The 72089-nt window shown below is 36.7% G+C and overlaps 1 long non-coding RNA gene across 1 annotated transcript; it reads right to left on the reverse strand.

The window, feature by feature from the left end:
* Nucleotides 1–8371: 8371 nt before the first annotated feature.
* On the reverse strand, nt 8372–54157 carry LOC127528406 (uncharacterized). The gene is made up of 3 exons (XR_007935295.1): nt 53784–54157; nt 8821–8886; nt 8372–8680 (listed from the first exon to the last, which is right to left on the reverse strand). It is a non-coding gene; the product is annotated as an uncharacterized LOC127528406 (long non-coding RNA).
* Between the last annotated feature and the right edge of the window lie 17932 nt (nt 54158–72089).

The following is a 72089-nucleotide window of genomic DNA, read 5'->3' on the forward strand; positions in this document are numbered from 1 at the left end:
TTTATCTTCCATGATAATTCAGTTATTTTTCATAGCTTGAGTATGAGAGTTTTGTTCTGTTATTTATATCTCAAATTAGAAATATGGTAGTTATTGTTTGAAGACACTATGTAGTTTTTTACTGTTATGCTTGTGACATTCAGATATCTGTAAATTTTAATGTTGATATATCTGTTCTAGTTGTCTGACTGAGAATTTATTATATTCTCATCTGGAAGACAGTATTCGTAATATATTATTCTAAAATGAAAGAGTTGTTTGAGCTAGAGAAGAGTGAGCACAGATTACAATAAATAAATAAATAGAAAGTTGCAATCGGTTTTGATATTGGTAAATGCAGACTAAGAAAGTATGAGTGCCACATTATCATTACAGTGCAGTTCACAACATTACTTGATTCATAACATAAGGGAGAAAAGAGTTTTGTTTTATTTTTATTTTTCAGCACTGCAGTAATGCTCCCTTATGAATCATCTACACCACATTCTTCTTATCTGTTATGAAGGCTTTAAAGAATGCTCTATACAATAATTTGGCAAGCCGCTTCCTTAATTAAGTGCTGCACTGGAAATATACAGTACATTTTGAAATGCCTCACAGTTTCAGCATTCTGTGTTCAAATCTCACGTATGAGTGAAATTCTCTCTATTGCTGTTGCTTTTCTTCACACTTACGAATGACTTACACATTAAGTTGATTAGTAAGTCTAGACTGCCCCAATGTGAATAAGTGTGAGTATGTACATCAGTGTGTCCTGCGATGGACGGTCATTCCATGCAGGTTTGGTTCTTCTTAATCAAATGCTACTGGAATAATAATAATCTGTCTGCTGTCCTAAAAGCATCATTGTGACAGACTGATCACCAGATATTACTATTATTCTCTGAACAACAAATTAATTAGTTAAAGCACAGGGATAGTTATTTTTGAGATTGATTATTTTTTATCAATGATGGCCATTTATTCATTGATTGCAGAAACCTGTTATTTAACTTGTTTTTAAAAGAACCATTATTTACGCATTTAAAAGAGTGTGCCCCCATCGACTTACAATGGAGGTCTATAGAACACCAGAGAAAACATTCAACGAAAGCCTTGAAACTTACCAAAGCCAAAAATGCTTCCAATTATTGACCCACAACTTCAGATTGTACAATGAGTGGAAAAGTGCATATTGATATTGTTTTTGTAAAATATATTTTTGAGACACCATTTTTAAAGAGCTCCATCTGTCCTTTTCACATTATTTTTCTTATTATGTGGCCACTTTTCAACCCCTGGATGTGGTTTCTTATGACTTCTTTTATGAAGGATACAGTCAGCATTATTAGAGATTCAAGTGCTTGTAGTTTTTTGTAGTGAAATTATATTTACGTTTTTAGACAAATAAGCTCTCATTTTATACCCTTGATATGTTTGACTATGTCCAGGAGGAAATGTTACTGGGCCTTATTTCCATAAACATGAATATACTGACGAGAATATGCAACAGGCTAAACCTGCTGAGAAAAAAGAGACACAATTGGAGAGACAGAAGGGCAATTTACAGGCTGCAGCTATAGCAAGATCCAATGGATGAGACCTATTTTTCCACCATTGTAAAACCTTTATTTTCACATCCCAGGTAAAGCTATTTTTATTTTTTATTTGGAATTGAATGTTGTGTTAAAAGTTGCAGATGCCTGATTTACTGTATGATATTCTATGCCAGTGCTTTCAATTTGCACTTTGGGTTCAATCATACTTCCTGTTACCAAGAAAACTCCACTCACGTGCAGAAAAGATAGTGGCACAAATCTGTGGCAAATAAAATGAATTCCAAATTTGTTCTGTTGTCATAAAATACATTTCAGAAACATAAAAGGCATGCTCACAGAATCTTTGCCTCTTCTCAGTAGGCATATTCAGTAAATTTTAAGGCTGTTAGTTTACAATTGCTGCGGAGTACTATAGGCTGCCATGGCAAGCCACTTGTTGGAGGATGTTTAATTATATACTCCATTATTGTAATCATCTGAAGAGTCAACCTCGAGATTTTGATGAATTTTGACGTTTTAGACCTCCCTGAGTCCAATTTACTTTCTCATAGGGAAAGTATCGTAATCATCTAAAAATTTGATTTCGAGATTTTATTAAATCTCGATGTTTTAGACCTTCCTGAGTCTGAAAATACCAGTTTTTGGAATTATGTGTGTCTGTCTGTCTGTGTGTGTGTGTGTGTGTGTGCGTGTGTGTGTGCGTGTGTTTGTGCGTGTGCGTGTGTGTGTGTAAACACGATAACTTGACAACGCTGTCAGTTAGGTCAACCAAATTTTGGATCCAAGTATTAGATTAGTATTAGATTTCTTTCAACTTTTGAGCTATTTCTGCTAACTGGAAGTGGTACTTTATTTATGCAGCTACAGAGTCCAATTTATTCAACTTTACTTTTATAATAATTGTTCAATATATTATTCATTTGATTTGATTTGTTGTTAATGGTTCTTTAATGTACATAATATAAAAATATAATCATTGTCTTGTGGTTAATCTTCAAATATCCATCCCCATATCTGAGTATAGAAGAAAGTCAATGGGAAGACCACGCCTAATTTTTTTAATTTCTAAAATTCACTTAACAGTGCACGTTTCTGGTTCAAATTAATATTTGCAGTCAATGTGAAAATATGTTTGACTTATAGAATGAATCCTTTAATTACAGTGTCCATCCATCCATTTTCCAACCCGCTGAATCCGAACACAGGGTCACGGGGGTCTGCTGGAGCCAATCCCGGCCAACATAGGGCACAAGGCAGGAACCAATCCCGGGCAGGGTGCCAACCCACCGTAGGACACACACAAACACCAATTTAGAATCGCCAATCCACCTAACCTGCATGTCTTTGGACTGTGGGAGGAAACTGCAGTACACGATTGAGTACACGATTCACCTCTAAGCCAAAAGAATGTTTCTGGATCTACTTTATCAATGCCTTTGAGGATTTTAAATACCTGGATTAAGTCCCCACGCAGTCTCCTCTTTAAAAGTCAAGGCAGAGGTAAATAATTTTGACGTTATAATGGATTCTGACCTAAACTTTAAATCACACATTAACCAGATTAGTAGGAGTGCATTTGTTCAGTTAAGTAACATTACAAAAGTTACAGTAGACCTCTTATAACACTGCAAGATGCTGAAAAATTAAATCACACTTCTGTTTTTAGTTGGCTAGATTACTTTAATGCACTCCTAACAGAACTACTTAAAAAAAGACAACAACCGGTGGCAATTAGTTCAAAATGCAGATGCAAGAATCTTAACTAGAAAAAGAAAGTTGAATCAAATCTTACCAGTTTTAGCATCATTACACTGGTTACCCATGTCATTTAGAATTGACTTTAAAATACTAATGAAGTATTAACCCCTTAAGTAATCTTGCCCCTTCCTATATTTTGGAGCGCTTGTCTTCCTTGTTGAAACTTTAGATCTTCTAATGGTGGTCTGCTTATAATCCCAAGACTCAAGTTTAAAAGAAAGTTAAGTGGCCTTTTGCTGTTATGCGGCAAAAATCTGGAATACTTCACCAATAGAGATTTACCAGGCTAATACTGCGGAATATTTTAAAGACCTGCTAAAAACATTTTTTTAATTTGGCTTTTTCTTAGCTACATTTTAGTTGTACTCTTAATAGTCTATATAGGCATATAATTATCTTATTGTTCAGGGATTTCCAATCTTTACTAATTTCTACTTTTCTTTACTTTCTTTTTCTTCTGTGGTAGCGTTTTGTGCCACCACCACCTGACTAAGGCACCTTGCAGCCACTGCTGATGCTGGAATGAAAGCGGGTGCCCCAGCTTTCCAGAAGATCAACTGCAATGAATCCTCTGAAACAAAGCCTGGAAACAAAGAGGAATGACTTAAGAACATTTATCTTAGGTAGAGTGCCCAATGGGGGCTAGGTGTTCTGTTGGCCTTGGAACCCCTGCAGATTTTGTTTTTTCTCCAGCGTAACTGGAGTTTTTTTCTCTTTTCTCTGTACCATCTGATCTTGTGTGACGGACGGCCGGCAGCCCATCCCGGCCGACACATCCAGGCCGATAGATGGCGTCTTCCCTGCAGCATGGAGGTGCCCCGGATTCCCACAGAGTATCATGGGAGATGGAGTTCGACTTCACAGCCTTGCTAGGTGCTGTGAGCGCCATCGTGTGATGCTGCAGGAAGACGCAGGGATTTTTATTTTCCCTATAGCCCGGAAGTACTCCCAAGTCACGGGGATGGAAGAACTGAAGTACTTCCGGGCTGAAGAAAAATATAAGTCTTTATCCGACTCGGAAATGCTATTGAATCACATGGACAGAAGGACAGGAACACTTCCGGGTCAAGAACTATATGAAGGACAATGCGAGACCCAGCAAGCTGAGCCGGAATTAAAAGGGTGTGTAACGGAGCTGCTGGGAGTGGAGGATTGTATTATTGTATTTGATTATTGATTTATTGTGTTGTTAGTGGTGTCTACTGTGGCACAATATCGAAATGAAGAAATTAAAATATTTCTAAGTGCTTTTACTTGGTGTCTTGGACGTTTGTCTGCGGGGTTTGAGGAACAACAGCACCCTCTAGTGTCACACTTATTACTGGACTCGTCTTCGGAAACTTACATCATGATATTGTATATAAGAAGACTATCTTTCTACTATACTGCATGGGTTTCCTGTGGGTGCTCCTCCCACAGTCCAAAAACATGCAAGTTTGGTGGATTGGCGATATTGAATTGTCCCTAATGTGTGGTTGGGGTGTGTGTGTATGCATATGTGTGTTCATCAAGTGATGGACTGGCACCCTGTCCAGGGTTTGTTCCTGCCTAGCGCCCTATGCTAGCTAGGATAGGCTCCGGCAACCTCAGCAACCCTGTTCAGGATGAAGAGGTTTAAAAAATGACTGATTGAGTCATCTACTAATTATTTATCTATGTTTTATAAGATCATATGAATTTAATTATTCTTTGTTAATTCATTAAATTTCTTACTTAATCTTATATGTTTTTTCTTTTTTTTCCAACTTTCACTTTGGCATCATGTAAAGCACTTTGAGCTACATTCTTTGTATGAAAATGTGCTAATAAATAAATGTTGTTGTTGCAATCAAGAGTAAAATATCAGCTAAGTATTTTCTATGTTTCTTTTGATTAATATAGGTGTAAAACAAGATGGTAAAAATCCCTGTCACACTACACAACGCTTGAAAGTGTAAACTTAGATACCCAGTGACTCAGTCCAACCCGTTTCTGTCAGACAGATCTGATTTTGGCTTAAGTTGTAGGAGCAAAACCTATGTGTATAAGAGCTAAGAACCAATGAGTGTTTAGCCAAAAAGTACACAGCATGTAATAATGTAGCTATGAGGAATAAGAAATGCAGGTGTTTGCATCTCACAAACAGAAAAGGTCTTATTTGTATGATGTCTCCTGCTTAAGAAAAACAATGAGCTGAAATTGTGAATGAACTCACCACACCTGGAAAGCATTCAAATAGCACTGGCTCTTTCAGGCAGGACGTTATTTGCTGGGTGGGCTCATGATACTTTGGGAATTGTAACTGTGCTGGAAAATCATCCAATTTGTCGTTCCTTATGATTTCTAGATCCGGCATCTGCAATTGTTAAGTATGGCATCTTCTCCCACAGGATGTCACTTAGTATGCCTATCAATATCTTAAGGTTTTTAACAACAAACAACTAAAAGAACGTAATCAACAAACAAACATGGCTGCACAAACCTTGAATTAACTAAACAATCAGAAGGCCAGAATCTAATAATCTATTGAATCATTTCTATATATTTAAATGAAGATCAGAAACCAAAAAACAGTTGTCTAGGCCTTAAATAAGACGATTATATTGATGTCACACAGTATGCCAGCCATGACCAACATGTTTAGTAACTTGATAGTGGTTGTAATGTCACAAAAAAGAACAGTAAAAATAAACAAGAATAAAAACAATGCAAAAAAAGAAAAGTTTTATTTCCTGAATCTTGAGAGTGGAAGAATGTAATGCTCCCTTAGTCTACTAGAGAGCAGGTGACAGACCAGGTATATAAAAAAGTGAAGCCAAAGAGGGCAGCAGAGAGCAGTATGTGCAGTAAGTAGTAGCAGTAAGTCACTAGAGGGAATTCTAGCCATAATTAATGTGGCCCAAGTGTGGGTTCTGGGGTTTGGCATAACATGGCCCTGGCTGAGGATGTAAAGTCACCCAGGATTAACCTTAGACAGGATGCCTTATTTTTAGATAATGTTTATTCACGCAGCAACATTCAAACTAGACAAGTTTAGATTCTTTAATTAAATTAGGCTGCACATCATTAAGATGTTGAAGTAAAACTGGATTTCTCAGAGGAAAATCAATGATGACTCCACACGGGCAATTGTCAAAGTAGGACTGGAAAGATGTCTCCTGGAGCTTTGAAGCAGCGACAGTAACCAGTGAGTCGCTATGATTTTAACACGCCATTCAATTGTTATTTTCCAGACCTCATATGCTACTAACTGTGTTTGCGCCACTGAGCATTGAATCAATCTTGATGCAAATTGATTTTTGGATTAGATTTTGAAAAGACTACTTTATACATAATATGACACAAATTTACTTTATGTTGTTTTCATTGTGAGAGTGTCTTAACTGTATTTTTTAAAAATTTGGATATTAATGTATGGACAACTAAGAGAACAATGAAGTTGTAGCTCATTACCACATAGAGTATTCTGTCCATCCATACCAGACCAGAAGAGTGTGACACAGTCTGTGAATGGCTTGAGGTTGAAAAGATATTATTTTTATTCTACTTTAGAACACATTTTGACATAGCCGCACTGTAATGTAAAAGTTTTCATTTTTGTGAATTTCCCCTTGGGATTAATAAAGTATCTATCTATCTATCTATCTATCTATCTATCTATCTATCTATCTATCTATCTATCTATCTATCTATCTATCTATCTATCTATCTATCTGATGTTAATAAAAAATCACAGATTACCAAGCTTCATGCTTCCAGTTTAAAGCTGACTGCAACTTTTCTAGATTATTTTCATTGTAGGTTTCAAGGAAACTGAGCTCATTTTTACTGCTGTATGAGTGAAATATTTTTAACCTTTAAATAATATCTGATGCCTATTTGTCTTGATGACAATTGGATTAATTTATAAACAATCAAAATGTTTATGAAAACTTAGTTAAAGGAAAAAAGTCATTTAAATGAGTTTGAAAAGAAATATAATATGTATAAATATAATATATAAATAAAATTAGTTTCTTCATTTATTCTTTTACTAACTAATAACTAGCCTTATATTACTTTAATGCTTTTTGGTATGTTACTTCTGGTTGTGCAGTTACTCAGCCACAAAATGTGCTATAAGCAGCAGCAGCTGCTGGTAACATTCAAACTGTACATACTATATTTGTCACGGGAAGCAGAGGAGGATGTCAATCGGCAGCCTGCTTTTTTAATAAAAGTCATGGCCTAATTAAAGATGTAAATTGCCATGTGCTAAAGGCACTTTTGCAATGAGATCTAATTAACCCTATGAGTGAGCTTCGATTGAAGTGCTGCCCAGTAAAAGGAGAGCCAAGAAAGCCAATACGGCAGCAAAAGTGAAAGAAGAAACCTGAGTAGAACAGAAAGATAAGCTGTTGTTGCAGGGTCCAAAAAAAAAGGTGTAAAGCCATGTATTGATCCCCCTAGACAAAGCAGGGATCTAATAATGAAAATCTAGAGGATAGTGTCAGTCTACTAAAGCAGGCATCTCTGCTTACACATAGAGTTGAAAAAATGAAGTACCAATGAGCCTTGGTGCCAGGCAAAAGAGGAATATATATATATATATATATATATATATATATATTTCTTTATATGGAAAAAGACATGCAGACCATGATTATTACAATATAATATAATACTAATATAATTTATTAACTCAAAAGCTTTATTAACTTTATTAGCTCAAAGGCAATGTCACAATGGTATGGTGCACTGAGGTACTCATATGTGAACAAATTGCTGGCCTTGTGTACTCACAACTGCAAACTGCAGACAGGCTTTTTTCAGGAAAAAAGTAATGGGTTAACAACTTAGCTTTTGTGCAGGATGGAAGTTAAACCTTAAATGTTGATGCAAACAATTCCTACAGGTGTTCCACCTTTTGATGATTACTTACAAACCTTCTGTATGTATAAAAACAATGTTGTAACAAACTGTGTTGGTACACCCTCTGAAGCATTATTTGGAAAATATTAAAAAATACTGCTATATTGCTAAAGGTGGAAAAAAGCAATTAACAATGGAAGACGGACAGACCATTATAACTTTTAAAAGTGTAGGTCTTGATAATAGATAAAATAAGACCAAAGACAGCCCATCCTCCCAGACATTCTGCAGTACTTAAATGTAACAAAGTTATCTACTAATATCTAGATAGTATGATACAACATTGCTAAAGATTTGATGCAGTAGATATCCCCATCACACTATATTACTTTTACAATTAGTTTCAGTCATAGCCTTCATTTACTTAAACTTAGCAAATTCAAGGGCAGTCGTGTAGTTGGACATCTCCAGTGATTCAGTGAGACGGGTCTGCAACTTTCAGTCTTAAGCTGCAGAGGCAACATTTTGAAATCTGGCAGCCAATGATTGTTTACCTGAAATAACAATGCATACAATTCAACCAAAAGAAAAAAGGAATGTGTTTATTTTAGACCATGCAAACAGAAAAGATGCTCATTTGTCTGATGGAAAAGGGGGGGAAAAAGGCCCAAGATTGTGGCTGAACTTGCCGTACCTGGAAAGCATTCATAACGGCACAGGCACTACCAGCCAGCATAATGGAGGGCACCACTGCACATTACTAGAAGGAGAGAAAGATGGAAATAGTGATTAGTAACAGAACAATTAAATATAAATCATTAGAATCCTCTAATACTGTAGCTGTACTCTTTAAAAACAGGCATGTCCACCACTATTTATAAATTCAAACTGTAGCAGTGCTACTTAAGAACTGCATCTCCCAGCAGTCCCTGCTGGGGCTGCTGGGGTCAAAGGTAGCCACAGGCAGTTAAAAGGAGGGCAGAGGGCAAAAAGAAAGAAAAAAAGGAAAAGTTTGTTTTGTTTTGGTGCTGTGTGTGTTGCGGTTATTTGTCGTCTCTGCCTGCTGTTATTGGAACTCTAATCATTTTGTCTTGGACTGTATTCATTTGTTGGGGTCTGGATTGTCTGTACACTGTACACTGAGAACTGTGTTGGATTATTTGGTTTTCCGGAAGATTGGAGCGCTCCTGAATCAACCATCAACATCATCAGTAACTACCGGTAGGACTGTATTTTTCCTTCTCCATTTCAACATACAGATCGCTGGACTTAACTTGGTCACTTTTCGTCTTCATCCTGTTTGGTATATATGGACTTTGCTGTGTGGTGTTTGTGTTTATTGTGTTTATATGTAATATCGCCGAAGGGGTCAGGGGTGGTATTACTGTTTCATTAATTATTTCAGGTCATTATATTGGTAATTGTTTGCCTTTCCCAGCGTGCTTTATTGTCTCTGTTGTGAGTGTTTGTGGGTCGATCCAAGGCTGGGGACGTTCCTGGGATCTCTTCAATTAAAATAAATAAATCACCGTCATCTTTGACGGTGTGAATCTTAGCGGCCCCTGACCGCTACAAAACTGTAAAAAAAAGATGATGCAGGATTGATATTAGTCTTATATAACTGATATTTTATAAATAAATGATAAAATGCCAAACGTTTTCAACAGTTCCAAGTGTTTAACAGTATCAGTCTAACATATCTCTATCAGTAAATAACCTGGATTTTCAGTGGATAAAAACAAAAGGCTGTCTTACCAGTTCATTCATATCTCCCACTCAGAACATTAAAAATCTGAGATTACAAATAGGAATGGCAGAGGACAGGAATTTGAAAAGTTGCAAGACTGTTTAGAGACTTATAGACAATTAATGGAATTTTCCACCCAAAAATATTTTATTAAGCATTAATCACCCTAAGGGCTCGTTTATACTTCATGCTCAGAACGCGTATGCGCCCGCATCATGGCTGCCATGCATTTCCAGCGTTTATTTGATGCGTCCTCTGAGCAGATCCTCAGAAATTAACGTGATGCATGCGCGAGTTGCAGTACCAGCAAAAGTTGGGGGCCGCAGTGTGCTAAAAGTTGGAATGTGACGTCAGAGTCTCTGTTTACTATCTACATGTGACAGAAAGCCGCTTTGCGGATCCTACGAGATTGGTGTACGCGCTTCGATGTTTGATGAATGGTTCGAAGTGGTGAAGTAAAATGCCGACATACAGATGCATTCGTGGTACTTTTATATTCAAGATTTGCATATTCCCGATCGTAGTAACACAATACGTTTTAAAAGTCTCACATACCGTCTTCTGTGCCATATTTTTTTCTAGGGCTTCCTCCGGTACTGACAGCAGCGGCAAACAGCAATAGATCGCCACACTGAGCACATTAAATGCATGATATTCCAACTTTCTGCACATTTAGAATCCTCAGATTTATACTTGATATCACTTTCATGATGAAATGCATTGAAGTATGTATGTTACATTTTACCGATAAATAATTTTTTTAAATAATGAATACCGTTAATTACACACAAGGGGGTGGCGGAGCGTTAGCGCTGCTGTCTTGCAGGGAGTCACATCACTGATATTCCCTGCCTGGAGTTTACATGTTTTCCTGCTGGGTTTCCACAGTGTGCTCCGGTTTCCTTCCAAAGATGTGCAGATTTGGTTACACTAAAATGACGCCAGCGTGTATGTGTGTGCTTGTATTCACCTTGCGATGAGCTGATGCCTCGTCCAGGGATTGTTTCAGCCTTGTGCCCAGTGCTTGCTGAAATGGACAAATCCCTGGACTGATGGATTTAATCATTAAACATCCTCCAGAGCTATTGCTTTAAGGTGTCATCGGAATTTAATGGGTGTTCCAGGCAATTCACAACACAGTGAAGCCAAACCTGTTCTCACCGTGATAATATCTCGCACTGCCACCTAGTGGATTCCTCCAGATTTACGTAAAGTAGATACGCGAGTATAAACAGTACGACGCTTGCGTAGCAGGAGCGTCCGCTGCAGCATGCGTCGCGTGAAGTATAAATCCGGCCTAAGTGGTTTGTAGAATGATTTTTTCATGGAGAATGGAGAAAATAATGTTTCTGACAGATTGGGAGCCTATGATATCAAATGTGGTACAAAAAGAAAGTCTGTTCACATGAAATCACTTGTTTTGAATTAAACACATGCTTATGCCCCTCATTCACCTGGACAGGAGGCCAGTCTTTACTTTAAAAGTGTAGCCCACTAGAACGTACTTTCCTGTTTATGAACTACTGTCATTTTCCAGAGATATTAATTTTACAATATTTTAGCAATAAATCCATGTATTTTGCAGGTTGTCACCAAACAACTGGATGAGTTGAACTGTGGATTAAACAACACAAAGAACATGAAATATTTTCATTTTGTTTTTGATATTGTCTCCTGTTGTCCAGCATTGGTCACCATAGATTTCCATTCTAACACAAACATTGTTATATCCATTCTTCTTGAAAACATGAGATCAAAATTATTTCTTGACCAACAAAGCAAATCACATTGGGCAAGTAACTCATACAAAAATATAATTTTTGAGTGAAGTATTCCATTAGGATTATATAAAAATCAATCCTAAAAGACACACATCCAATGTAAAGATGCCAATACAGGTGAAATGTATTGTTTTTTTCTTTCTAAAAACACTGCAACCAATGTATATCTTTTCCTAGTTTTCCTGACAGGAAAGCATTAAAATAATGTAGTTGGCTAAAAAGAAAAGAAGAGTAGTTTACAATCATGCAATTACATTAAAATTAAATTTGTGTTAAGTTTCATTACTTTTGTCTTAATTTGAAAATATGCAGTAGATAATCCATTTTTTCTGTAACAACTTTTATTTTTTACTCCTACCAATAATTACAATTTTAGTTTCCCTGGCTTTCCTGACAGGAATGCCTTAAAGCAATCTAGCTGGCTAAAAACGAAAAGCAGAATATTGTACAATCGTTTAATTATATTAAGATTAAAGACGTGTTAACTTTCTTAAATGAAAGTAGATTCTTTACTTCTGGCTTAATTTGAAAGTATACAATATATAATCCAATTTTTATCATCCTTACTTTTTTTACTCCTACCAGTAACTAAAGTTTCAGTTTTTTTTTACTTAATTTAAGAAAGTGTCTGTGCATTCAATCTGTAATGTTAGTAAAACACTCAGATGGTTGAGGGCCTTGGGGTCTACTGGAACTATAGACAGGTATAGCTGTTTGTCATCTGCATAGTTACGATACTTTATCTTATGCTTAGAAGATATCTGACCTAACAGGATTATTTAAAATGAAAATAATAAAGGACCAAGTACTGATCCCTGAGGCACACCTAGCCTTACAAAGAATTTTCTCTCTATTGTTAAAACTGAGTCTCGTTTCAAACTACCAAAAGGGTCAACCTGCTTTGGTTAATAAGAATGTTGAGATTTATAGTATCAAATTCAGCATTCCAAATATAATCTACATATTTTGAAATATAAGACAACTTGTTTTGAGATAGATCACATAAGTTTCCGACGTCTGAATAGCTGAACTGCATTACGAAATCTGAAATTAGTTTGGAAATATTTATAAATGTTCATTTGGCCTCCCATGAGGTGGAGATGTCTTTAAAGTCACAGCTGTGACTGGTTTGCTATGTATTTATGTCAGCATGTGATGCATTTTTTATAAACAACAATGAACAGAAAGCAGTCTCGATAACTTTGGCAGAGTCTATTAGATGATTACTTACTGTAGGTGTTCACCATCTAAGAGAGACTAAGCAAAGAGGGGGGCAAAGTGATTTCAGAATTGCCATAGCATCTTTGATGGACTCCTGTATCTTCTTAAAAGATCCACTATGATAAGGGAGACCCATAGGGAAAAATCTGATGCTGGAATGGATGCCAAAGCTGTTGATAAGGATGTCTTAGTGCAATCGACACATTAATTGGGTATTCAAAGGGGATTAAATGTAAAGTAATCTCCATATAAGGTTGGAACCACAAGTAAAAAAAACAGACATCAGCAAAGGCTAAAATTTAAGTAATGGGGCATAGACATTGATATTCACCAAACATGTGGAGACATGGCCAGGTACTACCATAATCCTACCATAACTACTAATTAGGTTCATTCTTGTTTAGCACCATTTTCTGTCTATGCCAGTGAGTGTTCATACCAACTTAACCCCTGCGTCTAAACCGAGAGATGCGGTATATGGTCCTTTATAAATAGATTTTAAGCACTTTCCTCTCTAAAAAAATTGAAGATTTTGACATATTGTTTGAATATCGTACATTCCATCTTTTAAAAATGAGGGTTCTATCTTTCTTTCTGCTTCCTCTTCTTTATTTTTTCTTCAAATTAGGTCAGGTCATGTGGAGTGAATTTATCATCCTCTATCCTCCTTCATCCTCTCCTAGTTTAGAAAAAACAGTGGCCTTCTTTATAGTGAACTTTGCTGAGCCTTCTTTACAGCCATTTCGTTAAACCCCATGTGGCAAAGAGACCTTTCTGCCAATATCACGCTAAAAGGAAACACTATTTTCAAAAACACAACACATTTATCTAAAAATCCAAATTATTAACAATTTAAAAATGTAAAATTATGCATTGACTGTTGTTGTGGATTTCTTTCTCAATAAATGTTCTGAAGTCATTCTGAAAAAGACTCAGTGTTTATAAATATGTTCATTTTAATTCTATAGATCAGTGTTTTTTTGTGTCTTCGAGACTGCTAATGTCCATCAACGGTCAGTGGGGTGGTCTCAATTGGAGAATGGCTTGTGCTGGTCGTAGTGGACCAATGTCGATTACTTAAAATGCTAGTGACAACCCATCGCAAATCAATGGATCTAAAACAAATATTAAGAATTGCTCCTCTGCTGTAATTAATGTTAGAAATTGGATGTCTTTACTTTGTTAACTATTTTCTTCCAGCTTAGTGCTTCCTGAATGTTTACGTTTTATATTTAATAATTTCTTTATATAACATTGTTTGCCAAAAATATTGTTCTTTTCATTTCTGTAATAAAAACTTTATTACAAAAAAACAAAACAACCATGATGTCTTTCAGGTGTCAGCCCATTCTCACTCTTATACACTTTATAAATATCAGGTACTCTCAGTATATAAAGACACTTATAGCTATCTATACTTTGAGGGGTTTATTACCCTTTTCACTCAGATTTGATTTTGGAAATATATTGATGCCATAAGAATGCATTATGTTCATTCTCATCTTTGACAGAACCCCTGTTTCCATGCTTTCTAGAATTCCCAGAGTTACTAAGTAGTAAAACCACTCTGTTACTATTATGCCATAATAACATGTCATTAATTGAGTGACTTTTTTGCATATATGATTGTGTTTCCTAAGCAGCAGCCTTAACATCTGACAGACATGACATTATCTGACTGACCAACACAACAGGTGAATAACAGTGTAATTCAGTTCTGACATCTGTTGTCATTGGTTTATATTTAGTTGGAGATAAAATAGTCCGGTCAATCTTTGATAAATCAAATGACAAAGAAAGTCGTTGAGTGTCTAGATGAATTGCTGGCATCTGTGCAGCACAAATATGATGCAAATGAATTCTCCCATATGTGCCAGGAGAATTTACTTGTTTTAAAATTCATTACAATGTGATGCCTATGGTAACATTAATTATAATTGCATGGATGTAAAATTGGGCCTAAATACATTCTTGTTTATTATATATTAGCTTATTGCATATATGGCATATATATTGCTTCAGCCACCTTCCTAAAATCGGAACAATTTAAGAAAAAAACTTTGTAGGATATATCAATTTAATGCTTAGACTGTGTAACTTCATAACTTCGGACAGTGATTAACATTTTTTATACCATTGCAAAATGACAAAGCACGAATCCCAAACATTGCTCTCCAAGACCTTCCTCATTTTGCTTTGCCTGTACAGTATATACTCAATAATTTGTTTGAAGTTTAGCAAAGTATATTGTGATTAAGTTCATTTTGAAAGGTACAAAAAATAGATAAATACATAATCATCTGTCTGCTAGAAAAGCAGCATCACCCACAGAAATGTTAGATTTGAGTGCATTTTGGTGATAACTGTCTTCAGTGACTGATTAACAAGCAGTTCCTGACCACATAACCTGGACAATAACAGCGGTGGAACTGAGCTATTTTACTCTTTACCTAGAGACTTGGCCTTTGACACCTGAAAAAACAACTTGGCACATATCACCTGTCTTTTTCCCCCCATGTGTTCTGCTCACACCAAATAAATCCCTAATGCCACCTTCTAGCATTGGCATTATGTCTGAACAGCCTTCTGTTCTGGAAAAGTCATTCTTTGATGCTAAAGTTTTTAGTAGTCATAATACAATATTAAATACAAAATAACTGCCTGAATTTTATTCCATCCTTTGAATTTCAATGATGAATTGCTTTTTTACTCTATATGTAAGGCTAAAAGAAAAGTGTTTTCTTAATGGATGACAAATTAATATTGACTTTTTTTGGTATCCTCAATTGCTTTTTGTCTAGCTGAAAACAGATGACATAAATTCAGTGAAAATAAATATGCTTTTAAAGCAGACATTAATTATTGGTTCACTTGGCTTTATTTTTTTTTTTGGTATGGTTTATACAAATACAGCTTATAAAAGGGAAATCTATCAGTGCAAACGAAAAAAAGAGAAAGTTCATACTACACTGGGTTTTTAGTTAAAAATGTATGCATCTCTGGCCAGTCAATCAAAATGACTTTTGTATATGATGTGTGACCGTAGATGATTGAGTCTTATCCTTTAGACAAAGAACTTAAGTGAGTGAGCATAGAAGGTTCTGTCTGGGAGCAGATCCTCCTATTCTAGTTTCTCCATCCTCACCTTTTGTTAGTGTCTTTAGTCCATCTTATCAAAGAGGTGATTGGCCTCACAATCAAACACTGCTTGATGATTGCAGCAGCCCTAGAGAAGGAATTCCATGGCATCAGTTTTCCAAGCTCATGATATAGCTCCATCTTTTGAATTGGTATGGCAACTTTCCAAAGTGATATGAAGAATCTTCCAGAACAAGCACTTAAGGAATCTCTCAATAGTGTTAAAGTGACACAAGAAGGTGGAATTAGTCTTTCATTAAAAAAGCAAAATTGAAATAAGTACATTATAAATATAATTTATAGAAAATCGGTAAATTATACAGTGCATCCGGAAAGTATTCACAGTGCATCACTTTTTCCACATTTTGTTATGTTACAGCCTTATTCCAAAATGGATTAAATTAATTTTTTTCCTCAGAATTCTACACACAACACCCCATAATGACAACATGAAAAAGGTTTACTTGAGATTTTTGCAAATTTATTAAAAATAAAAAAACTGAGAAAGCACATGTACATAAGTATTCACAGCCTTTGCCATGAAGCTCAAAATTGAGCTCAGGTGCATCCTGTTCCCCCTGATCATCCTTGAGATGTTTCTGCAGCTTAATTGGAGTCCACCTGTGGTAAATTCAGTTGATTGGACATGATTTGGAAAAGCACACACCTGTCTATATAAGGTCCCACAGTTGACAGTTCATGTCAGAGCACAAACCAAGCATGAAGTCAAAGGAATTGTCTGTAGACCTCCGAGACAGGATTGTCTTGAGGCACAAATCTGGGGAAGGTTACAGAAAAATTTCTGCTGCTTTGAAGGTCCCAATGAGCACAGTGGCCTCCATCATCCGTAAGTGGAAGAAGTTCGAAACCACCAGGACTCTTCCTAGAGCTGGCCGGCCATCTAAACTGAGCGATCGGGGGAGAAGGGCCTTAGTCAGGGAGGTGACCAAGAAACCGATGGTCACTCTGTCAGAGCTCCAGAGGTCCTCTGTGGAGAGAGGAGAACCTTCCAGAAGGACAACCATCTCTGCAGCAATCCACCAATCAGGCCTGTATGGTAGAGTGGCCAGACGGAAGCCACTCCTTAGTAAAAGGCATATGGCAGCCCGCCTGGAGTTTGCCAAAAGGCACCTGAAGGACTCTCAGATCATGAGAAAGAAAATTCTCTGGTCTAATGAGACAAAGATTGAACTCTTTGGCGTGAATGCCAGGCATCACTTTGGAGGAAACCTGGCACCATCCCTACAGTGAAGCATGGTGGTGGCAGCATCATGCTGTAGGGATGTTTTTCAGTGGCAGGAACTGGGAGACTAGTCAGGATAAAGGGAAAGATGACTGCAGCAATGTACAGAGACATCCTGGATGAAAACCTGCTCCAGAGCGCTCTTGACCTCAGACTGGGGCGACGGTTCATCTTTCAGCAGGACAATGACCCTAAGCACACAGCCAAGATATCAAAGGAGTGGCTTCAGGACAACTCTGTGAATGTCCTTGAGTGGCCAAGCCAGAGCCCAGACTTGAATCCGATTTAACATCTCTGGAGAGATCTTAAAATGGCTGTGCACCGACGCTTCCCATCCAACCTGATGGAGCTTGAGAAGTGCTGCAAAGAGGAATGGGCGAAACTGGCCAAGGATAGGTGTGCCAAGCTTGTGGCATCATATTCAAAAAGACTTGAGGCTGTAATTGCTGCCAAAGGTGCATCGACAAAGTATTGAGCAAAGGCTGTGAATACTTATGTACATGTGATTTCTCAGTTTTTTTATTTTTAATAAATTTGCAAAAACCTTAAGTAAACTTTTTTTCACATTGTCATTATGGGGTGTTGTGTGTAGAAATCTGAGGGAAAAAATGAATTTAATCCATTTTGGAATAAGGCTGTAACATAACAAAATGTGGAAAAAGTGATGCGCTGTGAATACTTTCCGGATGCACTGTATGTGGAGAGTCTTCCTCTTCAAAGCCAAAAGTGAACTAAACTTTCTTTCTGGAGATCTTCTTTGATCCTGGTTACAGTCATTTGACCAAAATGTGGCTGGGACACCTTAAATTCCCTCAAACCTCATCATCAGCATCTTTGTTTTGCAAATGTGTCAATACTTTCATAGGCTTCAGGGATTCTGCTGTTAAACAGATCACTAGGTATGCATTTTTTCACTTAAGGAATATAGCAAAAGTTAGACCTTTCATAAATTTACAACACACTGAAAACGTAGCTAGCGCATTTGTTTTTAGTTGACTAGATCACTGTAATGCACTCCTAACAGGATTACAAAAGAAATACATGAATTGGTTATAATTAGTGCAGAACTCAGCAGCCAGAATCTTAACTAGAAAAAGAAAATTTGAGCACATCTCATCGGTTTTAGTGTTGTTACATTGGTTACCTGCTTCATTCAGAATTGACTTTAAAATACTACTAATGGTTCACAAACCACTTTACACTCCAGATCGTAACCTTAAATCTTTCACACTGAGGTCTGCTTATACTTCCAAGTGGCAAAATTAAAAGAAGTGGTGAGGTGGTAGTACTGTAGTACTTTACCAATAGAAATTCACCAGGCTAGTACTGTGGATCATTTTAAATAAACTGTGAATTGTCATATTCTTCAGGGATTCACAATCTATACTAATCTCTACTATTCTCTGCAGTTTTTTTCCCGTTCTTCTGTGGTGAAAATATGCTGCTCCACCACCTGATCAAAGCACCATGCAATGCCCAGTGTTGATGGATTAAAGGCGGGATTCTCAGCTGCAACTATAATGTGAAGCCTGAAAACAGAGAGGAGTGATTTAAGAACATTTATGTTAGGTAGAATACCTAGTTGGGGCTTCGCAGTCCTTTTGGTATTAGAACCCCTGCAGATTTTATTTTTTCCTCCATCCTAACTGGAGATTTTTTAGTTTTTCTGTCCTTACCACCATCTGACCTTACCTTTTGACTTTGTTACTTATTCTTTAATATTATAGACTAATCTTGTTTTTCATTTCATATAACTTTATTTTTGTTATCTTGTAAAGCACTTTGAGCTAAATTGCCTGTAAGAAAATGTACTATATAAATAAATGTTGTTCTTGCTGTTGTTGTTATTTGTTATGTCAGCTGCTTTGAGTACTTAAATCTCCCATGACTCTTCTTTATCAACTCTTAGCATCAGTTATTTTGACGGGGTGTGGCACATCATCTGCTTTTGATGCATCTTTTGTGAATCATATTTTCATAAACATAGCTGCCAGTTCTTTCAACCTTACATCGACTCCTACATTACGGTCGTAACCGAACAACAGAGAGCACATACAGTACCCGCAACAATGTATCGTTTCTTTTTATCACTAGTCCATTGATGCCTTCAAATGCTAATACAGTAATCCCTCGCTATATCGCGCTTCGCCTTTCGCAGCTTCACTCCATCGCGGATTTTATATGTAAGCATATTTAAATATATATTGCGGATTTTTTTGCTGGTTCGCGGATTTCTGCGGACAATAGGTCTTTTAATTTCTGGTACATGCTTCCTCAGTTGGTTTGCCCAGTTGATTTCATACAAGGGACGCTATTGGCAGATGGCTGAGAAGCTACCCAACTTACTTTTCTCTGTTTCTCTTGCGCTGACTTTCTCTGATCCTGACGTAGGGGGATTGAGCAGGGGGGCTGTTCGCACACCTAGACGATACGGACGCTCGTCTAAAAATACTGAAAGATTATCTTCACGTTGCTATCTTTTGTGCAGCTGCTTCCTGAAACGACATGCTGGACGGTGCTTCGCATACTTAAAACCTCGACGGGCACATATTGATTTTTGCTTGAAAAACAAACTCTGTCTCTCACTATCTCTCTCTCTACTTTGTCTGCTCCTGACGGAGGGGGTGTGAGCTGCCGCCTTCAACAGCTTTGTGCCGCGGTGCTTTGCCCTATTGATTTGTTTGCTTTTCTCTATCTCTGTGACTTTATATGCTCCTGACGGGCACTCTTTTGAAGAGGAAGATATGTTTGCATTCTTTTAATTGTGAGACGGAACTGTCATCTCTGTCTTGTCATGGAGCACAGTTTAAACTTTTGAAAAAGAGACAAATGCTTGTTTGCAGTGTTTGAATAACGTTCCTGTCTCTCTACAACCTCCTGTGTTTCTGCGCAAATCTGTGACCCAAGCATGACAATATAAAAATAACCATATAAACATATGGTTTCTACTTCGCGGATTTTCTTATTTCGCGGGTGGCTCTGGAACGCAACCCCCGCGATGGAGGAGGGATTACTGTATATAATCTGATGTAACAGAAGGTTATTTCTGTTGCAACAAGTTATATCTATTTTTAAAGCATACTGTACAATCATTTGCATTGTTTATATGTTTAATAAGTGTCTTTTTAGTTGACTTTTTGGCTGTAGACAGTTTATCTTAATCAGAAGTGTGCTCTTTGTCAGACAAGGTTAAAAACAGCAACATTGCTCTTTGCAGCCACCTTCATGAGATGTTTGATTGGTTTGGAAAGGTGAAGTTCAGTGAACCATCTAATTATTCCCACATAGTTTTAAGCAAAATTCACTTATGGTTGTTTCCATACATATACTGTACATTATATATTTGGATTAGCAAGACTACCTGCAGCCTCCTCCTTATGTTTTGGGTGGTGGTATGAAAAGTAACCTGACATATATCACTGTATTCAAAAATTAAATAAGTATGTCTATTTATATACTGTATACTAGGGGTCTAACAAGAAAGAGGTAGCCTGTTGCAGGCTTCCCGAGACTCTGCAAAAGTATAGGCGCGCCATTAAGTATTTTTTGCATGAAATTATTATCTTCGGAAGCCATTTTTGGTCAAAAACATGTTTGTTATACTGAAATTTACATTTCATTAAAGTGAAATTTGTTAAACATGTTCTATGAATGTTTATCCGGACCAACAAAAATTATTCTGAAATTTTCATTGCTTCGCTGTTCACTGTAACGGGATCTGACTTGTATTTTCATATCGGTTTAGTCCAATTTATTGTTACAGGGGGCTAGTGTCCATCCCGACAACACTGGGCGTAAGGCAAGAACCAACCCAAGATGGATCATCAGTCCAGCATTTCTGCGGCTCACATGGTGACAGTTTAGAATTATCAGTTAGCCTTATATGTGCGTCTTTAGGAATATGGGAGTTAAATCAGGACAAAGCTTTGAATCAAAAGATGTCTCTTTTAAAAAGTCATCAAAAATCATTTCAGCAGTCAGCAAACTCCATTACCAAATATATTCAGACTAACCCACTTGCTTAACGTGTTTGCCCAGAGGGGGCTGGGCGGTCTCATGGTCTGCAACCCCTGCAGATTTTTTTTTTTTTCTCCAGCCGTCTGGAGTTTTTTTGTTTTTTTCGTCCTCCCTGGCTATCGGACCTTACTCTTATTCTATGTTAATTAGTGTTGTCTTATTTTAATTCTTACTTTGTCTTTTTTTTCTCTTCATCATGTAAAGCACTTTGAGCTACATTATTTGTATGAAAATGTGCTATATAAATGTTGTTGTTGTTGCTTGCTTAACTCGCCAACCCCACGGCCTGCATATGTGAATTTTGCTTTCACCAAAAAACAAATCTTTTAATTCTCGCGGATACTCCTCTTCATTGGGAAGAAACACTACTTTTCCCTGATGGTAACATGAATTAGACGATCTACAAGTCTCCGACTTAAAGTTTAAATCCGAACAATATCTACATACTTCTGTCATTTCACCTATGTCCATATATTCAATCTCTTTTTGCTGTTCTGTTATTTCACAAATAATTTCTGTTTGTTTGCGCTAATGCGATCTTTACTCTCATTTTTTTGAGACTTTTGAATTTTAGTAGTTCTATTATCTCTAACCTTCTCTGCATGTGTATCGCGCCAATGTTTTTGAATTCCTTATGATGTTCTACTTTGTCATATACTCTTTATCTTTTATTTCCAGCCCCGGGTGTGGTTAAATCTCTTGGCACAAAGTCTCGTCTCGTGGAAATTATCTCTGAAAAAGTCTTGTCTTGTCCCAGGCTAAAAAGTCTTGTCTCGTCCCAGGATTTTTTTATATAATAGAGAGATATAAGTATACCCTACCCCTAAACCTAATGGCTATAAACAGAAAGAGAGAGAGAAGTATATGCAGTATACATATATAGGTATATACAATATGCATGGGTATGTCTTTATAATATCAGCACAAATATATTCTTCATATAGGCCACACACTCTTTCAAAAAGTGTGGCTTATTTCACCAAATAATAAATAATATAAAATTCTACTAGTATGTCCCTCATACTAATGTCATCACTCTGTCCCCAAACTTTAACGTGCCTCATCTCCTCAATCACTTTCTCTTTTCCTGTGCTTTTGAAATGACTCTGAGTATGCAACTTGGAAACACTCAGCTTTTTCTGCTTACTTTTTCACATTGCACAGCATGTCCTCAAAGGATTCTGCCATAAAATCAAATTATTCATTCTGGCCTTCTCATACCTCCCACCGTCTTATTGAACATCAAGTCTTAATAGCGTTTTTATGTGTTTAGATTTTCAGACACTATAATAATATGAGTGTTAAAGACATAACAGAAAATAAGCATATTTTTACTGTACTCAGTTTGTGATAAGCCTGTAATACATTTTTTGGTTGTGAAAAAACAGTATTAAAGAAGTGAATGCAGTGTTTTATCAAAACACTGTATGCATTTTTCTGTCTATATAATATTTGGAAGATTACGGAATATATACAGGGGTGGGCAAAAGTAGGTTTACAGTTATGAGTATGCGAGGCTGGCAATTTGAGCTCTTATGAGATTGTACCTACTTTAAGTGCCCTGTGCCATTGTGACACTCATTTGAGTTAATAAAGTTAATAAAGCGATTGATTTAATAAAGTAATTATAACCAGCATTTTTTTCCATGCAAACTGTAAACCTACTTTTGCCCACCGTGGTATTATACAGATGATAAAGTGGGTGAATAACAGCATTACTTAAAAGTTGAACAAATCAGCATAAAAGAGTGTTTGAATTGAATGAGGACTTTGGAGACTGGACTGGACTGGACTGGAGTTTGGTACCAATAAGACAGATGAATTTAATGATTTTAGTGAATAAATCCTCATTTGCAAAGCCTTCACTGGGACTACAATGAAACTGATATTACAAAGTGGTAATGAAAGTATTCATTTTAATAAAACTTTCAGCGTCCATTTTCTAAATCAACTATATATGCAAGAGGGTGTTGACATGGTTAGTGGTTTGTACATCCTGGGTTTAAATCCTATGCCTGTCTATTGCATGTGCGGAGTTTGCAGGCTGCCCTTTGTCTGTATATACTTAATGCCAGGATACATTAATTTTTCTCCCATATCCTCAGTAAAACAGCATGTATGTTATGTAGACTAGTGATCTCGTAAAATGGCCCCACATGACAGTAGGGATGTGTATGTTTGTCCAGTGCTGGATGCAGGAATATTGCATGCCTTGTGCCTGATGTTGTAAAGACAGGCAACGGCTCACCCCAACCTTGACTTTGATTAGTTTGATTATTGTTATGAACCAGAGCCTGCTCCAACAGTAATTGACAATTGGTAGGAACTAATTCTGAATAAAATCAACCTAAACAGGAAAAAGGGACTTTTTTTATAACTGAAACATAAATATATTACTACATAAATGTTTCAAATAAGAAGACTAATGAACATTCAGCCTAGTCCATTTCTGATCTTTACCTACTCTTTACCGTAATGGCTAACTGCTTTCCACATTTGGGCCATTTTTGAGCACAACACCTTCACTTTAATGTGGCAGGACAAAAACAGATTTTATCAAAGGAAGAATTCATAGATAAGAATTTGGCAGCTGGAGGAAGATGAAGCAAAATAAGCAAAATGCCAATAGCTGGAGGAGTATGTCATAAAATTAGATGCCTTAAAGTAAAAAAAAAGCAAATTAAACACAAGCAGTCCAAAATATAGGGAATACTGAAAAAAATAAAAAGGTATTGAAAAAGAGGACATGGGAGATTCAATTACTTAGAACTGAGTGATAGTTAGGAGCCTCATTTAGGTGACTGCTGTGCTTGGCTAAGATATGGAAAGTAGGAGCTCCCTACAGATAACCAACCAATCAATCAGTCTTTATTATAGATAGAACCATTGAGAGAATGCTCACATGTAGCAAAACTCAAGGAGATCCTAAAGGAAACACAGATCTCAGTTCAACTTAGAATGTGTGGCTTGACTTGAAAAGGCTGCTCGCTTGTGATCCCATGCAACCTAACAGACTTTAGGTGGTTTTCCATAGAAGAATGGGGAACAATCACAGTGTCCAGATGTGACAGAGATCTGCACACACAGACTTAAGGTTGTCACTGCTTCATTGTAAAAAACATTCTTGTTAAAAAAAAACAAAAAAAGAACTGGGCAGCAGATTTCCAGAAAGTTACCATGCAATTAACAGCACCTTAACTGTTGGTAAGATTTTCGGTTTGCTACCATTGTTACATAAAAAAGGATAAAACATTTTTTTTAAACTATTTATTATAACTGTAAATGGAAACAATTGCTGCTTAGAGTTCTGCTAGAGCATGCTTCAGCTAAATGTTCATTTCCAAAGTGTTCTGCTTTAACATTTAATATTATCCAACAGTATTAACGTTGCCAATCAGCCAGAAAGTCGAAAATGAAGCCATGAAAACAAACATACTCTCAAACATACTCTCTCATGCTGCGATGTTATGTTACATGAACGCCATATCAGTATGCTAATACAGGAAGAGTAGCAGCTACATTTATCTATGTTTGCCAGTTAGCTAGCAAGTTATTGAATTAGACATTCACAAATACTTAGGCTAACTTAACATAGTAATTTAATTAAAAGCTTGAAATCTTAAGGTTGCACTTTACAACTCTACAAACAAAATAAAATGCCACTCCCCGATTTGTAGGATGAGGTTACGTTAATGTTAGCTTAATGTTGCATATGTAAAGTATGTGATTCCACAAGGCAAAATTACTTAAACAGCATTAACTGAAACTCAAGATAAAATTATAGACATCACTGGCGGTATCTCCATTTATCTGAAAGTTTAACTTATGATAGCTATCTTTAAGGCTAAAGTAAAGTTAAGTAGGCTCAACCGTATTCATTCTGCGTAACTTTACAACAAAATAAAATTACAGCTACCGACTCAATTGCAGGGCGAGAGCAAAAAAATGCTTCACCACACTTCACACATGCACTCCACTGCAAATTGCTCATGAAATGTAAAACTGTTACTGTTATTAAGTCACATGACCCCTGTAAAAGTCATATGACACCTGTATCAATTCTTAATAAAGATAAAATTCTGTCTTTAATGATTATACTGTAAATTTGGCTGAAACTTGTAACAGTGCGCCAAAGGCACATCTAATAAATAACGACTTTAATAGGCTGAATTAATTAATTACTTTTGTAATTAATTTAGACCACTTTTCAGAGATAGGTTTTCAATTTGTCATTAAAGAGTCTTTTTCTGTCGATCAGTGTCAAAAATGGAAAATTATATCCATTGTCATTCAGTGTTTTATAATAAAATAATGTGAAAACTTCTACAGGGCAAATACTTTTTATATGCTCTGTATGTCTAAGAGCCCACTGAAACAATAGTGATTTTCCACTATCACCCGATAAGTAAAGGTTCTGTAATAAATACTGTCTTCATCTGTGCTTGAAAATGTGAGAGTAAAGCATTAGTATTAGTCTGGAATTAAATGTTGTGATTCAAGAATACTGCTTACTGTGCTGCAATGATATTTCCTTTCATACTCAAAGCTATGATCATAGCCCATTTTCTGAGGCATCTGTATTGTTGTTATAAGTGGCGATGTTTCCTTTAAAGACATATTTTTTTTTTTATTTTGCATGTTTCTGAACTGAAAAAGTGGATGATTGAGTTTTGCTAAGCCTAAAAAGCAATGAAATGGGAAAGGATGGTCACCCTGATCCTGTGACTACTGGTGTTTTTTACCTTCAAAATCTTAAAATTTACTTTAACCAGTATGTTTCATTGTCCCTATGCCTGAAATGCAGAATAAGCAAATCCCCTTAGGAAGCTTGCATATTCATAACACATCAGGAAGGATAATCAATTGTTTTAGAACAGCATGAGTCTTTGTAAACATACAAAAAGGTTGCTAGATAAATTACTCAGAATACATTGCATATTGACATTGCATATTAATATGACTACACAATATTTAAATTGTCCAAGACTGCTTCATGCGCTGTGTCCAGTGCTGCCAATGTATTACTGCCCCCCCCCCCAAACCCACCCCCCGCATAACTTAGAACAAAGTGAATGACTGAAATTCAATAAATATAACTTTCATTATATAGTATGGTGGTTATTTCTGACACTGTACAGGTCCAGCATCTAGGGTTTCCCCTGTTTTTATTTGGGAATTTTCAATGCACTTTGGTTTACCTTCCACATCCTAAAGATCCACAGGCTAAAGAGACTGGCAATATTAAAATGGCCCAGTCCAATGAAGAGCAACATTTTTAAGCATTGACTCCTTCCTTGCACTCAGTACTGCTGGCATAATCTCCAACGATTGAATTGAAGGCAGATTTCAGAATATATTATGTTCCTATGATTTCTGTCTCAAAAGTACTATACTTTCCTGAATATTTACACAAACCTTACCTCATTACTTTTTTTTTTTATGTAAGTCATTTAAATTGACCATTAGTAGCTTACAGTACACAGGTTTATGCTTCATGCAAAACTGTGTTTTACAAACAGGACCATCTGGAAGTAAAGAAGATAACTTACCTACAGTCTGAATATTTCAATTTCACACTACTTGCATGTATATTGTTTTTTTCATTACAATTATTTATTCCTAATTTATTATTAATAGTCTACAGAGGGTTCCTGCCTTGTAGCCGGTGCTGTTGGGATAAACCCTCTCATACCTGAATTGGATAAAGCAAGTTCAGGAAGTGAATAGATAGATGGATAAAATATGTAGGTTTATGTATAAAGGAAGAACAGTGGAACACATTAAATAATTTCAATGTACAGTAGTCAAGTTTTTTTTTTATTTGTGCAGCAGTTTTAATTCAATTCATTTTTTTTTATTATTATGATATTATGCCTTGTTTGTAAAAGGAGGCGACATGTTCATACTTGTAAGTGTGTCTATCTGTCTTTTCAGACTGCACTATAAATTAGCTATAAAGCATTTTTACAGCTAACAGTCCAGCACCTTCAAAAGGATGTGCTGCCTAATCTGATGCTACCCGGTTGCTCTGGCAACCGTCTGACAGCGTTTCCTCTATGTTTCTTCTACCAGTAGAGGTGCAAATTGGAATGCACCACCATACATACAATCTGCGCTCAGTCTGTGAAGACACTTCTTAAAATGTTTACTGTAGTTCTATTCACTTCTTGTTTATAAAATCAATTTTTGTCCTAGGCTCTTTTCAATAAAGACTCTTGCAGCTGAATTGGAATGTTGCACAAGAGAAGAACGGACAACAAGTAGCTGGCTGAATGTCAATTGGCTGAACAATTAGTGTCCTGCTTCCTGTAGAATTATTGCTTATGATGAAATTTTAATTCTGTTTAAGTACATAAGGTGGAAGTAGTCAATACATTTTAGCAAACAGAGATTACAGTATGTTCCATCTAATAATTTGTTAACTTTAAAACATTTGTTTTCTCCATTATGTTAAAGCAATATGGTTTGCAATTATTGGTGATTGATTCTTCCATCCCTGCCATCATGTACTCAATAGGTCCTGTGAATTTAAAGCAATTTGATGAGCTATTTAAAACAGTCTAGTAAAACCCTCTGTCGGCATTGACATTTTTTCTTTAATGAGACCTACAGTACATTATTGATTGACACTGCAACTGTTATCTTCTTCATTCTGTCCTGTATCACCCCACTAACTGTTTTTGTGCTACAGCACCTCAAGACATATATTTGCCTTAATATTCAGTATGTTGGCAATTAAAGAAAAAACACCAATGTAGTGCAATCTGTAAATGTGGAAGTAAATGCGTGAAAAATAATTATAGGTTTTGTGTCAGAATAAAGATAGGTCTTTGTTGAAGCCTCAAAACTTAATTCTAGCCGTACATTAATCAATAACTTTATACTTCCTTTATATTTATTATACTGTATAATAGATAAGATAGAAGGAGGTGTTAAATCAGCTATTTCTCCTCAGGCCTTAAGAAATAAGCATGGACGCCTAGACCCCCAGACCCTACTATTAGAAAGAAACCAGACATGCATATAATACATAATATATAATTTAAGACTGGCATTCCTTGTTTTGTGTGTGTTAGTAACTGTTCATTTACATTATGGAAGATATTTCATCCTTAAGGAATTTACACTTTTTAGGGCATCTTCACCACAGAGTGGCACTACAAAATAACAGCTTTGTTAAAGCTTGGTGGCAGCCACATTCACTACCAAACCATATTAATTTGTTTGTGCATGTTGGTCTAATTAAATAATTATTTTAATGTTGCAATAACATGCCATTGTCTAATTTAACTGACATGTGCTACAGTCTATTTACGCTCAATAAATCTTACAAACTGCATTACAATGGTGTTAATTATGAAATTGGATAATAAATACACATTGCTTGACTGGAAAAATAATGAGTTTCAGTGTTAACTTATGGGTGGTGCAAGGGTCAGCACTGATGTCTCTCAGATACAGATACTGGATTAAAATCCAGAAATGTACACATTATCCTAGTGGTTGATTGTGTATTCATCTGCAAACTCTGTTTCTCCTCTCACATCCAAAAGATGTGCACTTTAAATTAATTGGCAACTCTCAGTTGCCGCAGTATGAGTGATTGTAGATATGTGTGAAAATGTCTCCTGAAATGGCCTTGAGCCTGTCCTGTATAGAACTGGTATGTGCTTTGTGGCTAATGCTGCTAGGATAGGTGCCAGTTCTTGAATTTGAATTAAGCACTTTTAGTAAGTGGATGGATGTTTATTCGAACTTGTAAGGACAATTGATGTCTGATTTTTTCACTGCAGGTATAATAGTATGGTGTTGTTGCCTGCATTCATTTGACTTTTGAACTATACATAAAAAAATATTTATTAAGCATTTGTAAAAGTACAAATGACAGCAATGTAATTTTTATTATTATGCTAGACTGAAATATGTAACGAAGCATAAAGAGTTTTTCTGGAATAGCACGAACCCAATACCTAATTTTCACCTGTTTTGAAAATAAAGTAAATAAAGTTGACAGCAATCTCAAAGAAATATAGCAATCAATGCTAAAAGACAAAGCAAAATCAGCAATCAAAAGACAGGCAAATTCATAAACTGCAAAAAAAAGGAAATATAAAAATATTTTTGAAGAAGCCAATCCTTTTGTGATGAGTTTTTTTTTTTCTAAAGCATAAAAAAACCACAAAAACCTTTGTTAGCATGGTATTCTCATCCCCATGGTTCCCGATTTCATTTCGTTTGCACATTCTTTACGTTAATTGTTGCAGCACTAAATTTGAAAACAGGTTCCTTCTCAAATTTGTTGATAACTCAGTGATTGTAAGACTACTTAATGAGAAAAAAAACAGTCATGGTTCTGTGGTAGATGAATTTGTTACAGCTACTGCCAAGCGTTACAAAAGCTAAAGAATTAATAACCAGCTGGTGAAGACTCTTCAATGTTATAAATATCATAGGCTCAAAACTGACTTTTTTATCAAAAAACTGACTTTTAATGAAAATAAAGAAGCTGTCTGCAAAAACGAACACCAGCACCTCTCCTGTCTAGACTTGAATCTTTCAAATGCGAGTGCTACCATTATGTTCATAAATCTTGTCTTTGGTTATGTTTTACTGGCCTGGTCTGAAAATCTTGATGTCAGTAACAAAAGCTGAATAAAAAAAATGTAAAATGGAACAGTAAAATAACAAGTTCTCGACAGTCAACTTTCACAGACCTGTCTAATACAATGCAATATAGTACAACTTATTTTTGTATAGCTCTCTTCACTGAGTGCAGGCACAGAGCACTGTGCAGCAATGCTTAAATAAAATGCAAGTAGAAATTATACTAACTAAATACAAAATTAGTACATATAAAGATACATATTTGTTAAAACACAGAAAAATAAAATAGAAACTAATTAACATAAATGGGAACCATCAATATCTGTTCATTAATTAATTGATGAACTATGGCCAGCTGACAACAGATGAGATTAAAATTGTAAAAGAGACAGAGTCAGACACGGTTACAGTCAGACTTCGGCCAACTTACCGTCTACCCCCTCATGGGCATTCTATAGTAAAGTCTGTGTTGGTCATTTAATCTGATGAGAAATCTTTCCATCTGATTATTCAACCTTCTCCTTTATTTGAGATGACTTTTAAGAAGTGAAACAGAATAGAGGAGAATTAGTAACAGTTTATAAATATTGTATTTCTATACAAATAATTAACAAGCAGAAATTATGTATGCACAGCTAATAAGCAGCTCTAGTCATGGTATACTAGACTAAAGTATTGAGTCTTCAGATTGGATTTAAAAGCAGAAATCTGAAGGTTTGTGAGGTGACACTGAACTTTGGGATCTTATACTGTCAATTTGCTCATTAAAGAAGTTCATAAAGTCTGCACTGGTAATGTCTGTAGGTAGTAGTTGCATTGTAGTTCAGAATTACTATTTGTTAGGTTAGACACTCTTCTAATCAGTACTTGAGGATAATAAGTAAGTGTAATGGAAAGCAAAGTGTTTTCACTCAGACAGGACTCATCCACCACATTGTCAATTTTGGTTGCTACCTTCAGGTCACAGGTTTAACGTTCCAAGGATAAAAAGCAACTGGTTGAAATACTACTTCATCCCAATTGATATTAATCTTCTAAATAAATTCAGCTTCAATAAACATCCATAAGCTTAAATCATAGGATGAACAGCTTTCATTTGCATCAAGGCAACATTAGTCAAGTCTTAATGTTGGTTTAATTTGCATGTGTAATATGCAGATCTTGATGTTGTACTACAAGTATTATGTTTACTGCTATATTGCATTTACTGTATTTGTACAAAGTTAATGTTTGATGGTTGCGTTGTGATGTGATTTTAATTGTTATGTCATGGTTATTTTGTAAAACCTACTAAAACACCAAATTTAATTCTTGGCACAATAAAATTGATTTGAATTAAGTTGAACCACTGGTCGTGTTGTAAAAAACAGATATAAAAAATGGTGTCAGTAATGGTGTCACAAGTTTCTCAAAATTGTACAAACGGAATATCAAATATTAAGTAAAGTCATAATCTTTTGGAACCTATATATATTAATCTTTTTCCACATACTATGTAATTATGCTATTTTTTGTAACATTATTTTGGTGACATCATTATGCCGTCATTTTGTGGTTTTGTTTTTTTTTTCCACCTAGCCCCATGCTGTAGCCACAAGCAACTCTTACTTGGGCTAAGCAAGTTCTGCAAAGACAGAAAGATGTAGATGTTATATTGTTTTAGCCAGAGCTTTTTCCCCATGCCTCATGTATTGTATATTTTCTTTGTTTGACTCTTCTTTGTTTATTTTTTAGAAATTTTTAAATGTTTATTTAAATTTTGTTAAAATTCTTTTTGTTTAGTACCTATGAAAGTTGTTTTGTTCTCTCACGTTCTTTTGTATTTTGTGGGCGGAACCCCAAGATGTTATGTTAAGGAACAGCACTCAGCACATAAATTCAGGCTAAGAAGCAAGCTCCTTAAGTAAACACATTACATGACTTCTAGTCATGTGGTATATCAGATTTGCCCGCCTCAGTTGCTTGTTGCATCAGTGGACCATGTTAATTTAAATAACAGAAAATTGCTGTCACATTTACTGACTCAGTGCCAACCTTCTACAACAGTCGTGCTTACCCCTTTTGTGAAAGGTTAATAGGTACGGCAAGCTCAGCTACGGTTTCTATTCTTTTTCTTTTTTTCTATTCTTTTGTGGTATGTAAACATGAGACATCAGACAAAATGAGCTTCTGTTCTGTTTGTTAGGTCTCAAACATCCATGTTCCTTATTCCTTGCAGCAGCATTCTATGCATTGTACTTCCAACTGAGCATTCACTGGTTGTTAGCTTTAATGCACACAGAGCTTGCCCCTACAACTTACAGCCACAATCAAACCAATTTGATTATATTGGAAAAAGTTGCAGATGAGTTGGAGTGAGTTGCTTGGTATGTCACATTAGGCGACCGATGTGATGGGAGCACAGTGCTGTTGTTTCCGACCTGCCATGGTTATGTAAATGATGGCTATTACTGAAAATCACTGGTAAATTCACATGATGGCATGTAGCCTTTTGGGCATCATTAATTGTCTGACTTTCAAAGAGTGTTGATTTTTAGGATTTTTGAAAATATTGCCTCTGTTCTGTCCTTTGATTATTTGGATTATTATTGAGATTTGTTCACTGTAAGGCAAACCCTTTCTGCATTCATTTTTTCCCATTTTTAAAGTTTTTGTGTTCCTTTCAATAAATATTTTAATTTATAAACATTACCATTTCTTCAGCCAGAGGTTTGTCTGACTACCTCTTTCCCTTGAAGGGCATTATTGATATTTTGGAACAAGTGACCACTTTTTGGAGCCTGGATAGGCCAGAAACCTGCCTGTTGAGTTGGGAGGTCAGGCTGTCTTAGGTGAAGACTTTTCTAGTCAGGTTAGGGAGGCCTGTTTTATGGGTCTTTTAGAGGACACACACCATTTTTGCTATTAGAATGTATGTACTAGATTCATAACAGATGTTATTTGTTTTACTTTTTGTGAAATGTTTTCAAAAGAATACACTTGCGCATTTAACAAAAAGCATCTAAGTGTGCACGCATGATGGCAATCAAAGCTCTTAATATTAATGTGCATGTACATTATTATCACACATGAAATGGCTCTCTTCTAAATCTTCCATTGGGCTCAGAAGATACCCACAGGTTTATTCATATAGGACTAATGAACTCTGAAAGTATGTTTTGATGGAGTGATAACAACTGACACAAACTGGCACATGTTCACAAAGGCATTATAGAGATTACATGAAATGAAACTATTTGCTTTCTTTCACATAGTAAAATGCAGGGAACATCCTTTCAATTTCAAACATTTCCACGTAGTCAGTAACTGCCATATGTTCAATTCTGTAATCCTTTTTGTATGTGTAAGAAATGTATGCAGTAGCTCCTCGTTAAATTTCTCAGTTGGTTTCCTGAAATGTCCTATGTTGGTTATATTAGACTTCGGAGACATTTTTGAAAGAATTAAACCATTTTGCCTCAGGACATTTGCTTGACTGGTTTATCAAGCTTTATGTTAAGCAGAATATTTTTTATTCAGCATAATATGCATCTCATCAAAATAAAGGGCAACCAAATTCATATTTTTAATGTGAAAGCATTTATTGCTACCAGTAAATGTTCACAAGCTCTTAGACTCCTTCTTTACAAAATGCACATTTACATCCATTGCTTTACAAGTACCTGTTTGCTTATTAATGAATGCAGCACTAGCAATTCTTAAAGGAGTTAGGGAAGCATAGATCCCTAGTATTACAATTTCAAAAAATTATTTGAAAATTGTAATCATTTTATCATTTTGCTTTTTCAAATAACTTGGTGCTTTTCATCTCTACAGAGCTTCTGAAACCAGCACTTTCTGTTAGCAATGCCCTCTTGAGGATTCATAATTCCACTAAAAACCAATCAACTCCCAAACAACTCTTTGTTGACTAAATTTTAGCTGAGCTCTTTAATTCATTGAGCTTGATTTGAATGAGGCAGCGTGACTTCACTTGAGAGAACATTACCACAATGTGAGCAAGAATGGGGCTGTTCTGAAGCACCAGATTAGCATATTAGCATTATTGCCTATTTGCAGTAATTCCAGACCTGTTGTTTAGCACTCATTACAACATAACATAAAAACACAGCTTAACCCAGATCTGGGTTGTTGGGGTATTAAGATCAATCTGTCCAACAGAATCAGGAAAAATACATGAGTTAAACCTGTCCAGTTTAGGGTCATCAATTAAAGCAATGTGGGAGGGAAAACCTATGCAATGAATGGCCAGACATGAGAATCACCAGTCATGGTGAAAGTATTAGTTTGCTTAATAAAATCTACTTATATTTAGCTAAAAGAAGCGTACCTGCCATTGATATTTTAGCAATGTCACTATTACCTTCTATGTTTGCTTTGGTATTAAAATTTGGTTTATCTTCAGGATTGATACAAAGCCATTTGTTCAGAACAGAAACAAGCCAAAAGAATATATGCTCCTACATATCTATTTTAATTTTAACAGTTCCTCTTAACCCTGAATTTGCCCCAGCATCTTTTCAGACACACACTCTTACATTGCAACTGTCATTCATCTAAAAAGGTACTTTATCTGATCCATCAGGTCATTCACATTCACAATCACTACAGTTTTTGACAGGCTGCAGGACAATTATAGGAAATTGGAATGCAGAAAACAAGGACCACTAAGCCCCCTTAATAAACAGCAAATCACAGGCAGCCTGAAAATGGCTTTTACAGTCAAGGCACAAAAGATTATCTTTACTAAGTTTCAATTTACTAAAGAAGTAAAGATATATCCATCCATCCATCCATTTTCCAACCCACTGAATCCAAACACAGGGTCACGGGGGTCTGCTGGAGCCAATCCCAGCCAATACAGGGCACAAGGCAGGGAACCAATCCCGGGCAGGGCGCCAACCCACTGCAGAGTAAAGATGTATGTTGCTGAAAATGCATATATTTAGTATGTGCTTGTGAGAGGTTGTCCGAGCACCATCAGATAGACACCAGCACTTTATAAAACACACGTTTATTCACCACAAATAGTCCCACACAGCACACAGTGCTCCCGCACCAAGCACCCTTAAATACGAGCCTCTCCGATGTCCGTGGGCCACCTTTTCTCCTCTCGTCGCTGGAGCTTCGTCCACTTCCAGCTCCCAACTTTAGTTCCCCGACTGTAGGAAGGCTGCCCCTTTTATATTTACCTGGATGTGCTCCAGGTGCTTGTTGATGACCTTCTGGCGGCACTTCCTGGTGTGGCGGAACTGCCGCATTAGCACCCGGAAGCACTCCGGGCATCCCTGGAAGGTCCTTCCTTCACCTGCCCAGGTGTGGCGGAAGTGCTCCATGATACTCGGGGTGCCCCCTGGCGGTGGCCACGGGCCCCACTGGGTTGGAGCCTCCTTATCCAGGGCAGTTGACCCCTCGCGGCCCGGGGGATATACAGACTGCTTCCTGGTCCTCCAGGCGTCTTGGCTGGGTCTGGCCCCCAGCCTCCTGCCACAGTGCTATATTAAATCTGATATATAAAGCTCAAAATCAGAGTATATATATCTCTATATATATAAAATCCAACATATGTCTGTCTGTCTATATGTATGTCTGTCCACTTTTCACGAGAGAACTACTTAATGGATTTAGATTGGGTTTTTTTCTATAATTTGCTTGAATATTCTGGTTGATTTTGCGAGGTCTTTCATCGTGCTAAGTATCATAGTTTGCTTGCAATACCGATTTATTTGCGCAAATCTGAGAGAGACGCAGCGGGCCAAGGGGAGGTGGGCGGGGCCCTTCTCACTCACACGCCAGCCTCGTGGCGTATCTTAAATTCGCTTAGCTAGCGAACGAGAGAACTACTTAACGGATTTAGATGGGTCTTTTTTCTAGTATTTGCTTGAACATCCCGGTGGATTTTGCGACTTCTCCCATCATGCTAAGAATCACTTGCAGGAGTGATATATTCGCGCTAATCCGAGACAGGAGCTTTGGGCCGAGGGGAGGAGGAAGCGTGATGTCAGGAGTAGGGAACCAGGCAGGGCCCTCCTCACTGTCTTGTTTCACTTCTATGCAGGGGGAGCCACGGAGATGCCTAGTATACTGTATATATACACTGTACATACAGTATGTCAGGTATACAAATTCACACAATATTGAACCAATCTCTGTCAATCTCATTTGATCAGGGGAAGACCGTAGACATGGGATAAGGCTTATTGACTGTGTTACGCTGATATTCCACTGAAAGGCATATCACAGATGATTGATGAACCATATGAGCAGCTAATGCTGTGGACAGATGCATGAAGACTGGGCAGTGTTCTGGGGTGTCATTTATAAAACTTTGCATCGATTCAAGCATGAAAATATGCACACACCAGACAAACAGGAAATTCACACGCCATAGAAAAATTTGATTTATTAAACTTGGAGTATGCATATTTTTGACGCATCAAGACCCCTTCACTTGCATCTGCCTGTACCCAAGAACTGAGGACACAAGATCATGCATGACGTTAAATTTCCTCGCCTCTTCGTTTTGGGAGTCCAGGAAATGCATAAGGTGACAGCATCTAAGCAGGTAGCCACTAATGCCTGGCACATGTAATGATACAATTGCTGATTAACTAATTTACTTACCAGCTGCAAAAAAATGAATCACGGGTTGACTCAGGCCACAGAAACATGATGTTTGTCAGTCTCATCTTGGCATCACATATTACTTATGCGTTAATGGAATATAACAGTTTCCAGGTGAAAAAAGCAGTTTTATTCTGTCTAGAGATCTGATTAGGTTAGGAGAACCAGATGCTGCCGTAGATTGGCTCAAAATTTTTTTGTGGTAGAAATGTACACACACATACCATATGAAAACTGAATGAAGCGCCTCCTCAGTCAGCTAATGGCTTTCAGCACAGCTAGCATGATGGAGTCACGTTTGGCTGAGATTTTCCTGACCTGTTGGCCACTTCCCTGAGAAGTGACAACAGGTAGCCAATATAAACTGACGAAAACCAAAAAAGTTCTTCAGTGCAAATGTGCAGCATTGGTCATCGTAAAAGGAAACTGAAACACTGTCTGTATATATCATATTTAACACTTTTGAGGTTTAATATGTTTGTCACATTAATACACAGTATAATTATGACACTATGATTTTAATTATTATATATTATTATATTACAATATTGTAACAATGCATCATTTAACTGCTTTGGCTACATTTCCATACTTTATCAGGGGTATAAACATTTCATCAGTTTCTCCAAAATGTTGCATACACAAGTTGCAGTAAATGCACGCTTGTTCCTCTGTGAGTTATTTTTCTTAAATTCCTATGTTTGCAAGAGAAGCTGTGTATGCACATTTTGAACCCCTGTTTTGTGTACTTTGTAAATGAGGCCCCTGGTACAGGAAAAGCACACTTAATCATTTTTGCCTTGTACAGAGAGGTGTGATGTAATGTCTGTATAATGCTGCATTATGTTGGCCTTTAATGCTAATAGTACATGTTTCTTTTGTACCTATAAAATGTGTTTAATTGATGTAAAATTCAAAATGAGAAAATTTAACTGTTCTGTATACTTTATGTGTTTATGTGTTTTCTTTCTTTTATTAAAACTATTGTCAGAAAATATTGAACTAACAGTGAAGGGCAGTCTTCTTACAGTAAATGAAGAAAACACCTTTTTAAGTGATATTAATTATAAATTTGTAGCACTCAGACAATGTTATGCTCTGTTTTCCATTGTGACTTTACTGTAGTATACTGCATTCCTTATGGTAAATAACAACACACCACAACAACCAACTTTTATTTTCAGTTCATGATTTGCTTTGTTATAACACTAAATGTTTTCTTACCCTTATTATGTATAAAAAAATAGCATGTCAGAAGTTGATTGTAGCCATACGGCATTGTTTTACTATTAAATGATCCATATGAACATTTACATATTGTAGCATTTCCATGAAGAGTGCTAAAAATCAATTAATTAAAAAGTGATACACTGAAATTGGGTCTTTATTCACTATTTGAGTAGACAGTATATTATTTTTGGGATCACTTTTTCTAATTTTGTGTTCCAGATTGTATTTTATATTTGATGAGGATTTGCACCTTTGTGCTCCACCCTAACTTATAGCAAGAAGTACAGAAATTCTACGACATTTATAAATTTAACACAAACTCACAAAGAAGGGTAAGAGGAGTGAACAAAGTGTCAGATAAAAGCCAACTCAACAAGCCAAGCCTGGCTGAATCTATGTTAGCACCAGAATAACTAATTCCCTAAACACATCCTAGTTTGTCTAGGTTCTGAACAAACTGCAGCCCTGGTAGTTGTGCCAACTTACCTTCAAATTTCAGTCCAAGTGGGCATTTTTTCAAGAACCAAATTTATATATAATCTAGATATGTGTTGGGAATGCACCTCAGAGGTCCTGGGAGTTATTTTATTATATATATATAATATATATATATAACACGTACAAATCGGGTCACGACCAAAAAGTTCGCCAAACTTTTGCATCTGTTCACGACCACACACTCAGGTACCGAACAAGCCAGTTTCCCTTCCGGTTCGTATGCACCAATGATTTCCGCACGTGTTCAGTCTCTCCCTGTGCATTCACTGTGAACTCTTTGTGCTCTATTTTATTTCCCTTCTGGTTTGTACGCGCCGGAGATTTACGCACGTGTTCAGTCTCTCCCGTACCTGTACAGTACATTGTTCTCGGTCAGACTTGCATTGTGCAGAGGGACTTTACCTCAAAACTGTAATCTCCTCTCCACCCAGTTCCTCCTCACTTCCTTCATGCCAGAACTCGACTCATGCAAGGTTAGTTTTCTTGCTTTTTTTATGGTTAGTTTTTGTATAAATTATGGATTTTTCAAATGTTCTTTTTTCCCTGTGCTTAAAACTCATAAAAAAAAGTGTTTACAGCGATCAGTTCGTAAGGCTATTACCGTGAACTCCTGCAATGTTACTTTCTTGGTTGTTTATGGTTGGTTTTTAAATAAAGTTCGGATTTGTTCAAATGTTCCTTTTTTTCCCTGTGCGTAAAACTCATTAAAAAAGAAATGTTTACAGCGATCGGTTCGTAAGGATATTAGCGTGAACTCTTGCAATATTAGTTTTCTCTGTTCAAGGTTTTCTCAGTGTTATTCAATGTTTTTACATTTAGTTTACTATTACACTGTGATTCTATGGTATAATTAACTATTTTTGTGCTTAAAAATCTTTAAAAAAATATATATTTACATTCAGCTCGTACAGTCTAGAATGCATTAATTGTATTTACATACAATCCTATGGGGGGAACTGCTTCGGGTCACGACCAAATCGAGTTGCGACCAGAGTTTTGGAACGAATTACGGTCGCGACGCGAGGTTCCACTGTATATATATATATATACAGTATATATATATATATATATAGTCACACATGTGCGCTTGGGAGACAGGCTAAGGGCTTAACTGACAGCAGAAAACAAGGGTAAGGATGAGGTACACTAACTTGTCTTCTTTCTCTTCTGCAGATCACCTGTAGAGAGACTTGCCTAAAACTCCTCCAGTTCCTTCACTCCCTTCCTAGCCACGCTTCCTACCAAAATCATTTCCAGTTTGAATCCCATGGACTCGTCTCTTCCTCCCCTGCCACTATAAAAGCCTAGCACCTTCCCTTCCTAGTTTGTCCCTATCTGGATTCTGAACCAGACAGTTCTCTGCATCTATTACTTTTGTTTCCTGTTTTGTGTACAATATACAGGATGGATCACCAAGTCTTTTTCTGCCTCTACTTGTGTTTTTACAATATATATAAAGATAGATAGATGTACTTTATTTGTCCTCAAAGGCAAATTAGAATTTTGAGAGAAAGAGAGAAAAAGAAATAAACTTGTTTTATGTATACACTAGCAAAATACCCACGCTTCGCAGCGGAGAAGTAGTGTGTTAAAGAGGTTATGAAAAACTAAAGGAAACATTTTAAAAATAACGTAACATGATTGTCAATGTAATTGTGTTGTCATTGTTATGAGTGTTGCTGTCATATATATATACATATACACATATATTATATATATATAATAATACACACACACACACATATATTGTATATATATATATATATATATATATATATATATATATATATATATATATATATATATATATATGTATATATATATATATATATACACACACACACATATACACATATATTATATATATATATATATATATATATATATATATATATATATATATATACACACACACACATACACATATATTATATATATATATATATATATATATATATATATACACACACACACAGACACACATATACACATATATTATATATATATATATATATATATAGCAAAATACCCACGCTTCTCAGCGGAGAAGTAGTGTGTTAAAGAGGTTATGAAAAAAAAAAGGAAACATTTTAAAAATAACGTAACATGATTGTCAATGTAATTGTTATGAGTGTTGCTGTCTTTTATATATATAATATACACACACACACACACATAAACATATATATACATATACGTATATATACATATCTACATATACACATATCTACATATATATATACATATACACATCCACATATATATACATATATATATATACACATATCAACATATATATACATACATACATAAACACACACATATACATACACACACACACACACATATATATATATATATATATATATATATATATATATATACACACACACAGACACATATATATACATAAATATTTACATATCTACATATATACACATCTACATATATATACACATATATATACATATCTACACATATATATATATATATATATATATATATATATATATATATATATATATATATACATATCTACATATATATATATATATATATATATATATAGACATAAATACATAGATAGATTGACACATATATATATACATATCTACATATACATATATGTAATTGTGTTGTCATTGTTATGAGTGTTGCTGTCATATATATATATATATATATATATATATATATATATATATATATATATATATATATATATATATATATATATATATAGCAAAATACCCACGCTTCACAGCGGAGAAGTAGTGTGTTAAAGAGGTTATGTAAACATATATATATACATATACATATATACATATATATACATATCTACATATACAGATATCTACATATACATATATATACATATACACATCCACATATACATATATATACATATACAAATTTACATATCTACATATATATATAGATATAAATATAGACATACATATATACATACATACATTCACATATATATGTGAATAACATGTTCCAGTTATGACCATTACGCGTAGAATTTCGAAATGAAACCTGCCTAACTTTTGTAAGTAAGCTGTAAGGAATGAGCCTGCCAAATTTCAGCCTTCCACCTACATGGGAAGTTCGAGAATTAGTGATGAGTCAGTCAGTCAGTCAGTCAGTGAGTCAGTGAGGGCTTTGCCTTTTATTAATATGTATATATATATATATATATATTTATATATATGTACTAGTGCTGTAAAAAGAACGTGGTTCCTAGAAACTATTGAAATCGTCAGAAAAAAAAATCTAAAGAAATCTAAAAAAAAAATGTAGAGATATCAGGTAATTGAAAGGAACTATTCTGGGCATCTCTCTCCTAGGAGGATTTGTTTTGCCAACATGCTCGCACTGCTTGTGCATTAGCGGCTAAGTGACCGTCTTTCTTCACAGGTTTTGTTTTGCCGACATGCTCTCCTCACTTGTGTATCCTTGAGGGTGGAGCCCTTACCCTGACTCCACCTCTCACTCAGTGGACTGACAGACACACACACTTCCACGCATATATATATTAAAATCCAGGGAGTGCCACAGTGGCCCGACACCAGACAAAACTCAACCATAGACAGTTCCAAGTTAAATTAAATAATTTGTTAATAGTGGTATCTTCACAGGCTTTAATCCAATCCACCAACAATAATCAAATGGCATACCAATAGCTTCCTTCTCCTTCTTGCATCATCTAACTCCTTCCCAACTCTCCCCGACTCTCCCTGATGAAGTGAGACAACTCCCTTTGATCTTAAACCTAGGAATGCTTTCGGGATTTAGATGTTAATCTATGAAAGCACTTCACAGAAGCTCCTTTTCCATAGCACACTCGGGACACCCAAGCACTCCTACAGGCTTGCCTCTCCAGACTGCAACTCCCAGACAACCCTGTAGGTGCTTAAGTTGGGAATCAGTCAGAGGAACACTGCCACCTCTCAGTCAGGGGATGAACTGTCCACAAATAGCCATTTCCCCAAACCCTTCCATTACTCATCCCTGATACCAATTAGGGCTCTGCTATGTCTGGCTGCATCTCCACTCAAGTAGTCCTTCCATTACAACAGCTTGGGTAAGAAATCTTCCTCAACCCCAATTGGGATACCAAACCATCTTCTATAGTACTTACAATATTGTAATGCCCAGGGCGCATACAGCAGCCCTAACCCCAACACAGACAGGCAGGACACGTGTTCAGCACACAACATACACTTTATTTACAGTTAGGGAGCACTTTAGCCTGCTCCCCACAGCCCAGTACAGTACAGTACATGAAGCACAGCACACAAAGCATAGTCCTTCTGCCTCCCGACTCTGGCTGCTGACTTCTCGCGACTGGCCCCTTTTTATAGGACACCTTGCCTGAAGATGGGGCCTGAGTTGCCTCGAAAGCTTGCACATTGTAATCTTTTTAGTTAGCCAATAAAAGGTGTCATTATGCTTGGCTTTTCTCTACATTCATAATGGCTAACACGGTACAACACCCTAGTACTATAGGACACCTGGAAAGACTCCAGGTGCCTAAAGAGGTTCCTCTGGCAGCACTTCCACGTGTGGCAGAAGTGCGGCCAAATTGGGCTTTGCAAATGTCCATGCAACCCCCTTGCAGTGCCCACGGGCTCCAACAGCTTTGAGCTTCTATGCTCATGACCTGTGACACGGCTGGAAACCAAGGGTCTGCCCTCTGTCAGTCTGAGTGAGAAACGGTCTTGAAAATACTCTCTCCCCCGGTTCTTCCATAATCAGGGCGTCCCGTCCAGGAAAGTGCCCCGGCTGTCCACCACAATATTTATATATTAGTCAGTCATGTGTGTTTCTGCATTGGAGGCTGGCAGCAGGCAGACTGCATGCTCTCTGAACCACTTGAAGTCACTTATGGGATCAGCTTGCTTCCACCTGTCAACGTTTTTTTGCTAGCATTCTTCTCCTTCTCACTTCTGTGGCTCTCAGAGTTATTATTTCTGATCAAATCTTGATATGCCTTTTTAGCAAACCCTGTTTACCAGCACTGGTTCTTTTAGAGGTTTCCTGAGTTGCCATTTTGGCCCTCTATTAACATACATCTCCTGTTGAGCTCAGCTACTGGCTGACACCAAGTGAATGTAGTTTATTTTGTCCTTGCAGTCATATTACAATCAAGCTAACTAGTCAGATTTGAAGTTTCACACTATAATGTACTTATTCCTTTAACCTTAAAACTGCACCTAATCAGTCTATAACTATGCAAATAACTTTTTGTAGGTTAAATTTTAACTATAATTTGTTGGAGATTCATGTGTGGCAGAAGGTCAACAGAAACATTCAAAGCCCTATATTTAAACATATTTTCACCTGATAAAGAAAGTAATGAGGAAGGAACAGTGGCTATCCAGAATGCTAGGTACTGCAGAGCTCTGCCAATATTTTTTACTTCTCTGTCTGCAACCAAAAGTATTGTCAGGTCAAGTTTATTATCTTGTGAACATAGTATTTGTCCATCTCCTCAGAACAGTTGACAAAAATACAATAAAAAATAAAAGTAAATATACTTAGAATGCAAGATATGTATACAATCATATGCAAAACAGACAATATGGATTTTTTTATGTTCATGCACACTATCAGTTATGTTACAATATTTGAATTCTTATGATTAATTGTTTAGCAGCCTTATAACTTGGGAGTAGAAACTGTCCCTGAATCTACTGGTGTAAGAGTCAGTGGTCCTGTATTGTACAGAATGGCTGAGGAGTTTGATTATGCTGTTACCTTTCTCAGGAAGTGAGTATTGTATGAGAGAAGGTAGCTCAATGCTGGTAATATTCTGTGCTGTCTTGCTGAGCCAAGCAGGTCCTGTACCAGGATGAAATGGAGCCAGTGAGGACTCCACTGTTTACTTGTAGTTTGTGAGTACAGACAGAGAAATGCAAGATGCCCCCTACATCTGAGGAAGCAGAGGCACTGGTGTGCCTTTTTGACAAGAGATGAAATGTATTGTGCCCACTTTAGTTTATCAGTGAGATTCAATTTAAAGCTGCTCACACTCACAACTGCGCCTTCTCCAAAGTAGATGGGAATGTGGTCTGCTACCTTCTTCTTAGGATCAATATCTTGTCTCCTTGGTTTTACTGACAATAAGAATGAGATTGTTGTCCTGGCATCAATGAGTCAACAGGTGTACCTCTTCTTTGTAAGCCATCTCATCACTGATAGCGGTCAAAGCTACGACTGAGGCGTCATCATCAAATTTAATGATAGGATTGAAGCTGTGTCTGGCCACACAGTCAGAAGGGAGCAACGAGTACAGAAGGGGAATGTTTGTGTTGAGTTACAGAATGGAGGACATAGTGCTGCCAATACACACATGCTAGATCAGAAGTCCAGATTTCAATTGCAGTGTGTGGTACTAAGTTCTAAATTGAGGAGTTTGATTGTCAGCTTTGATGATACAATAATGTTAAGTTCTGGGCTGCCATCCACAAACAGGTTTCTCGCATAACAGCTTTTATTATCCAGATGTGCAAGGATGGTACGAAGTATGAGAGATATGGTATCTTCTGTAAATAGGTTGTGGCAATGTGAAAACTAGAGGTGGTCATGACTATCTGGAATATTCAGTTTAATGTGTTCAGTCTCTCAAAGCAATTCATCAAAAATGGAGTGAGTGCCATTAGTCTGTAATCATTCAGTCTATTTTTGTTTTCTTAGGTACCAGGATAATTATTGTCCTTTTGAAGCAAATAGGGACAAAAAGATTCTGTCTCAGTAAAATATTATAAATGTCACCGAGGATGATGTCGTTGAAAAAACATTTCTCTGTCTTCAAAGATGGCAGTTATGGAGTCCAGATGAGAATGCAGAATATTACTTTATTTGCACAGTTATGTACAAATGTCTCAGTCCATGGAGTGAGCCCAGAGTTAAACAATTCATCTGCTTTTACACTTTTTTCTAATTACATCACCTGACTCTTAATATGCACAATTTATTAACTCCTAAAATCAACTAAAGCCAATTTCTCAATCTTGACAATTTTCCTGTTATTCTGAACACTGCTTCGTTAAGAGGGATGTTTTGTGGATTTTCCCATTCATCTTAGCACTGCTTCATAGGAGGGGTGTATGGGCTTTGCCATCAGTTTATCCCTGCTTTTTGGAGGGGTGTTCATTACTCATTTACCTCATTCTAACCTTGGAAAATTACCCTTGAGTTACATTCAATCCTTTTTGTTATGGTAAATAATTCATTCTGATCATCACACACACATACAGTATGTATATATATATATATATATATATAATGATGTGTGAGTCACTGCCTTGTACCTAAAGGACGAGGTTAAATCTAAGAATTTCAGGAAATATCAGCTTTATTTAACTTGAAACAGGAACAGCAAGGTTATTTATTGCAGCAGGAGCTACCACTCTACTGCACACAGACACAGCAAATGGGCAGGGCTATGGCCAGATCAGTGACCAGTTATAGTGTTCCCCGCATCACCCATCGGGCGACAGACACATTGCACAAGGAGGCGGTGAGCTTGTCGTTGCCTCTGTGGCACTACAGACCTGTGAGGTGCTGTGAACCTGCGGTTACCTTGGCAACGGACAAGCAGCCCTTGACAGATGTGTCAATCGCGTTTCGGCATGTTGTCCCATTGGGGAGGGTCTGACAAGAGTTCAAAAATCTCATATATATATATATATATATATATATATATATATACACACTTGTAATAGACTAAAAGATTATCAACTAAAATTTTTTGCAGGTTTTTAAAACACTCCCTGAAATTCTGTGTGCACCAGATGCTTTATGGACATTACCTTGTTTAAGAGTCCTCCATACATCATGAATTAAAACAAAGTAGGATGAATAAATAGGATGTTTGTTGTCGTGATCAAAACTTGCACAGAAAACATTATTTACTTTGTAGTCCCTAATCACTGTGAATTTTTTGCATGAACTTTGTCACACACGTGCGATTGGGAGGCAGTCAAAAAGCCCAAAGGTGAGTGAAACATTGCAAGATGAAGGACTGTCACGTGGTACTTACCTAAACCTCTTCTCCCAACAGGAAAACAGAAGAAAGATAATCGCGGCCATTTCCAGGTTTCAAAATGGCCGCCACAACTTCACTTCCGGCGACTCTATTTTGCATCACTTCCGGTTAACCCCATGGACATCACATTTGCTTCCTCCATAATGACTCTGTTTCCGGTTCCTGATTACGTCGTCATTTCCTGCCAACCAGTTCCTGTTCCCATGATCCATTTCATATATAAACGCCATTTTGTAACAACCATGTTGTCAATTGTTACTCATTTTTTCAGTACTTTTGATCACTTTTGCATCCTTTTGTCCGCAGAACAATATACTGGGACGGTCCCCAAAACTTAATTTTTGTGGAGTTTCTTTTTCATTGTGAATATTTTCCACAACTTATAATAACTGCTTGTTTTCCAAACATAGTGATGTTTAGCCAGTTTCATGACTTTTCTGGGTTTATGCCTGCATTTCTGGAATGTTTCCATGTAATTTCTTTGAAATTCATTGCTGTGTGGCTTTGGTAAGTTCCTGATGTCAGAGGTGATCCAATGTTTCTTATTAAAAAATAAGCAAATTGTTTTTGTAGGGCCGCCATCATCCATACATTTTTAAAGTGATCATGTTATACTTTTTGCATACTCATCCAGATCTGATGAGAAGTCTCTAAACATTGTGATAGATGGCCAGGAACCCTGACCCTTCGGGGCACCTGGAGGAAGGACGGACCGGGAGAGTGGCACTATTCTTCCCTGGGCGCTGGGACGATCCTTGAACCCTGGAGGACAGCTCTTCCGGTACACCAGGATGTGCTGACGGACCAGGGATGGTGTATGCCCGGAGTGCTTCCATGTGCAAGGGCAGCACTTCCGTCACACTGGGAAGTGCTGCCGGAAGGTCGTCATCATGCACTTGAGGCACATCTGGGGCAAGATTAAAGGGTCCGCCTCACTTCAATCGGGGAGCTGGAGTCGGGAGGAAGAGGAAAAAGCTCAGGAAGGAGGAACAGAAATGGTGGAAGGACGGGAGACCATTGGAAGGCCAGGACTTAAGGGTGATTGGTGCAGGGGCACTGTGTGCTGTGCGGGACTGTTTTGTGGACTTTTATGTAAATAAACTTGTGTGTGTTGAACTTCTCGGTGTCTGCCTGTCTGTGTCCGGGCTGAACTTCCACAACATGTACAAGCTTACATAATCAAATCAGTCTGAAGTTTTTTTTCTCGCTTTCTTTAGTCCAGCTCTCTAACACTTTTATTGCTGCTTCCTTACATTTTAGTTTCTACTTGTAAGCTGGCAGGAGGCACAGCACATGGTTTTATTGGGGTGAATCAACAATTAAAATTGTAAAATAAAATGGAACCCACTGATCAATAAATATTCTAGATCAAGTAAGCAATATTTAGAGACAATGCTGTTCACTGTAAAACACACATCTTCTTCTTTGCTTTTGCCTGAGAGTTCAGTCTCATCCCATAGAAAGACACTGAAGTGATCTGGTTGTATTGGAGCATCTGTTATCACAGCAGTTAGCCCCATTTCAGAGAAACAAAAGACACAGTAGTTTTTAATGGTAGACAGACTTGCCTGAATGTCTTCTTGTTTATTTTCTAGAGATTTCACATTGGCCAGTAAAATGCTGGGCAGAGGAGATCAGTTGCAGTAGTTTTTCTGGCATTTGGACACCTTTTCTTCGTCCCTGTTTCTTAAATCTCTTTGTCTGGTTATTCTTGGTTAAGTCATGTTGATTGTGTTGTCTGAGAATGACTGGTTGCAGCAGCTTCAATATTTATTACGCCTAAAGTTGAAATCTAACATGCAGGGATAGCTATGATTCTGTCTGAGACCTAATCTGTCTTCAGTTATGAGCCATGAAAAGCAACTGCTGCAGAGAGAATAAATAAGATAAGGGGATAATGTAAGTTTTGAAGGTGTGTATTATTCCTGAAGGCAAAACAATCTGTATATAGATGTGTCCAGTGAAGCATTTTCTTAAAAGCCAAAGGAGATACAATCTATTAAATATATGGCAATTAAGCTTGGTGAAACATTCTACTAAAAATCTGTTTGCATTCTTGCCATCCAACCTCCAGCATCAACCAGAAGCAGTTCTGAGGATGCCCCTTCTTCGGTTCATTCTTTTTCAGTTATTTCTTTTTTATGTGAGTGGTTATTAAAGTTGGCCATGCTGCCAGTGTTCAATGAATTTGTATTCCTTTTATTTTGAAATATTCTGAAACTTTGTTGTACTGAATAAAAGATCAAGATTCAGATATTGTAGAGTCCATCACCATGGACTAAATAAAACATGTGGTCTTTTCAACTCAAGTCAAATCAAGTCATGTTAAGTTCACTGTCATGTGCACATAGTTCAATGAAGATTATACTTGCATGTCTCTTCAGAACAGCTGGCAAAAATACAATACAGAAAAATATAAATAATACTAAATAAATAAGAAAAACAGTATACATAGCATGCAATATACAGTATATATACAGTACGCATATACACAGTTAAATGTAAAATGTATTTGCTAGTATTATATATACACAGACTACTTTTCATGTTCCCGTCTTTGTTCCTATGATTGACTGTTTGACAATTTTACAACTTGTGGGTAGAAACTATCCCTGAATCTCATGTGGAGTTTTCCCATTCTCTTTGTGAAATCCCCAATAAAAGTTGACAGAGATGAATGCAGCAGTTGGCTGCGGTGCTCTCACTTCCCTGGCTGTTATCCTCTCCAGATTCTGCAGACCTTTGGATGGTGGAAGGTTATAGAAAAGTCCCACAGTTGAAAAGGAAAACAGCAGCAGTGCTGCTTCAGTGTGTCTGTGGTTTAGCAGTTGTGGGGTCTCAAATGCCATTGTGTGGTAACTTTAAGATAATAATGTTTTGTTACAATAAACCAATCTGCCTTTAACTAGGGGCTTCACCCCTCCTCACTATATCACCATAGTAGAAAATCTCTGGGAACAAAGAAACTTAATCAGTGTTTCTCCTGGCAGAGTACAAGAAATACTTTCTCACAGTGTAATAATGAAAACAAAAGCAAAAGTAAATAAATATAATAAGAAAATATATAAATATAATTAAAAGGAAAAGCAAGCAATGTGGCATAATAATAATAATAAATAATCAACTGTATATATATAAAATCCTAAGCCTAAAAGTGCAACGATTTTGTCCAACGATTTTATGTGACTTTTTTGTCATGCTTTAAATCAGGCTTATTTTAAAACCTACATATGTATATGTTTGGTATCATTCTTTTCAGAATTTAACAAACGTTAATGTGATGTTGTTACATTTTCAGATTCTTATTCCATTTTTAAATTATAAACTATAAAATATCAAGAACTCGCGTCCAACGAGATGAGACTTTGTCCCAAGACATTTATCCACGCCAGGGGTTGGAAATAAAAGACAAAGAGTAGATGACAAAGACAGCTGCTGTACAGGCATTTAAATGTCTGAAGCACGGCACGGCAGCAGCAGCAACCCAGCAGCTGATTGGGCAAAGAGGAGGTAAAAAAACTGTACTTGTTTCCCATTGTATCACTGTTTAAGAGGGGGTTTCGGAGGAGTGACCGCGTCTCCTTGGGGTGTGTTCAGCCCCCCTCTTCACAACGCGTGTGGCAGAGACATCAAGTAGCTGGCACGTAGTGCAGGCCTGGGGGGAGGTTGGTGAACGAAGTGAGCAGGGGGTAACCCCCTAGTAATAATAATAATAATAATAATAATAAGTAGAAATGGTATGTAAAAGAATATCTCATAAGCAGGTTATATGAGTTTAAAGCTTACTGAATATGCAGACCACAGTGACTTCATGGCTGCCAACACCATGCCTGCCTGGGTTTTTTCTCTGGGTACATCCTACAGACATGCAAGTTAGTTTGACTGGTGATTTTAAATTAGCTGTGACTGTGTATGACATTGGGCAAAGGAGTCATCCAACTGCGAGCCTAAATTGGATTAAGGTTGTTTGAGATTGTTATGTTAAATACAGAGTCTCTGTGACATCATGGAGTTTTTGTCCTTTTCAATGACTACTCTGTTCAAGTTCTGTCCTGCACCACTAAAATTAGTTCTGCAATAACTTGTTAAATTAGCAGTGCATCTACCAGACTAAGGCATCTTTCAGTGGAAAAATGACATTTTCCAGCTCAATGAGATGCATCAGGAAGTGAACTGATCTTGCCCTCAACAAGGTGCTTAAAGATTGTTGCTAATACAGTGCTTGGATAGAGCAAAACAGATTATTAAATTTAAAGATGCAGAAAATAGCTGCCTCTCTTTTCCTATTTGTATTATTGCATCTCCATCTCTGTTGAATAGGCAAGGCTTTTGTTCTGGTTCTATTATGGCTTGTTTCAATAACAAAATCTCAATAGCTGCTTTTGAAATTCTAATTGAAAACCATTAAATCACTATTTCAACCTCGATGTTAATGTGGCTCCCATTTAATTTGCTTTTATTTTTTGTAGTAGCTAACTATAAAGCAATCAGCACCTTCAAAATCTCTCTCTCCTTCTCAACGAGTTTAATAGAGTCATTAACATTTGATTACTACTGATTATACATGTTGATATACAGATACAAAAAAAGCAGAGCAGAATTAATATTCCATCCACATGTATATAGAACAATTTTTTTGTATTAAATCATGGGAAGTTGGAGCCTATGCTGACTTCAGGAGGTGTAAGATGGGAACCAACCCTAAAAAGAATGCTATTGTACCATATACTTTCATCCTGCATCTCAAAGCCGATGTGAGAGGAAACTACAAGCACACATGTAAAAAATGGCAGAGCTGTGAAGATGCAGCCTTTACTGTTACACTACCATGCTGCCCTTTTCAGCCTTTCATGCTATGGGCATTTAAAATTATAATGCAAACAAAAAAAGTCCACAACTAAACGTCTTGGGTGTATGTACAGCAGCAAGTGAAACTTTCACTTTTTCTCTTTTCAAGTATTTTTTTTTTTTCATTTTTATTGAATTCTTCCATCTCGGATATCCTTGATGCCAGAGCAGATTAAATCTTCTGAGACCTATTTGTCTTCCTTCAGTTTTATGTAATTGATCTTCCTTTAGCTGGCTTCCTGTCTTACTACATGTCTGCTATCTGTTCACGTTTGTTATCTAAAAGAACACTGTCTGTTTACCATACCATAGAAAATGTCTTTTAAAGCCTGTGGAATTTATTTACAAAGTCTGCAATCAGCACTGGCAAGTACAAAAATTCCTCCTTTAATTTTGTTTATCATTCACATCTTTCAACATGGAGGTGTCTGGAAGAAACTGCTGATGCACAACTGGAGCAAAGTTCATCAAGTTTGACATACCATGACCAGATTGCTCAAAAGCAATTTTTTGATGCAGTTCCTGAACAAAAGCATATCTTGAGTTTCGTGAGGAAAAGAAAAAAAATTCAAGGATGTCATGTGCAGCACAATACTGAATAACAGAATGGCAAAGGCTTCTTTCAGTACAGACTGACACAGAAAAATCAATGGTCTCCCCAAAATTAATGACTTGTCTGGACATAATGCTGATACTGAAAGTCTGTAACTCCTGTAAAGCTTTGACTGAATTCCAGATGAAAAAATATGAGCTTTAGACAGTGGAAAGAACAATATTCAGAAATTGAATCTAAATGAACTGAGTGCAGGTGTGTGAAGCAAACCTTATATAACCAGTTACTGAAGAATATCTCCTAAATGAAACATCTGCAACACACATACAGTATATAATAATAGCAATTATAATTAAAATAACAGTTCTTAATGTGGATGCATTGCAATGAATACATTATTATTATAATATGCAGGTATATCATTAAAGTTAGCTATTAAATTATGTCTCCCAAGATAAGCAGATAATAACTTTTCATGTCAGTAAATTTCTAGTCGAATATTAATTTCATATAAAAACTTTTACAGAACACTATGCATTTATGTGGTAATTTAATTTACACTCAGAAACAGGCCAGTTCAACAAGATGTATCAATCATGTATGATCTCTTGATAGCAATATATTTTTAGGACTGTTTTTCTGTAGCAAAATTTAGTACTCTCACAAATCACGTTCAGTATAAACCTGGATATCTTATTCAGATGAGCCTTCATCAGTATCTTACAATTCTGCACCGATGCATCCCACTAAAACAGACAAATAGCAATTTTCTGGTGCCAAACTGTTAATCCATTGCAGAACACACACACCCACCCACGCACTCACACTCACTAATAATGGCTAGTTTAGCGCCATAAATTCACCTAACAAGCTTATGTTTAGAAAAAGCGTACAGACTTGGGGAAGAATGTGCAAACTTCATGCTAGTACTACCCTAAATTTAAACTTATGATGATTTATACTTTTGTTATGGGCAAAACTGTCTTTTTGGAATTTTCTTGACATTATTTAAAATTAAAAAATGCATTTTACCAAATGTATTACCACTGATTGATCAGAAACTATAAAACAAAATTAAATAAATAAAGATGAAATGAGAAATGGACAAAACTACTATAAAGCATGAAGGAGCACAGACGTGTAGAGTGAAAAAATGTTTACTGTGTTTGTTCAGTACATAGTAGCCAATTGTCCGAAGCTGCAGGCGACCTAGAAAGCCCAACTTATATTAGGGTCGATAGGGTGGGTACTTGTAGTCAAACATCAACAGCAACATTTATTTCTATAGCACATTTTCACACAAAACATGTAGCTCAAATTGCATTACGCGATGTTAAGGAAAAAGATTGCCTGAAAAAAAAAGGCAACCGATTATAAACAAAGGAGTGTTTAAGTGGAAAAATAAATGAAATACTTAAAATAGCAAAAAAGAATAAATGAATAAGCCCTTACATCAGGGGTCCCCAACACCGGTCCTGGAGGGCCCCAGTGGCTGCAGGTTTTCATTCTAACCCTATTCTTAATTAGTGCACTGTTTTTGCTGCTACTTAACTTCTTTTGAATGAATTTTGATTTACTTGTTTTTTTAAGATTTGCTCCCCTGAATTTCTTCATCGTTCCTCAGAATTGCTTCATTTCTTTCCTTAAATGGCCCCCAAACAGAAATTAAATATGAAGTGAGTGAGCCAACAGAAGACTAACTAAGTCAATTAGACTCCAAACAGTTACTTAATTTGGTGCCAATTCTTGTTGTTAATTAAACCCGTTCTTTAATTCCATGGCTTGTTGTTGCTCTTATTGTGCATTAGCAGACATTTCCGAAACTGTTGATCTTCTCTTTTCTACAAGCACTGTTACAATGTTTTGTGGACCTGAGCAGATCAGCATTCCTGAGACCTTCACCTTTCTTTATTTTCAAATATTGTATGATGGACACAATTTGCTGGCCTATGTTTTGGTTAATTTTGTATTTTTTCTACAGAAAAAGAAAAACTCCAGCCAGCAAGATGCTAGAGAAAAAACAACATCTGCAGGGGCTCCAAGGTCAAAAGGCCACCCGCCCCCCACTAGTCATGCTACCAAACAACTCTAGTTCTTTACTCTATTTATGTTTTGTCCGAGTATTCACAACCATTCCAACATCACAGACAGCTGCAGAGTATCTGGATCAGATGGCAGTGGTGCAAAGCACTACTGCAGAAAACCTGGAAATGAAAACAGAGTATTGTAGAGTTTAGTAATAATTGCAAATCTAAAAAGTAAAAGACATTGAAGTACATATATAATCTATTTGAAGCAGAGCTAAAAAGCAACTATGAAAAATCCAAAAAAAATATGAGTTTTTAAGAGATTTTTTAATGTTGTTCCACTGTATTAGCCTAGTGTATCTCTGGCAATCCAGATCTTTGGTGCACAAACAGTAAAAGAACACTTCAGCACTTATTTTATGCTGGACTCTTGAAATAAAAAGCAAACAAGTGTTTATATATATATATATATATTTTTTTTTTTTTATAGATTGTATCTATAGGAATACAAGGGTCAGGCACTCCAAAATCTAAGAAGAAGCAAGATTATTCAGAGCTTTATATACTATACAGTTTAACAGTACTATAAAATTGATCAAATTGATTATAAAATTGATTCTAAAGGACACATGTGACCTATGAAATGATGTTAACATTGGTGAGATGTGCTCAGATTTTCTTTTACTGTTTAGATTCTTGCTGCTGCATGCTGAACTAACTGCAACCAATTGATGTCATTCTTAGTTAGTACTGCAATACAGTAATCTACTTAGCTAAAAAGAAAAGCGTACATTAATTTGTCAGCATCGTGCGATATTATAACAGGTCCAAAGTTTGCCGTGTTCCTTAAATCCATCCATTAACCAACCCGCTATATCCTAACTGCAGGGTCACGGAGGTCTGCTGGAGCCAGTCCCAGCCAACACAGGGTGCAAGGCAGGAAACAAACCCCGGGCAGGGCGCCAGCCCACCGCAGTGTTCCTTAAATGAAAAAATGAAGTCCTGCTTCATGGATCAGAGGGGAATCCTTTTGGAACTGTTTACAATTCCTTTAACAGTAAATTCCCAAATGTTCTCTGTTGCTCAGTTTGGTATAAAAAAAATCATCTCAGATACAAACCACATGTGGTCCTGTTGCCGGTGGTCTCCTAGAACAGGGGTTCTCATTCTTCTGTCTTTGTGTACCACATACATGAATTTAAATGTCCAGAAAATGCAGTGTTTTCTTCAGTCTTATATTGTTAAGCACTGAAATCTTATTAGTTAAAAATTGAAGGCCATATTTCTTTACTCATCCAAAAATATTGTATTTTGGGGATTTTAACAAGGTATTACAAATATTTTTATGCATATGTGCCTTTTAATTTTTCTTATTTACATCTAATTTTTTATTGTTTTTAATGTATGAACAGTATTGTGATTATGCATGGAATAAAAACTATAAAGTATTAAATTTCAGTATCTTTCATTTACAAAAACTAAACAATTCAGAACTTGAATTTCATGTGTGGCAGAGGTGATGGATTTTCCCTCAGACCCCAGCCTTTGGGGCCTTACACCATGGAATTAATATGTGCATATACACATTTTTTACTTAAACTATTTGTCCATTGAAAAATAAACACTGCTTAAAACCAATACTAAAAAATTAAACATTTTTGTAATAGCTGCATGAATTAGTAATTATTAAAATAATTAATAATATTTTATTTGTCTGCGGTGGGTTGGCACCCTGCCCGGGATTGGTTCCTGCCTTGTGCCCTGTGTTGGCTGGGATTGGCTCCAGCAGACCCCCGTGACCCTGTGTTCGGATTCAGCGGGTTAGAAAATGGATGGATGGATGGATATTTTATTTGTACAAACTTTTTGTTGCTGCTTTTATAAAAACAGTTTGCAAATCAGGTTTCTCAGAAATTGATTTTTATCAGGTTTATGACATTTGCTGTCATGACATTGCATCAGTGTACCTTGTTAATAACACAGCACTAAAACGTAATATGAAATCCACAAGACAAATGAATTCAGATGTCAACTGTCATATTCATTTATTTTCCAAATCTTTCCCTAAATGTTTTAGATTTATCCTAACTTTAAGGTTGCCTTTGTAGTACTAGGGTGCTGTACCGTGTTAGCCATTATGAATGTAGAGAAAAGCCAAGCAAAATGACACCTTAAGAAGGGGCCTGAGTTGCCTCGAAAGCTTGCATATTGTAATCTTTCTAGTTAGCCAATAAAAGGTGTCATTTTGCTTGGCTTTTCTCTAGGTTGCCTTTGTGAAATCAAATTTATCAACTTAATGATCATAATTTCAGAATTCTTGTAAAACAGCTTTTGTTGTGCCATTTTCAAGTTACCCCACGTAAGTGATCAGACAATTGCCTATAGCTGTGTATTAATCAAGAATTAGTCATTGAGTTTTACTGACTGTGACTTCAAAAATTAGTCACAAATGAAGATGGCATCACATTCATTCCTGAATAATTCAAATAATAAACATTACTTTGGTTTCAAAAAACCCAATGATCGATATAAATTTAGTGTTTTCTGAAACACCTTTAGTAATCAAGTGAAAGTAATTAAGTGACAAGTTGACAGCTCTCTTCACCTGAGTGTACAAAATATGGTCCCAGGTCAGAAAATACAAGTACAAAGTTTATCATCAACTTTTGGCCCAAGGTGCATTAGTACCACATACACTTATGAGCCTCCTTGTGTTTGAATTTGGTATTTGTTATAGGACAATCCACGAATAGCTCAGAAATCCATTAACAACTCATCATTCTAGTTCAGATCTGACAGCCGTTCATCCCAATCATGCCCCTCCAGGTATGTGTATTCTGTATTAATTCAAGCATCTGACCCACCTTCTCTAAGAAGGCTAAAGTGTATGAACAGCTCTTTGGTGCATACACACAAACAACTGTCACAATTTTCCCCTATGTGACTCGTACCCACATTAAGGTAACCCTGTCATCCACTGGAGTGAACTCCAATTGCCCAATGGTCAGCTTTTGAGTATCCCCAAACCCAACTGAGGTCTTTTACACATGGGAGCTCCAGAGCAGCAGAGAAAACACCCACGATCAAGAAATTTGGTTCTAGAACCTATGCTGTGTGTTGAGTGACAACAATTATGTTCCGCTGGTGTTTTTCCACCTTCTGCAAATGCTCAGGTTCCAGAGAGGTAATGTTTAAAGTTCCCAAAAACAGTCTCCTTTGCCCGAGTCTATTTCATGTATTTGTTTCCTGCCTGCAGCCTTACTAAATTGGCATTGCATCCAACCCTCACCCTTCGTCTTGCACATTGTGTGCCCACAAGACGGCTCCACATCACCATTTCAGGGTGAGCCTGATTGGGTTATGTGGATTGACTGACCATCCCGCGCTTTCCAGCATATGCCACCTCCAGGCCCTGTCTGACCTTTTCAACCCAAATCTGTTCGCCAAGGGAGACCCTACCAAGAGCACAAAGCTTCAGACGACATATCTGTGAGCATCACTAGAGCGCACACTTCAAGGTCCACCACTTCAAGGTGATGGTCCAGAGTGGGGTTTATATATCATATTAATTGCATTTTGTATTAATTTGTTACCCAAAAACAAAATGAAGATATTCAATTAAATATGTTTAACTTTGTAACTGTATATTTATAAAAAATGCAGAAAATAGAAAAGTAAATAAATAAAACTGCATGTCTTTAAAGAAAAATGGTTTTTTAGTGTGCACATTGCGTAGAGTGGTATTAAAATTTCAGTCTTCATGTGTTCAGATTACACTTTTCATTTAATACTGTATTGACTGAAATGGTATTTAATCAATTAATGATATGGCAGAGTGATGAATTATATTGGCCATTAGAAATGAAAGAAGTAATGACAGTAACACATGCTAAAATGAAATATACTATTAAAACTAAAATGCCAATAAAAATATCTTCACTGCCAATACAATTATATTACTGAGTGTAATTAGATAACTATGTTAACAACGTTAAATTTGAATTTCAAACAAGCAAATAATTTTTCATTGAAGATATCCTCCACAATTGCCTTCATGCTTAACCAACCCCTGGTGAGGTGAAAACGACAGGCCTAGCGGGATAGTTGCTTGTAGAGTGATCACAACACAAGTTATATAAATGAAAAAAATGAGAAGTATTAAGTCTTTAACAATTACAGTATATGGAGAATTTAAAGTTAAAGTTTTATTAAGACTATACTTAATATTGCAGTGATGTGAAAATAGAAATAATGATCAAACAAGGCAGTACTCATTCTAAATAAATCCAAATTTTATTCTAGGACCAATAATTTTAGTAATTAAATAATCTAAACATCATCAATTAAAATTAACCAAACAAAAGAAAATAACATTGATTAAGCTACATTACATGCATGTACTAAAAACCTAAACCCCCCATGCAGTGCGCGATTGAGACGTTGCACCTGCAGAGGCAGATAAAAAGGGAGCCATCACAGTAAGAAGGGGTCAGAAAAGAAAAGGTCCGAGGTGATTGAAAAAGAGGTTAAATGGGAAAGGGAAGATGGCACGAGGAAGACAGGAGAGTGTTGGTGCATGAACATGAGACAGAGAGAGAGAGAGAAGGCAAACAGCCAGTAGGAAGTCCCTCGAGGGAGCATGCGGCTGATGCTCAGGGGCTGAAGGAGGTTACTCTGGCTGAGTGACCTGGGAGCTGGAGAGTGACGTGGTACTTGGTTGGAGCGACTAACTGCATACGGCCGGAGAGAGGCTGCATGGCTTCAGGAGAATGGAAGGCTCAGTGGGGCATCCTGCAGTTGGAGACATGGGCTGTACAGATACAAGCCTGGCAGCAGGGGTCTGAGGCTCGGGGATGGTGCCCTGCTGTGAGCCAGAGACGGCTACAGGGGCCTGAGCCAAGCAGCAGTGCAGAAGGTTGGCTGAACTGCCAGTTAGATGCATCCTTGGCTGCAAGGACCCGATTAGAGTTAAGCCAAGGAGACATCTTCTTTTATTGTTGCACCAGGCTCATGTTTTTATGGACAGCTTCCTGCCAAGTAAATTTAATCTCACTTTTATTGGATTAATTAATGAATTGTTTTGACCTACACTAGCACCTTGATTTTATGAATTATGTTTTGAACGCACTGCACTTTTGCACACTGTTTTGGTTTTTGATGGTTTTAATAAAAGCACTTGGCACCTTTATGTACTGAACCCTTACTTTGTGTGAGTGTTCTCATCTGTTGGCTCGTCCCTCTGGTACGTTATCGGTGGTAGTGGGTTCAAGAGGCTCCCAGGGTGCAACCGCTAGCATGGAGCCGACCCACACTATCACAATGACTGACAATATTCTGCTCAAGGAATTAACTATTACAGAAACTTGAAAGGCAGTCGAGAAATAAGTTTATAAATAAAAAGGCAAATATATATTAAAAATGCTAAAACATAAATGTGGCATATGTGTGCCATATGAGCATAAAATAATCCTTTCTTAATGGGATCAAAGGGATGAGGTATGACAGTCATTCATAGTAAATTTCACTTTTGCACATTTTGCAAGTATTGACAAAGAAAGATTAATATAACAAATCTTTACTATTTTCTTGTGCAGCTGTGGACATCTGCATCTTATGACTTTCAAATGGTGAAATTCTACTAGTTATGCTATTTGTGACTGCTAGAAAAAATAAAAGGTAAAGTACTTTTTCCAGTTAGCTGAAATAGCCCAAAGATGATAGGAATCTACGTTTTGTACCTAATACTTGTATGCAAAATTTGGTTGACTTAAGTGAAAGCATACTCAAGTTATTGTGTTTACATACACACACACACACACACACACACATACAGACATAATTCCAAAAACGGTATTTTCGGACACAGGGAGGTCTAAAACATTGAGATTCATCTAAATCTCAAAATTGAATTTTTGGAGGACTCCAATATGTTCCTTCTACTTTGTATACAAGAAAATCAGGGAGGTCTAAAATGTCGAGATTCAACAAAATCTCAACATCGAATTTTTGAAAGATTACAATACTTTCCTTATACTTCATATACAAGAAAGTAAAAAGTGACTTATTTGTTTGTGTCAAGATATGAAAATGGGTCTCTACTCATTTTAATTCTCTGTAAACTCTTGATGGTTTCTTGCTGCCCAACTTCCAGCCCTTTTAATTAGTGAAGCAAACTGCTTGTGGCCTTTTATACCCCCACCAAAGGCAAAATTTGAAGGAGTGGTCCTCAGATTTTCTCCATGTGTTATGGTGTTACATTTGTGCAAGTATTTTTTTATGTTATTTTTAAGTTATTATTTGTTTTATTTTCATATATTTTCTGTTATGTCTGTAAGTGTCCTCTGTCTTTTTAAATGTTATGTTCTATTTGCTTTGTGGGCAGAGTCCAAAGTGGTGGGGCCACCCTGACGTCGCCAGTTCTGGGCCCTCTTCTGGCTATTTAATTGAGCTGAAAAGCCATAGCATTGGAAAACATTTGTTGTGGCAGTGCTGTGTGTTTCTGGCATTTCAAACATTTTTCCATTTGTTTCAACGATTCTGACTATTGGACTGTGTTTTGGACTTTATTTGCTGAGGATTACATTTTAGGCAACTGTTTTTTTTTCTTTGTTTGCTCCATTGAACTTTGTGCATTATTTTCTATTTTTTTGTAATAAATCTTTAATTTAAAAACAACCTGTTAATATAAGCTGAGAGTTGACAGTTATCCTTCCTGTTGCAGGGTTTTCACTATATTTTGGAATTTTTATATTTATTTAGCCAGCTGCCCATTTTTGGCTTGCTCCAGCATGTAGCCTTAGGGGCCTGGGTGAAGTCAGGTAAACCTCTGGTAAGCAGACCACTGAAGATCCTGGCCTACTTGAGGAGCAGCTTTTTTAGGAAACTCCAATCATGACACCATGTTTTTGGTTTCAATACTTGGGTTAACTCCTGGTGCTTGAACATCCGATACCTTCCTACAACATGAAGAGGGCAATGCCTGTGGCATCTGGAGTCCTCAATCTCTGTTTTATTCTCCTTGTACTCTCAGGGCAATCAGTGCAAGAAGATACATGATTTGTGAAAATACACGTATTTGTTTGTATACCTTTTCTCGTTTAAGTTTCGTGTTTATGTTGTATTTCTTTTAGAGATACAGTGGAACCTCTGTTTGCAAGTAACTTGGTTTACGAGTGTTTTGCAAGACGACCTAAAATTTTTAATAAAATTTGACTTGATAAACGAGCAAGGTCTTGCAATACGACTAGCATGTATTCACTTTGCTGAGCGTCATGTGATCACAACTGAGCTGATGGTTCTTCTCTTTCTCTCTCACTGCGGGATTGTGGGCAATCGTCTCCTATTCTCCGTCTCCGTCGGCGTGCCTCACTCATATAGTCAACAGCCATACGAGCATATACTGTTTACTACAGCATTGTGACTCTGTGTGTGTGTGTGTGTGCGCGTGTGTGTGTGTGTGCGCGTGTGTGCTGTGACATGTGAGTCTTCGTCTTGTACCCCAAAACACGAAGCTGAGTCTCAGTACTTTAGCAACACCAGCTTTATTCAGCTTGAAACAGCAACAGCATGGCTATTTATTGTAGCGGGACCTGCCGCTCTCCTATACACAGACACAGCAGTCAGGCAGGGTCGTGGCCAAGTAGTACTGTGCCCTGCGCATTTATCATGTTCCTTGTTCTTTGTATCGCCCATCGACGGCAGGTGCTTATAGCATGTCTGCAATCTTTTCGGATTTGCTTTTACGGTGAACAGCTACAGCGCTGGGAGAGTGCGATTGCTTTGGGACGCTCTTCCGGGTGTCATTCCGTTGGGTGGAATCCCACAAGAATTTAGAAACTCATTCACACCAGCCATGATTCTTTTCAAAGGTAAAGTGCAGGTTAATTTGTTTTATGTATTTTTACTTTATATTTTGTATTAATCATTTTTATATGAATAGTTTTGGGTTGTGGAATGAATCATCTGAGTTTCCATTATTTTTTATGGGGAAATTCACTTTGATATACGAGTGCTTTGGACTGCGGGCACGTTTCCAGAATGAATTATGCTCGCAAACCGAGGTTCCACTGCACTATACTTACAAACATTTTGTAGCATGCGAGGATCTTAAGTGGAAGTTCACAAAAGAGTAAATTGACTTAAATATTATTAATTTTTAGTTGAACTATTTTTAAGATTTCAAACCTACTCCTTAAATTATATTTTGTTATTATGATAGTTGCAATCAGTCCTCAATCGATAATTATAAAGACGACCAGTAAAATCACCTTTAGTAAAGTCAACTGAAGTATAAAAACTATGCATCTAAATAACTGAAAACAAATTGATTATCATGCATATTGTAACCACTTTGTACTCTATCACAGTAAGTGTATTTTCTTCTGACTAAAACATAACAAAAAAGTTGTTGGCTTTTTTTTGTACCATAAAATTCTAACTTTTTATTAGCACACATCACTTCAGAGAACTTAGTTTGAATATTAATCCCGTCAGACTAGATTTAATGATGGATGGATAGATGGATTTAGTGAGTTTTTAAGCCTGACTGCTTCTTCTCAAAAAAGAAATATGACCCATTATCATTTTACCCAAACAGTTCTTTACGGTTATGAGAAATGAAAATCACACTTTAACTGACACCTCCACAAATTTGATTGAAGTGCCCTGAAAGACTGTGACCTACATGCTAAATGACCTCTAAAAGGCTTACATACCAAATAAATGCTTCCTCTCTTGGAGAATGTGGAAAAAATTGTGAAATACACAGTACTTAAATGAAAAGAAAGAATTGTAAGGTTACAGCAGCTGTGCAATAATGACTATCTCTAATTGATTCCAGATAGACCAGGGAACAGACTTGCTAAATCGAGGCCATTTCAACCCATATAAATTCATTCTGTCTCTGATGAAGGAAGAATCCTGCCTCAGGGGCAGAAACTGTGAAATTTTTATCTAATTAACATGTTTGACAGTCTCTTCAGAGTCAACCTAAAGAGCTAGCATTACGTACTGTAAAAGCACTTGATTAATGGTGTTGTATTTCCCAAATCATCTATGAAGTAGATGAAAAGCGTACTACTTGATCAAACTACTTATAAGGGTTTCTCATCTTGGTTTTGATCTGACTATTAAAGGTGCTTTATTGAGTGTGCCTAAGCACAATATTACATGCATTTTTTTTGTTACCCATGATAGTGACTTTTTTGAACCTTCTTTTTCAAAATTACACCATCAATGTAAAGAAAACTATTTGACAGCACCTTGCATCACAACAATCAAAATAAACTCAGGCTGATTACTCCTGCAAACCACCACTTCATAACCTTTTGCAAATAACTATGCTAGTTTCTGACTATTAAAGAAAATACTGAATATCGCAATGTGATAACTTGATAAAATGTACCTTGGAGACAAACTTTTTTGTAGTAGCTATCATCACTTGAATAGATAGATGAAAAAAAAAATCATTAGTCCCCCCTTATCCCTGAGGGGGACCGTCCCCCATACAGTGAAAGAGTGAGATCCACAGATATACAGTATATATATACAGTATATAGTCAATCCACAGGGGTTATGTTCCTGAAAAATCCCACAGATACAGAAATTGCATTTGGATATTGAAGAAGTGTTGATACTATAGGGAAAATGGAGTTAGGGTCGGTGAGACACAGGCTCAGTAGGAGGACTGGCGGGGTGAGACAGAGTCAAGTGGATGCAGTGGCCCTATGCTCTCATTTCCAAAATTTCTGTAAAGATTATTCCTCAGGTTCACCTATACAAAACTTGTTGTGATTTTTACTTTCTGTTTAGTTAAGATCGATCATCTTCGAGGGCTCTGCCAGAAGCCATGAGTGACTGTTGAAGTGCCATTCTGGGGACCTCACTCAATCATCCAATCAGTAGTGGCCAGGAGTGGTGCGTACAAAGGGCAGGAACTCAGAGCAAGCTTATGACCCACACTTACTGGGAACTCCTCATTTGTGGGGAACAATTGCAAGCCCCAGCCCCCATCATCAATGGTGTTTAATGGCTTACCCATGCCTCTTGGGCACCAGGTAAACACATGTTGAATCATTCAGTACAGCGCATGTGCAGCTGCTGGAGATCAAAGGGCACGCACTACAGACCTGTTATTGCTGCTGCATGATAGGCCTATCAAAAATTTTTTTTCTACTGTGCATGATGGCAGTGAATTGGCACACATATACTGCAAGTGTTACGAAATGGGTTACACATTTGTAGATGTGGATAAGTGAATCCTTAGCAATGTTTTACTGTATTAGGCAAAGTAAATGTCATATATATAGGGACAGTGGACAGCTGGATAATTCATGCTGGATGTGGTTCAACAAATGGGCATGCGGTTAATTCAACTTTATGAATTTAGAATTTTTGGATTTGTTTTAATTTAACCTTTTTAAACCATGGATAACTGAAACTGCGGGTTGAAGGGGAATCACTGTATAACAAAAACATGTATTTAATATTAAAATTGAACAAACAAGGGAAGGATCAATGGAAACAACATTAAGTAGAAAAAGAGTGACAAAGCAGGAAAATATACTGCCCTTCTGTGCCTACCTAAATTGGTTCTCAATCCCCGTATTGCCTGGTTTTCTGGTTTGCTCACATCCAGATTTATTTTGTATTGATCTGACAGAAAGTAAACCTTTGACTCAAACTCTTCCCTCAGTTCCAGCCACCACTAACTTTACAGCTCATACCTGAGTCTGTTTTGGAAATATGAAAAAAACAAGAATTCATGCTACTTTCCTACATTTGTATTCCATATGAAATCATATCAATTCAGTATTAGCACCCTCTTGTGAAATTCGGGCCTTTCTATAAAAGCCCATACGGACTGAGTTCATCAGCTCAGTAACAAGGTCTACTGCAGGGAAGCCATATGTACCCAAAATCAGTAACCCAAAAGTTCAAGACATCATTCTTCAGTTTTAGGTAAAAATGATTCTAGAGGTCGGAAAAAGGTAACATATTTTTAAATATTTTAACTATCATTGAGAATTCAACTTTTTGTTCAGAAATTTTGTATAGTTACAGCTACTATAAGCCCCGCCACCAACAGTGTCTCAGAATGGTAGTACAGGCATTGGATAAGATGGATATGACTTGCTTTCCCTGCCCCACCAGTCCCTCTCTGCCCCCTCTATCTTCCATTCCTAAACAAAGCTATAATAAAAAAAAATATGGATTACCTGCCCTCTGACACAGATTTCTGCCAACAAAAGTGAACCAATTAATTGCAAAACAATGATTCCTAATTATGATATGATTCCCATAAAACAGTCAAAGAAGGAAAAATTAATAAAAAGGTGTCCAATTAGCTGGTAGTAAACTATTCAAAATCACTTCCAGGGTGATTTTGGAACTGAGACAAACACTTAAAGGCCCTGGTCTTCTTAAATGCCTGAGTTCTATGTAGTTCTGGCTCAAAGAAAGAGAGAAAAGATTTTAAATGAGAAAGGACTGGGAGATAGATGAGGTGAATGGACATGCTCAATTCATACCAGGAAAATCTAACTGATCATTAGGGACCAAAACATTAATCAAAAATCAAAGTTCAAAGACACAAGAGATCAAAAAGTTGTAGATTCTTCAACTCAATTGTCATATGTACTCTGGAGCAACAGACAAGAATACACAACAACAGAAGAATATACCATAAACGAAAAACACTCAGGTGAAAAAGAGATGCAAAAACAAACAGAAGTAAGAGTGCATGTGCAAAAAAATAAATGATTAAATGTAAGCTCTGCAGGTATATGGTCTCAAGATGGCCTTCCATCCTTAAGGCACTAGCTAGCCTGCACTGCTGAGGGGAGAGGCAGTGGATGTGTTTATTTATAAACCTGATGGTATAAGGTACAAAACTGTCTATTAGCCTTGATGTTCTAGCTGCTATGCTCTTATAGTATCTTATAGCATCTCATATTGTAGGTGGGTTGTGTCCTTAATAATGTTATGGGCCCTCCTAAGAACTCTGGTGTTATGGATGTCCTCTACTGCAGGGAGCGCTGTTCCAATGATATTTTGCGCTGATTTTACCATCCGTGTAAAAGCCTTTAGGTCCCATGCTGCATTGTTCTCAAACCAGACTGTGATGGAGTAGGTGAGGATACTCTCAATTGTACATCTGTAGAAGTTGCTGAGTCCTTGGCATGTCAAAGTTCCTCAGCCTTCCCAGAAAATACAAATGCTGCCGGACATTCCCTGCCAGGTCAGTGACGTGGCAGGTCCAAGTGAGATTCTCAGAGATGTTAATGCCAAGAAATTTAAATGTCCAGAAAGGTAGCAACACATTTTGCAGATGTACTTCCTAATAAGTCCAGCATTCTTTGGTAATAGTTTAGAATAGGGGCCACCTAGGAATATCTGTTAAATAAGTTACTGATATGTATAACAAAGTTAAAAAACACATTTTTTGGTTTTATTAAGACTTATAAAGAAAGTAGCTGTGTAAGCCTGTGTTGTAAAAAGCTTGATGTCCTAGAAACTACTGAAATTGTCAGAAAAAAATTGAAACATCGAGATGTCAGGTAATTGAAAGTTTCTTTGGAGGTTTTGTTTTGCTGGTGTGCTCACCTCGCTTGTGTATTAGCCGCTAAGTGAGTGACTCTTTCTTTGGAGGTTTCACTTTGCCGACGTGCTGGCCTCGCTTGTGTATCCTCAGAGGTGGAGACCTTACCCCAAATCCACCTCTCACTTCCGGGCCAGACAGACACACACACTTCCACACGTAGATGTTTATATATAAGATATGGGCTAGGTTATCACTGCTATGCATGCAGGTGACACTCAGATCTATATTGGTGTAAAACCTACAGTACATGTATTTCTGCTTCTGCTTTCCTTATCAGTTGCTTCCTAGAAATACAGGCACTGATGCAAAACAATTTCCTTCAACTAAATTGTCCAAAGAATGAGGGTGTTTTACTTGTACTCCTTCTATACATAAAATCATTCATTTTTGTCTTTCTGTTAATATACAGGTATCATCTACCACTAATGCCCATATCCTTGGAGCTACTGTATGTGTGACAGTCTGGTAACATTTGCCACTAAAAACCTTACTCATGCATTGAGCACATTTCAATTAGACTACTATAATGAGCTTCACTTTGGTTAACCTGCAAATTCCCTTAAAATGCTCCAGTATATGCAAAACTACTGCTTAGGGTCTTACTCGAACTTCAATACATGATCATATTAACCATATATTCTTATCGCTGCACTGGCTCTCCGTTCATGCACACATTACATTCAAAATTCTTATCCTCACATACAAAGAAGTCCAAGAGACTACCACTCACTACATCTATGACCTTGTCAGTCCCTACATTCCCTTGCTCTCTCTCCGTTCTGCTGGTTATTTCACCTTGCGGCACCCATGTTCTGAATTTAAGTTTATACTGTAACTATGGAATGCACTAATAATAGCCATTAGAAACACACCAACTCTTGATTGTTTAAAAAAACCAATCGAAACATACTTATTTAATATTGATTTTAAGAATTTAACTATTTTTAAAGTTTTACTTTTAACTTAACATGAGGCCATCCTCAAAGGTTTTGGTGTAAGACAAGATTCCAGTCTACTTCACTGCAGGATACCCTCATCCAAATCTATCCTCACACTGACAGGTCAATTTAGGGATGGCAGTTAATTTAGTCTTTAGGATGTGGGAGGAAACTGGAGTACCCAGAGAAAAGCAATGCATGCAAAGTGGTCACTAAACTATGAGACAGTAATGCAACTGTATAGTTAAACATTTCAACTAATAAAAAAAGATGTGTACGCAGCAAAAATTGCAAGCAATTATTTTGGATCTGTAAGTTGTTTTACTCAGCATTGGCAGATGGAAACAAACACAGCTGCAGATGACTATCAAAATAATTTTAGATTCAAATGATACTCGACCATAGTACATCTCATGCAAATGTTGTTCAGGATTGCCTTTCAAGATGTCTATTTAAGGTTGTTTTAAGTCTGCAGGCTACTGCACTTGTGTTGTGGATGAGCCTTGGGTTCAACACTGAGCTAGAAACAATGTTATACCATGGAAAGGGAACAGTCTGGATCTGAAGGAAACATTCGGTTGCACAATGACACTACTTTTATAAAGCTAGGAAAATAGCTGCTGGATTAATTCCAAAAATGGAAGTTATGAGCTTTGAGGAAAGAACTGAATTAATGGTTTGAACTGAATTGAATGGAGTTTAATCATTAGTATGCAGAGACTGAAGTGTCTATAATTATGAAGAGAGTATGTAAGGTTGATTCCAGCTATAAATTTAAAATGTATTCTTCAAAAGCAACATGTAGGCATAGAAGAAAACTGATTAAGGGTAAATTATAAAAAATATTAAGAATTTCTTGACTTTGAGATCTATAAACATATGGAACAAGACAGCAAGTCGTTGCTATCACAGTGAAACGTAGCACATTGAAGCCCTTTAGATCTTGTCTATTAAAGAAATATTACACAACCTGGAATTAATAAGCTATATTGGACTAAATAGTGTGTTCTTGTTGAAATGTTCTGTAACATATAACAGCTATAACAGCTGCAAGTATAAGTAGACGGCCTCTCTATGCAACTTAAAATTACAAACTTTGATCAAGCCATACAAGATAAGCATGTTTGGGCCTGGCCAGTACTCTAGAAAAAGCTTGGGTTACTGCTGGAAAATGTGCTTACCCTGTGGTCTGAATGTGGATTTTAATGTCCCAGTGCAATGATGGGACACTGTACTGTAAAAATGGCACTGTCTTTTGGATGAATGTGGATTTTAATGCCCCAGTGCAATGATGGGACACTGTACTATAAAAATGGCACTGTCTTTTGGATGAGACATAAAACTGAGGTCCTGACTCTCTGTAGTCATAAAAGATCCCTGGGCATTCTTTGTAAAGAGAATGGTGTATCCCGATGTCCAGGCTAAATTGTCCACCATGGCCTAGTCACTCTGGCCCACTAATCATCCCCTGTGTCTAACTGGTTATCTCTCTCACCACTTCGCCACCTAACAGCTAATGTGTGGTGAGTATACTGGCACAAAAATGGCTGCCATCGCATCATCCAGGTGGATGCTACACATTAGTGGTGGTTGAAGTGGCTCCCCACTAACTGAAGCACTTTGAGTAGTCAGAAAAGTGCTACATAAATGTAAATAATAATTATTATTATTAATATGTAAAATAAATTAATTAAATATAGAGCATTGATTATGAAAACATATTTTGGCATACAACAGGTCATTATGATGGCCAAGAATTATTGTGTGAAAAGGAATAATAACCAGGAGATGAATAACATAAGACAAGAAACACATAGAGAGCCGGGATCATAAATCTTTAAGAGACAAACAAAATATGAGGGCAAGAGAGAAATCAGAAGTCAAAGGCAACAAGAGGGTTAGAAAACCAAAACATGATGTTAGAGTATACTTGATTTGAATCTAGCTCTATAAAGTTTTCTTTATCCAATTGAGGAATAAAGTGTCATGGAGCCACCACTATGTTTATGTCATCACTTACAATGATATAATTGATATGACAATTATGGCCATATGATGTGTATAAACAACGAACAAAACTGGAATAGAAGATAAACTGTCTTAAATTAAATCCAAATGACTAGAAAAATTCCAAAACATAATCTGCACAGTACAAAAACATACAATAACTAAAAACACATGCATAAAACATCTTAATAATTACCCTGGTAATGTAAGGCTAAAAAGCAGCATACTGTCTCTTCTCCCCTTCCCTTTCCCCTTCCCTTCCATTCCCTTTTTTAAAAACCATGAATGTTGAATGATTAATGAAGATACATACAATCCAGCTTTTAGCAAAGGTACTTTATTAATGTCTTTGAGGGTTTTGAAGACCTGACTTAGGTCCCCACGCACTTTCCTCTGCTTGAGATTAAACAGGTTTAACTCTCTTAAGTCTGTCAGAGTGTGACATGCCCTTAAGTCCCGGGAAGCACTTGAAGCTGTTCAGAAGAGAGCAACCAAGTGCTGCTGTGACGTTTTATAGCACGGTGAGCAGAACTGCATACAATAATCCAGATGTGATATCACCAGTGTATTATATAGTTTGAGCATAATATCCCTTGATTTATATTCAACAGTTTTTACAATATAACCTAACAAATTTACTGCCATGTTGAATAGCTTCTGCACAATGCATAAATCATTAAAACCAAAGCTATTTTAGACCAGCTAATGCTTTACACATTATATAACATGTTCACCATAAGAGGAACCTGCAAGGAGTAAAATTAAATCATTCAAAATAGATGGTCATGAAGATATATCTTTACTCAGTGGTATTTGTTGTAGTTGCCAGTATTTATATTATAGCAATGCATCAATGTATAAGGGAATGATGTTTTTGCCCACAGTTTGTACAATCCAAGGGTGTATAAACATTGAAAGCCGCACATTAATTCACAGATAGCAAAAGATAAATTGATTCAAATAATTTATTTTGGGAAATAAATGTTATTAAAAGTAGTAAGGAGTTAAATAGTGTAAGTCTTCCCTGCAAACCAGCAACTGTTCTCCATCTGAAAGAGGCTATTGGCATTTGGCAGTCATGCAGAGAGCACTGTTCTTCTGGTAAGCCACATAATTTGTACTACTCATTCACTACCTCCTTACTCCCTTTATGCACTAAATCAGAGGTTATGAATTTTCCAGTGTGCTGACATAAAACATGATATGCATTGAGACTCAAAGACAAAGTAGTCTATTCTTACAATCCTACACAGATGCCTGTACAACATTCAAAGCACTTCTGACAAAGTTAAAAGAATACATGTAAGCAGTTTCTTGTTTACTTTCTTCCATTTTTTCCAGACTCCATATTAAGCTTAACAGAATAAATAGTCTGCATTATTCATTGACATTAACTCATTAACAACCTGATTATTCTATGATTTCCAGATTTCATCTGAAGCTTTACCGAGTATTTTTCCTTTCTCTCCAATTGCCTTTTACTACATACAACAGACTACCATCTACTTGCCCATGTTTAACTTTGTTAATATTACTTCCTGATTTTTATTATGCTTTCTTTTTAATTGCAATGTTTTCTTAAAACTCACAAATTCTCAATTTGCCATTTTTATCATCCAGACCCCCTGATCCATTCCTTCCATTTGCTGTTGATGTCTTTTGCATCCCTTAGTAATGCTCCATTTTTATCCTTTACAAACTGGACGTTTTTTTTTTTCCAACAGCGTTGCTGTTTTATGTCAGTTAATTTACTTTCATATATTTGACTTTCTGTCAATGACTCATATATTCTGCTTCCTACCAGCTCATAAAAAGTCCTCTTTTTTACTTTTTAATTCACCATTTTCATTGAAATCTTGCTTCCATCATTATACTGTAGGTTTGTTCTGCTTTATAAAAGTTCCTCTCATTGAAATTTTTTAGGTTCTCGTTAAATTTCTGTAAAAGTATTCTTTTCTTTACTTTGTTTACTCAAATTATCTTGAGTTCCTGCAGTTTTTGGATTCTGAGTAGTGTAGAAGATAGGGTCACTCCTAAATTTTCTAATAACCCAAATAATGCTAATAAAACCATAGAAGATAAAAAAAATAATGTGTTTATTATGTAAAAATAAAACACACAAAGGAGTGACATAGTGTACACAGGTGATACTGAGGCAATTAAGGTTTAAGTACTGTAGTGATTAGCTGAAAGTCAGGTCAAGGTGGATACAAGGGGGAAAGGTTAGTGTAGAAGAATAACAAGAAAAAATGAAAAGAGAGACTGAAAACAAGCTGTCCTCTGTGATGTCACAGTGAGATGAATTCCATGTTGGAGAGGACAACTAGTTTGTCTCTGTCGAGCACTTTAATGAGAGCAGGGCCCAAAGGCGGAGCAGGAGGTTCCAGAGTGTGATACAAAGTGTGGTACAGTCTGTGTGGGCTGAACAATGGTGGAAATCAAACATGAACAGAGAAAGGCTATGGGAACGATTGTAGGTCCAGGTTCAGTGCGAGGGAAAGGCACCCTGGCGATGGATCTGTGCTGAATAGAAGAGCTGGCAGCTTTGGAGAACTTCAGTGACAGGTTGAGTTGGTAGTTAGTGGTTCAATTGAACATTCTAGAAAGGGATACCATCTTTTTAGGGAACAAATTGTTTCAAACACATTTATTTATTGGGACTTGTTTTCGTTTATCACTCTGAGACACAGGTTATGTCTGAAGTCATAGATATTACTTTCAATTAATTATTTATTAGATTTATACACTATTGTGCACTATAAACTCTCAGAATTTTAATAAACTCTGCTTTTTTTTTGACAAGTATGTTTCACTTTGAAGCCTCACTCTTCCT

The sequence above is a fragment of the Erpetoichthys calabaricus genome, chromosome 6 (genome assembly GCF_900747795.2).
Source record: "Erpetoichthys calabaricus chromosome 6, fErpCal1.3, whole genome shotgun sequence".
Classification (NCBI taxonomy): Eukaryota; Metazoa; Chordata; class Cladistia; order Polypteriformes; family Polypteridae; genus Erpetoichthys; species Erpetoichthys calabaricus.